We start from the raw sequence: 72,089 nt of genomic DNA, 5'->3' as shown, positions 1-72,089 counted from the left end.
CAAAATTGAGAATTTCAAATGGAGTTGTTCTTTGAGAGTTAAATTATGCAATCAGCGCACACACACAAAAAAAGATGCAATGTGACTCTATAGAAGAGGCAGTTCCTAGTTTCGTTGATCTGTTCTTTTGGTTTCTATTCTATTGATTTCTGCTCTGATCTTTATTAATTCCCTTCTGCTGGGCTTAGGCTTTATTTGCTGTTCTTTCTCCAGCTCCTTTAGGTGTAAGTTTAGGTTGTGTAGTTGAGACTTTTCTAGTTTCTTGAGAAAGACTTCTATTGCTATGTACTTCCCTCTTAGGACCACCTTTGCTGCATCCCAAAGGTTTTGAACAGTTCTGACTTCATTTTCATTTGTTTCCATGTTTTTTAAAAATTCTTCTTTAATTTCCTGATTGACCCATTCCTTCTTTATTAGGATGTTCTTTAACCTCCAAGTATTTGAGTTCCTTCCAAGTCTCTTGGGACTGAATTCCAGTTTCAAAGCATTGTAGTCTGAAAATATGCAGGCAGTAATCCCAATTTCTGGTACCGGTTGAGACCTGATTTGTGACCCATTATGTGATCTGTTCTGGAGAATGTTCCATGTGCATTTGAGAAGAATGTGTATTCTGTTGCTTTAGGATGGAATGCTCTGTATCTATCTGTGAAGTCCATCTGATCCAGTGTGTCATTCAAGCCCTTGTTTCCTTGTTGATCTGCTTAGATGTTTTGTCCATTGCTGTGAGTGGGGTGTTAAAGTCCCCTACTATTATTATATTATCATCAATGTATTCCTTTAATTTTGTTACCAATTGGTTTATATAATTGGCTGTTTCCCAAGTTAGGAGCATAAATATTTATAATTGTTAGATCTTGTTGGGTAGACCCTTTAAGTGTGATATAGTGTCCCTTTGCATCTCTTATTACAGTCTTTGGTTTAAAATCTAATTTGTCTGATATAAGGATTGCTACCCCAGCTTTCTTTTTTCACATGCGACAACCAGATTTTAAAAAATTTTTAAATTTATTTTTTATTATGTTCAGTTAGCCAACATATAGTACGTCATTAATTTTTGATGTAGTGTTCAGGGTCCATTAGCATGATAAATGGTTCTCCACCCGCCCCACTTTCAATCTGGAGGTGTCTTTGGGTCTAAAATGAGTCTCTTGTAGACAGCATATGGATGGGTCTTGCTTTTTTCCAATACAGTATCCTGCGTCTTTTGATTGGAGCACTTAGCCCATTTACATTCAGAGTAACTATTGAAAGATATGAATTTAGTGCCATTGTATTACCTGTAAAGCCACTGTTTCTGTCTATTGTCTCCATTCCTTTCTGGTCTATGTTACTTTTGGAATTTCACTTTGCTTACAGGATCCCCTTTAATATTTCTTGTAGGGCTGTTTGGTGATCACAATTTTTTTTGTTTCTATTTGTCCTGGAAGCTCTTTATCTCTCCTTCTATTCTGAATGACAGACTTGCTGGATAGAGTATTCATGGCTGCATATTTTTCTCATTTAGCACCCTGAATATATCATGCCAGTCCTTTCTGGCCTGCCAGGTATCTGTGGATAGGTTTGCTGCCAGCCTTATGTTTCTCCCTCTGTAGGTTAAGGATCTCTTGTCCCAAGCTGCTTTCAGGATTTTCTTTGACTCTGAAATTTGCAGGCTTCACTATTATATGTCTGGGTGTTGATCTGTTTTTATTGATTTTTGAGGGGGGTTCTGTGTGCCTCCTGGACTTGAATGCCTGTTTCCTTCCCCAGATTATGGAAATTCTCAGCTATAATTTTCTCAAATATATCTCCTGCCTCCCTCTCTCTTTCCTCTTCCTCTGGGACCCCCCAATTATTCTAATACTGTTTTGCTTTGTGGTATCACTGATCTCTCGAATCCTCCCCTCAAGATCCAGTAGTTTTTTTTATCTCTCTTTTCCTCAGTTTCTTTATTCTCCATAATTTTATCTTCTATATTACTGATTCTCTCTTCTGTCTCATTTATCCTTGCAGTAAGAGCCTCCATTTTTTATTGCATTTCATCAATAGCCTTTTTGATTTTGATTTGATTAGATTTTAGTTCTTTTATTTCTCCAGAAAGGGATTCTCTAGTGTCTTCTATGTTTTTTTTAAGCCCAGCTAGTATCTTTATAATCATTATTCTGAATTCTAGCTCTGACATTTTACTAATATACCTATTTATTAAGTGTCTGGTAGTTAGTACTGTGTCTTGTTCTTGGAATTTTTCCATCTTGTCATTCTTGTCATGAATGAGAGAACAAAATACAAAGATATCAACCAAGACACCAGTGAAATATACACTAGATAAATCAGAAGAGATCAGAAACCAAGTAAGAAGGAAAAAAAAAGAATATAATCAAACAGGTGGACAGAACAGGGTGATACACCAGGTCCTGGTTGTATTTTGGTCTGTTTGTTAGAAGACACTATCTCCCAAAATTGTAAAGAAGAAAAACATATATATACAAAAGTAAAATTGAGTACAATGAAAGGAAGCAAAAAATGAATTATATATATATAATGTAAATGTAAAAATGGAAGTTAAATCTTAAAAGAGTTGATAAAATAAACTAGTTGAAAAGGAAAAAAGGAAAAAGGAAATTTTAAACTCAAAGACTAAGGAATCATGAGAAAATACCTCGAATTCTATATACTATTTTCCCTTAGAGCTGGAGTTTTTCATTCTGTGTAATTGGTAAACTTGGTATTAGCTAGATGTTCCTGCTGGTCTTCTGGGGGAGGGGCCTGTTTCATTGATTCTCAGGTGTCTTTGCCAAGGTGGAGTTGCACTGCCCTGGCCAGGGAGCTGGGATCAGTGTAAGGTTGCTCTATGTGGCTTTTGTTCCCTGAAGGCTTTCTGCACTGCTTTAGAGTATGAGAATGAAAATTGTGGCCTCCCAATCTCCAGCTCTGGAGCTGAAAGATCCTGCCCCCCACTCTTCAGTGCACCCTGGGGAAAAGCAGTCAGTCACTTGTGTCTCCTTGGTTTCTGCCTCGCTCTATGTTCACCAAGCCTGTGACCAAGTGTTCTTATCTGGGGCACACAACCCCATCTGGAGTCTCTACATTTTGCACATCCACATCGTTCCTCCCAGGGGAAGGAAGAAGGTCTTGCTCGTTCTGCAGCTTTCTGGGCTGGTCACCCAATCATGCATGCACCCACAATGCTCCTCCCAGGGGAAGGAGAAGGGTCTCCTTGCAGTTCTGTCACTTGCTACAAATGTGGGATCCAAGGGGGCACCTGCACCCCAATGTTTATAGCAGCAGTATCCACAATACAAACTGTGGAAAGAGCCCAGATGTCCATGACAGATGAATGAATAAAGAAGGTGTGGTATAAATACACAATGGAATATTACTCAGCCATCAAAAAGGACGAAATCTTACCATTTACATCAACGTGGGTGGAACTGGAAGGTATTATGCCGAGCAAAATAAGTCAATCAGAGAAGGACAGTTATCATATGGATTCACTCATGTGGAATATAAGAAACAGCACAAAGGATCATAGAGGAAGGGAGGGAAAACTGAAAGGGAAGAAATCAGAGGGACACAAACCATGAGAGACTCTTAACTCTAGGAAACAAACTGAAGGTTGCTGGAGGGGAGGTAGGTGGGTGGATGGGGTAACTGGGTGATGAGCATTAAGGAGGGGATGTGATGTGATGAGCACTGGGTGTCATGCAACTGATGAATAACTGAATTGTACATCTGAAACTAATGATGGAGTATATGTTGGCTAATTGAATTAAAATTAAAAAAGAATAAGAGGAGGCAGAATAGTTCCTAGACCATAGCAAGCTTTGGCTAACAAGCTTTTGGTGACAACAATATGTTTAAATAAAAATATAGGTCAGTTTGTCATTAGCCATGGAGGTGAGGAATGCTAATGTTGGCGGTGGACAATCCATGGCTGCACAGTCTGGAACACTCTGGCCCCTATGACAGGTATATTCTTGTTTTAAAATGATGTCATTAAAGTATTGGGATATTGTCCTTTGCTCAAATCCATACTCACAACACAACTTTCTGAACATAGTTCAGCAGTATAGATCTATAGACTAATCATTCAAGATAAATACCAGTATTTACTATGTTTCAGTTATTTGTTTCAGTCTTAGAGTACAGAGATGAATTAATGAAACAATTCCAGTGCTCATGAAGCTTACATTTATTGAAGTGGACACACACACACTACATAGTACTTTAATTGTGGCTACATGGTATGGAAAAAAATAAAACAGAAGGGACATCAGAAGTGCTGGATATGTTTCAAGTTTTGGTAGGGTGATATCAGGCAAGACCTCTTTGAGGAGGTCACAATTTAGCAAAGACTTGAAGAAAGTGAGGGAGTGAGAGACATATGAGGGGAGACCATTCCAGGCAAAGGAGGTATGCAGTATAATATTCTTGAGGTGTGGAGAACCTGGGTGGCTCAGTTAAGCATCTGCCTTTGGCTCAGGTCATGATCCCAGGGTCCTGGGGTTGAGCCCCAAATTGGGCTCCCTGCTCAGTGGGGAGTCTGCTTCTCCCTCTCACCTCCCCTGTTCATGCTTGTGCTCTCTCCATCCAAAATAAATAAATACTCTTTAAAAAATATATATATTCCCAAGGTGTGATGAGACTAGCTTGTTCCATAACAAGATGGCCAGAGTGACTAGAGTGGAATGAGCAAGGGGAAAGGAAGTAGGAAATGTGATCAGAGAGGTAATGGGGAAAAGTGAATGTGCAGGGGAACTTATAGGCCATTACAATGAGTCGTGTTTACTCTGAGTGAAATGGGAAGCCATTGGAAGGTTTTGAAACAAAGGAGTGATGTGACCTGAGAAAGGTTTCAATATTATCACTCTGACTTCTGTGTTGGGAAGAGTTTGAGGGAGGGAGTGGACCAAGGTGAAAGGGAAACTATTTGAGAAGTTATTGTAGTGATCCAGGGGAAAAGATGATGGTGACTTGGACTTGGATAGTATAGCAATACAGTTGGGGAAAAAGTAGTTGAATTCTGGCTATATTTGAAGACGTAATAGCAAGGTTGTGGGTTAATGATGGCATTCTATAAATTATGATGATGAAGTTGCAGGAGGAGCTCATTTGTAGATGAAGATCAGGAGATCAGCTCTAGACTTGTTCATTTTGAGAGGTCTAATAGATATCCCAGCGGAGATATTAAAGAGGCATCCAAGAGTTAAAGATTAAAGTCAGAGTTGGATATACGAAGTTGAGAGTCATTAGCATGTGGATGCAATTTAAAGCCAGAAGACTGGAAGAAATTACCAGAGGAATGTGCAGAAAGAAAAGTTCAAAGAGCTGAGCATTGGGGCATTTCAATGATAAGGATAGGGAGGTGAAGAGGAATCAACAAAGGAACCTGAGAATGAGCTTCTAGTGAGGTAGGAAAAACCAACAAACAGCCAAGAGAGTGAGCGTGAGATATTCCAGAAGCCAGGTCAAAAATGTTTCAAGGATGAATGAGTGATCAGTTCTGTCAACTGTGAATATGCACTAACTAAGACAACAAAATCATTGTGGATCATATGATAGTCCTAATTCTTATTATAAATTGACATATTAGGTTTCTGGCTTAAGTGCTTTGTGGGTTGGATACTCCAAGTTTGACCCAGAGCAATGAATCTGTCAGGTTTGCTGACCAAATTGAGTAAGCCTGAGGGCCAGACCTTCAACTATGGTAAATTCATGTCACATTGTAAGGCTATTAGGCAATACCTCTGCTTGTACTCTGATTTTTGTGACATTTCAGCTTTGTCACATGCAGAGTCTGCTTGGGAATTCAGTCTTCACATCTGCCTCTAACCAGCCTTCCCTGTCAGAGCTAATCTATTAGCTGCTTTTGAAAGATATCCCATATGGGTTGGGTCTTTCATGGATAGGTTTTTGGAGTCATTCCTACACACATGGTGAATGATGCAATAGAAACTATGGCCCTTACCACCGTCAGATTTGAATTTGTGTAGTGGAAAGACTTGCCTGGGAACAGGAATTTTGGTTACTTAGGGTAAGTTACTAAACTTCTCAGGGCCTCACTGTATTATCAGGATAGGTTAGATTATACAGCTGTAATAAGTTAACACTGAAATCTCAGTGGCTTAACACAACAAAGGTGTATCTCTTGCTCTTGGTACATATATATCCCAGGTCTGTGAGAATGCTCTGTTCCCCATAGTCACTCATAGGACCAGTGTGATGGAGGTTCAAATAGCTAGTAGCTTCTGTGGCACTCCTACCCTCAATCACTTGAGCTCAGGGGAAGAGGGGGAAAGGGGGAGGAGCACATATGGGCTTTTCACTGGCTTAATTCTGACGAACTATGCTTCACTTCTGCTCAGAGTCCATTGGCCAGAACTGGTTACATGGTCTCACCTAACTATGGTTGAGCTGTGAAATGCAGAAGAAATCGTCACTGACCATTACAGTCTAGGCCATACTCAGTTTTCACATCCATTGATGAGGTAATAATAATAGAATCTACCTTATAGAGATGTTGAAAGGAATGAATGAGGTAATGCATGTGGCATGCTTAGTGTAGAGCCTGGTCCATAGTAAGTGTTCTACAAATTCTAGCCATGATAAATATGTTACTATCATTAAGAGGACAATAAATTGTGTTGTTATTATTATTTTGTTATTCTCCTAAGAGCAAAAGTAACTGTGCCTAAGCTCTTAATCATTCGTCACCTTTGGGCTATTATGAAGACATTCTGCCCTGAACTTTGGCTCAAGATCAACAAAAGATTCCAGGAAAACTAATTGTTCATGTGGCTGCTCTTCATTCCCTATTGCCAAGGACCTACCCCTTTTGCTCATACTCTTGACCATGAATTCCTCTTTCAGCAACCCAGAGAAAAGTCTGAAGACATTGGAATCCTCTGGTTCTTTCTTCTAAACGATTTTCCAGGGCCCAGTGTTCTTCCTATATATCCAGGCTCGCAGAGACATGGAAGGCATGATTGATGGGGCAATTCATTTTTTTTCTGGCAGCAAAGCTCATAAATAAATAGCTGGAACCAGAAGTCTTATACAAAATGGTCCTACTCTCTAAGCAAATTTGTTATTGTCTGGACATGTCTTTCAGCATTCTACTGTCTGGTGTGTTGAGATCCCACATTACCTGATTAAAAGCTGAAAGCACAAAAGACTGTTGAGAGCTTGTATTTGTTGGTGAACACAGGGAGATAGAGAAGACTATGCTGAGGAAGGAGAAATTCTCAGTTGCTCTTGAGCCTAGAACCTGTAGAATGTCCAGCAAGATCGCTTATTAACTTGATAGTTAACCTCTGCCTGCTACCCTGCCTTTGCTTCCTTATGTTCAAGCTTCCAAGTCAACCCTGCTAATTTGTATCTTCTTGCGTTTGCTTGTGCTAGTCTTTCCTCCCGAAACACCCTTCCCTCTTATTCTCTGTAGTTCACCTGTCAAAGAAAAATCCCGTTCATTCTTCAAAGTTTACTTCAAATGCCACTCATCACTTCCTTGAAATCTTTGAAGGGATAATTGCAAGGATTATGTCTCTATATGCTATTAGCACCTAGCATAGATTCTGGTGTTCAGTAAATGTTTGTCAAATTGAAAATACCCCTCATCCTTACTTGTATACATTAGGGTATGTTTATGGAAACCATTGACAGTGACAAAGTTTCAAAAATATTGTGGAAACTTATTTCTGCCCCAGAGTCTAACCAAGGAAAGCCTTCAGTGCTTAAATTCCCCCAAACTTTTAAGTTCATACAACTTGCAAATAGTTACCCCAGGAAATCAACCTTAGCTGTGTGGTATCCTTTTATCTTGCTGAAATTGATTTTCAGATTAAAGGCTAACATTGTCTTCATCTAATAAGGTAATTCTACTTCATGGGGAATCTGTATTATTGTTTTACATTTGTGGAGCTTTCCAGACTGCAATGTGTGTGCACACACAATGACCTCATTTAGTGTTCATCATGATAAGGGGGCTTGGTGAGGAAGGGGACAACCTTTCATTTGCAACTTGTATAACAAAGCAAATATGGAATTTTCTATTATTTTAGGAGAGTCCCTCTAAACACATTTGGGATGGCTTGGGAGAGAAATTCACCTACTATTATCTCCCAAACAATATGAAGAAAGTGACACTTTTGTTTCCTGGAAAGCAAAGTTTCACACCAAGAATGTTTATGGGGATTTAGAATCTCAAATCAAGTATTCTCCTGTATTTTACCACTCATTTAAACCTCTGAGGGGCTCTCTTCCAAATGTGTCAATGTATTACCCGAATCTGGGGCTTTTGGCTATTTGTTCCAATCTAATCACCTCTGTTAGGTGGTCTCTGAACAACTTTATAAGAACAAACCCTACGAGAGCCTCTAGCCTGCTGCCTTGGGGCTGCTTTAAAGCAGATGAGGCAGGAGAACCTGCCTGTGGTCCCAGAAGGGATGGGTAGTCAATGTCCCACGGAACAAACCTTTGCCAACTGGGAGATGGAAGCTGGCAGATAAATTATTCTCCCTTCCTTGTTTTTTAAGGCAAGCTAATGAGGTTTTAAAAACCATAAGAATTCATATTCCACTCTTAAGAATTGGCTTGATGAGTTATTTTCATCCTTTACCATTGGTGAATCTAAATCCAATAAAAATTTAACACACCCCAACTCTTAGTCACTCACTGGGCTGAAGAGTTCTAAAATTACAGACAAGTCCTGTAAGAGTTCATAGGTAGTCAAAAGAATGATAAATAAGCAGCCAAATTGCTGTATATTGTGATAAGTTTCCTAAAAGAGGTATAAATAAAATATTGTGGAAACAGAGAAGAGGAACAATTTCTCTGGGGAAATCAAAGGAAGGTTTATTTCTTTGGAGAAACCATCCTGATTCCCTTGCACTCACCAAAAAAGTAGCTCTGTGAGAGCAGGAACCGTGTCTATTTTGTTCATGTCCATACACCTGGCAGCTGGAATCATACCTTGCTCAGGGTCAAGAACCTAAATATTTCTGACCTGAGTAACAGCTAATAGATATACAGCAGCTACCACGGGCCAGTAACTATTCTAAGTGCTTTGCTTGCTTTATGTTATTTAATCCTCACAGAAGACTTAGCAGTTTCCACAGGAGAGTACCAAAACTTGGAGAAGTTTAGATATTCATCATGGTTCCTAGCTAGAAGCAGAGCGGATACTGAACCCACCTTTCCCTTATTTGAATCCCATGCCCTCAACCACTAGGTGAAAACTCACTTTATAAAGAGAATCCGTTGGTGTTTTAATTATTGCCCTTGATATGATTATGATACATCCATTGGCTCTCACTCATTTTCCTAGCACGGAAGAGATTTTCAGCAGCTGCGATAATTAGAATGGGACATGAAAACCCCTTTGGCCAGATGCCCCATGGAAATAACACTGTACCAGTTTGCTCAACTAGGAGAGCTTCATTTCATCCTTGAATTGTATGAGAACTTCCTGCTGAACAGCTGTTGGCCAATTGAGAATTAATTAGTCCTAGAGCATAAATAATAGCTGATCATGGAGGGCTCTTCCTCTCACCAGTTGGGGCTCCAGATGCTGACCAAGTGTTCGAAGTGGCAGCTCCAAGGTTAAGGCTAAATTGTGGTATCTGAAAATGTCATCTGGGAATTGCAGGCCTCAGAACCACAGGAATGCTTGTTTAAAAGGCAGGTCCTTGGGCCAAATTTCAAGCCTACAGATTCACAGTCTCTCACATAACTCTTGCATTCATAACATTTGAGAATCACTGCATTGTTTGGCTTTTGTGGATTTGAAGGGATGCGACTTTTGTCTCTAGATTTAAATTTTTCTAGCCCTGCTTCTAAGAAGAGGTTTCCATTAGGTTATATGCTTCTATGAAGCTTATACAACAGCTATCACATAAGGTATTAGCAGGGCATGACCTGAAGCATCAAGTCAAGTAAAAATTCTCCCTGTGGATCTGGAGAATCAAATAAAAGCTTTAGGAAAAATTAAGACCATGTTCTTTAAAGAGGAAGCAGCCAGCCTATGGTCTCTGAAGCAGTGAGTGAGGAAAGAGCTGAGGGAAACTTGCTTTAGTGGTACAAAATTGCTTCCCTTATAGTCTTCACACTTGGCTCAACAAAATCCACCAACCTGAGGCTAATGGGCTACATCTATCTGCAGAGGTGTGGCCAGTATGATATTGAAAAAAAAATATGAATCATACATTGCATTTAAAAATTCCAAGTATCTACATAAGAATAGGGATTCCCAAACTTTCTTGATAAGCCCCAGAATGTGCCATGCCAGATCTCCTTTTCTGAACCAGCAGTTGATGAGATTTTAGCAGACAATGTCCTCCCATCCCCCCTTCATTTATCCAGGCCACCACTGTCCCTTGCCACCCTATATTGCTATATATCTGGCCATTTCATTCATTTCCATTACCTGCCTAGCTGGCCTAAACATATGCACTCTAGACAGAAGCATACCTGGGAGAAAAGCAGACAGAAACAGATACTCCTGGGAGCATTAGTCTTGAAATACAGACCACCCTGTCCTTCCACCATTTTTAAAAGTTCCTATGTTGACTTGGTTGACTATAGTATAAGAATGTTTAGAGGAAACAGCATGAAAATAAGACTATAGGGCAAGAAAAGTCGTCAAAAGTGGCTCCATATAGTCAAAATGGACCACTGACACACTCCTGGGGCCCCGACTCCACTTTGGGGGCAATCATGTACAGGGCTCGCTTCCCATTTTTATGGAATGTGGATGCTTGTCTATGTTTGCCCCTTGGCTTCCAAATTTTATAAGAGAAATTTTTAAAATTGTTTTTATAGGAGAGACTTAAGAGACTTATAGAAATTAATTGCTTGTTCTGGTAATGTAAAAATAATGAAAAAAGGAGAAGTGTGTAGAAGGATGTAATTCCATACTTACTGATACTTTCTAGGTACCAGCTGTTGGCCTGGCTGGATGCCTGTTGCATTCATAGAGTATTCTCACAAACTCATGAGGTATAGGTATTGCTGCCCAACTTTATAGATAAGGAAATTGAGGTTCAGAGAAGGGAAGAGGTTTTCCCAGGGCACACTAGTGACAGAACTGGGCTTTAAAACCAGGTGTGCCTGATTGTGAAGTCAGTGGTCTTTACAGCAGTGGGTCTGATTTTGTTGTGTGGTTTCATAAGACATAATGTGATAGGAGACTTGTATAATGCTGCTTAGGGAATTGTATTATAGTAACCAGCAGGTCATACCACCTTAGAATTTTAACAGGTGAAATGTTTCTAAATGGTGCAGGTGTTCATCTGCCTTTGGGTTAGGACACTCACAGATGACTATTGAGGACCCCTCTGATTTCTAAGAATTTGTGATTATTTCCAATTATTTAGCACTACACAGTTTAACTGTTTGAAAGAAGATCCTTAAAAGATGTCTTGAAACTTGGATTCCTTTCTAAGATTGTGGAAAAGTGATGCAATTATAATATTCATCCATTTCATTTCCTTTAGCCCCCCTCCCAGCTTTGAGATATAATTGACATAAAACATTGTGTAAGTTTAAGTTGTACATATGTTGATTTGATACACTTATGTGTGCAAAATGATTGCCACAATAGGATAAGCTAACAACTCCATCTCATCACATAATTACCATTTCTTTTTTTATAGTGTGTACATTTAAGATGTACGCTCTTAGCAACTTTCAGGTGTATAATTTGGTATTATTAACTACACTAATCATGCTATACATTAGATCCCCAGAACTTATTCATCTTATAACTGGAAGTTTATACGCTGACCAACATCTCCCCACTCCCACCATCTCCCAGCCACTGGTAACCACCATTTTATTCTATATTTCTATGAGTTTAGCTTTAGGATTCTACATATAAGTGTTACCATATAGTATTTGTCTTTCTCTATTTCAGCATTATTCCTTTAAGTTCCATCCATATTGTCACAAAAGGCAGGATTTCCTTCTTTCTCATGATGGAATAATATTCCAGTGTATGTGTGGGATGAAGGTAGAAAGGGATAAGAAGGGGGAAGAGAGGAAGAGACCACTTTTTTCTTTATTTACTCATTGATGGACACATAGGTGGTTTCCATATCTTGCCTGTTGAGCCTACTGCAATAAGCCTAAGTGTACAGCTATCTTTCTTTGTTGGCATTTCCTTTGTATGTATACCCAGAAGTGGGATTACTAGATCACATGGTAGTTCTATTTTTAATTTCTTGAGGACCCTCTATAGTGTTTTCCATAATGGTTATACCCATTTACAATTCCACCAGCAGTGCACAGGAATTCCCTTGCCTCCACATCCTCAGCATACTTGTTATCTGTTATCTTTTTGATGATCGCTATTGTAACAGGTGTGAGGTGATATCTCATTGTGGTTCTGATTTTCATTTCTCTGGTAAGTAGAGATGTTGAGTACCTATTTATATACCCGTTGGCCTTTGGATGTCTTCTTTGGGAAAATGTCTATTCAGTTTCTCTGTTCATTCTTTTTTAACTGGATTATTTGTTTTGCTATTGAGTTGTAGGACTTATTTGCATATTTTGGATATTAACCCCTTATCGGATATATGATTTGCATATATTTTCTCCCATTCTTTATATTGCCTTTTCATTTTGTTAATGGTTTACTTTGTTGTGCAAAAGCTTTTTAGTTTGTTGTAGTCTCACTTGTTTGTTTTCCCTTTATTACTTTTGCTTTTGGTGTCAAATTAAAAAAGTCATAGCCAAGACAGATGTCAAGGAGCTTATCCCCTGTCTTCTTCTAGAAATTTTATGGTTTCAGGTCTTAAATTCAAGCAAACCAAATCCAATTTGAGTTGATTTTTGCGTATGGTATAAGATAGGGGTTTATTTTCTTTCTTTTGAATGTGGCTACCCACTTATCCCAAAACCACTTATTGAAGAGACCATTCTTTTCCCATTGTATGTTCTTAGCTCCTTGCTTGTAAGTTAATTGACCACATATATGTAGATTTATTTCTGGGCTCTATTTTGTTTCATTGATCTCTGTGTGTGTTTATATGCCAGTATCATACTGTTCTAATTACTATAGCTTTTTAATATAGTTTGAAATCAAGAAGCATGATGCCTCCAGCTTCGTTCTTTTCTTCTCAAGATTGCTTTGGTTATTTGGATCTTCTCCATATACTTTTTAGGATTATTCTATTTCTGTGAAAAATGCCATGGGAATTTTATTTTTTTTAAGATTATTTATTTATTAGAGAGAGTGCAAGCACAAGTGGGGGGAGGAGCAGAGGAAGAGGGAGAAGAAGACTCCCTGCTGAACACAGAGCCCAACTCGGGGCTCCATCGCAGGACGCTGAGATCATGACTTGAGCCGAAGTCAGACACTTAACTGACTGAGCCACCCAGGCGCCCCACCCCTGGGAATTTTAATAAGGATTACATTGAATCTATAGATGATTTTGGGCATTATAGACATTTTAACAATACTAATTCTAAATTATGAGCACCGAATGCTTTCCACTTATTTGTCTTCAATTTCTTTCATCAATGTCTTATAATTTTCAGTGTACAGGTTTTTCACCTCCTTGGTTAGATTTATTTTTTTAAGATCTTATTTTTAAGTAATCTCTACATCCAACATGGGGCTCAAACTCACAACTCCAAGATCAAGAGTTGCATGCTCTACCAAATGAGCCAGCCAGACACCCCTCCTTGGTTAAATTTAGTCCTAAGCATTTTATTCTTTTGGATGCTATTGCAGAATGAATTGTTTTTATTAATTTCTCTTTCTGATAGCTTGATGGTGTATAGAAACTGATTTTTGCATATTGATTTTATATCCTGCAACTTTACTGAATTTATTCTAACAGTTTTTTGGTGGAGTCTAAGCTTTTCTATATATAATGTCATTTGCAAACAGAGACAGTTTTATGTCTTCCTTTCTGATTTGGATGCCTTTTATTTCTTTCCTAATTGCTCTGGCTAGGATTTCCCATACTATTTTCTATAAAAGTCGCAATAGTGAATATCATGTATCATTCCTGATTTTAGAGGTAATGCTTTAACCTTTTCACCATTGAGTTTGTTAGCTATGGGCTTGTCATATATGGCCTATATTATGTTGAGGTATATTCCTTCTATACCCATTTCATTGGGAGTTTTTACCATGAAAGGATATTGAATTTTGTCAAATGATGTTTCTATATCTATTGGAATGATCATATGATTTTTATCCTTTTGTGAATGTAATATATCACATTGATTGATTTGCAGATTTTGAACCATCCTTATGTCCTTGGAATAAACCTCACTTGGTCATGATGTATGATCCTTTTAATGTGCCATTGTATTTTGTTTGCTAGTATTTTGTTGGGGATTTTTGCATCTAAATTCATCAGAGATATTGTCCTGTAATTTCTTTTTCTTGTAGTGTCCTTGCCTGTTTTTGGTATCAAGATTAATACTGGCCTCATAAACTGAATATGGAATTCTACATTTGGAAAGGTTGAGAAGGATTGATATCCGTTCTTTAAATGTTTGGTGGAATTCACCAGTGAATCCATCTGGCCCTGGGCTTTTCTTTGTTTCCTGGGTGGTTTTTGATTACTGATTCAAATTCTTTACTAGTGATCTGTTCATATTTTCTATTGCTTCGTGATTCAATCTTGGTAGGTTGTAGGAATTTATCCACTTCTTGTGGATCATAGTAGTCTCTAATGATCCTTTGTATTACTGCATTATCAATTGTAATCTCTTTTTTCATTTCTAATTTTTTTTAGTTTTATCTTCTTCATTATTTAGTCTAAAGAAAGACTAAAGTCTATCTTTTCTAAAAAACCAGCTCTTAAGTGAGATAAGTTAGAGAAAGACAAATACCATATGATTTCACTCAAATGTGGAATTTAAGAAACAAAACAAATGAGCAAAGGGGAAAAAAAGAGAGAGAGAGGGAGGCAAACCAATAAATGGACTCTTAACTATAGAGAACAAACTGATGGCTATTGGAAGGGAGGTCAGTATAGGGATGCGTTAAATAAGTGATAGGGTTAAGGAGTGTACTTGTTGTGATGAGTGCCAGGTGTTGTATGAAAGTGCTGAATCACTGTATTGTACACCTGAAACTAATATTGCACTGTATGTTAACTTACTGGAATTTAAATAAAAACCTTTAAAAAAACCTAGCTCTTAGTTTCATTTGCCTTCTCTATTTATTGTCTTTTGAATCTCCATTTCATTGATTTCCATTCAAAGTTGGTATTTCCTTTCTTCTTCTAACTGTGGACTTTGTTCCTCTTTTTCTAGTTCCATGAGAGGTAAAGTTAGGTTGAGACCTTTTTTTTTTTTTTGTTCCTAATGTAGGTGTTTATAGCTATAACATTCCTTTTTTTTAAGATTTTATTTATTTATTTGAGAGAGAGAGCATGCAAGCATGAGGAGGCGGAGAGGCAGAGGGAGGGAGAAGGACAAACAGATTCCCTGCTGAGTTTGGAACCTAACATGTGATCTGTCTTGGAGAACATTCCAGGTGCACTTGAAAAGGATGTGTAGTCTGCTATTTTTGGATGAAATATTTTATATATATCTCTTAAGTGTATTTTTCAAGGCCACTGTTTCCTTATTTTCTGTCTGGATGACCTATCCATTGGTTTAAGTAGGGTGTTAAAGTACCATTATTGTATTACTATCAGTGTTTCCCTTTATGACTGTTAATATTTTCTTTATATATTTAGGTGGTCTTATATTTGGTGCATAGATATTTATAATTGTTATATCCTCTTGTTGGGTTGATTCCTTTATCATTATGTAATGCCCTTCTTTGTCTCTTGTTACAGTCTTTGTTTTGATGTCTATTTTGTCTAATATAAATACTGCTACCACAGTTTTCTCCTTCTATTTGCATGGAATATCTTTTTCCATTCCTTCATTTTCAGTCTGTGATTAAGTCTGAAGTGAAACTTTTGTAGGTAGCATATAGATGAGTCTTGTTTTTTTAATCATTCCATCCCCCTATGTTATTGATGGGAGGATTTAGACCATTTACATTTAAAGTAATTATTAGTAGGTATGTACTGTTTGCCATTTTGTTAATTGTTTTCTGATTGTTTATGCAGTTCTTCTCTGTTCCTTTCCTATTCTCTTGCTCTCTTTCCTTGTGATTGATGACTCAGTGTTATAATAACTGTAGTGTTATTCTTAGATTTTTTCTCTCTCTTTTTTTTTGGCATATCATAACTTTTTGGTTTGTGGTTACTATGAGGTTCATATATAACATCCTAAATTATAGCAGTCTATAATAAGTCAATGGCCTCTTACATTAAAACACATTCTAAAAGCAGTACGTTTTTACTCCCCCTTCCGTTTTATTATGTATGTGATGTCATGTTTTTACACCTATTTATTTTGTGAATGTCTTAACTAATATTTTAGATATAATCGAATTTACTACTTTTGTCTTTTGACCTTATACTAGCTTTGTAAGTGATTGATCTACTACCTTTGCTACGTGTTTATTTATTTAGTTTTAAATTTTTATGTATTTATTTTGTAATCTCTACACCCAGTGTAGGGCTCAAACTCATGACTTTGAGATCAAGAGTCATGTGCTCTTCCCACTGAGCCAACTAGGCATCCCTTTTATGTGTTTATTTTTATATGTGAAATTTTTTCCTTTCAAAATTTTCTTCTAAGTTATAGCCTTAAACTTTCCTCTTGAAAAGGTCATCTCTTTAACTTTTCTTGTAAGGCCAATTTAGTGGTAATGAACTTTAACTTTTGTTTGCCTGGGAAACTCTCCTTTAGTTCTGAAAGATAACCTTGCCAGCTAGAATATTCTTGTTTGTAGGGTTTTTTTCCCTTTCAGTTCTTTGAATATATAGTGTCATTCTCTTCTGGCCTGCAAAGTTTCTGCTGAAAAATCAGCTGCTACCTTACAAAGTTTCTTTTGTGTGCTTTTTTTTTTTTTTCTTCTTGCTGTTCAGCTTGTGTGATTTCCATTACTCTGTCTTCCAGATTGTGACCCATTCTTCTGTATCATCTACTTGGCTGTTGATACCCTCTTCAATTCAGTGATTATATTCTTCAGCTCTGATCGGTTCTTTTTTATATTTTCTATGTCTTTGTTGAAGTTCCCACTGTGTTCATCCATTCTTCTCCCAAGTGTGCTGAGCATATATATGACTATTAATTTGAACTCTGTCATGTAGATTGCTTATTTCCATTTCATTTACTTCCTTTGCTGAGGTTTTGTCCTGTTCTTTCATTTTGAACATTCCTCTGTTTCCTCATTTTGCCTGACTTTGTGTTTGTTTTACTGCATTCGGTAGATCAACCATGATTCCTGGTCTTGAAGTTGTGGCCTTAGGTAGACGGCATCTTTTGGGGCCCAGAAGCATAATCCCTCCTAATCATCAGGGCCAGGTGCTCCAGGGGCGTCCCTTTTGTGGGCTGTATGTGCCCTCTTGTTGTGGCTGGGCCACGATTGCTACATGGCTAACTGCAAGACTTGGCTGTGACTGTTATGGAGATACTAGTGATAGGTGGTTTGCGCCCCCTCCCCCCAAGGGTGAGAGCCTCTTTGGGGGAATGTTGGGGTGACTGTCCCAGCCAAGGCTGCCCACCAGGTAGGGCAGCAATGGTGCTGCTTTGTGGGGCACCAGACCCAGCCAGATCTGTACACTGGCTGTGGCACTACCAGGGCCATTTTGGGTAGGTACTGGACCTGACTGACCCATAATACAAGCTCTTTTCAGGAAGATACTGGCTTACAGTGAGCTAGAGGGAGAGGGGAAGAGGAGGTGTCTGTTGATTTCCCTGGCCTCTGGGGAGGATCACAGTAACTCCTATATATGTGCTAAATTAAAAGCCCAAGGCGGGGGAAGCCTGACCCTTAGTAGCAGCTTTTAAAATATGCAAATAGACCCCTTTCAGAGAAAGACTGGGGTGATGGGTGATTTTTCCTGCTCCCTTTGTGCTGAGTCCTGGGGGATAGCTGTGGTGAATACTCATGTACCTGTTAAGAATTTCTTCTTTGTTTGACATAGTCTTGTGTGTCTCATGGATGTGAGCCCCCACTGGCTTTCAGAGTTAGGCAATTTGGGGCCTGATCCTCAAATGGAAGTCCTAAAAATTTTGGCTGCAGATGTGGGGATCCAAGGCCATATCTCTTCAGAAAGAAGATGGGAGTTGAGTTCCCTCATGATTTTATATAGCTCCTGCTAGGAGTGGGGTTTATGGTAAGGTTTGACTCTCTTTCCTACCTGTTTTGATGTGGGATTTAGTTGTTGACCCAATGTGTAGGAGTTGCTTGGCTAGTTTCTGGATTTCTTTTAAAGGAAATTGCTCCATGGATAGCTGTACATTTGGTGTGCCTTTGGGAAGAAGGGAGTTCAGGAGCCTCCTGTGTCACTATCTTTGCAGCTTTTTGAGGATTGCTCATCTCCAAATGCATTGCAGGTAGAGAGAGGCTCACGTGCTGAAAAGGAGGGAATGTTCAGAGAGCAACCATCCTCTAGGTTCCTCCAGCATCTCATGCAGATCCCCTAGTGTTGACAACGACCTTGAGTCTCTTCATTCTCCTATTTTACATTCCACTCTGTCAAATTCATATTCTGAAAACTCCATTTTCTAATATGAATCCCTTGCTTTAAACATTTTTACAGTAGCCACTACTTATTGAGTGTTGACTGTTTTAGGCACTCTTTATTTCATGTAATCTTCACAAGACTTTTCAAGTTCTGCACCAATGGTCCAAATTTGTAGTTGAATAAGTGGAGTCTCATGGCAACCCTGGTCCATTTAACTGCAAATACCAGATTACTTCTCACTTGACCTGTCATTCTCAAATTTGGGTACTGTTGGCAGAATGTCATGGGCTATGCTCATCCATGTAGTAAACAAGGTATACCTTCCAGGAGCGTCAATGTTACTCAAAGATTATGTGGAAGATCCATTACTTAAAAATTCCTTCTATCCATGCATCCATTAGGCTACTTTGTGTTCAGTGGGAAATAGGAATCTGGAGACACATTCTGCAGGGTATGAGACCTAGACATCAGCACTTTTTAAAGTTCCCTGGTTGGTTGCTGAAGGCAGCAAGATTGATAACTGCTGTACATGCTTTGGCCCCTCTTATGTCTCCCAACTTTGTTCCTATTACTTTCCTCCCACTCACTTTGTTCTAGTCAGTCTCTGGTCTTGCTTCATCTTGAACATATACAGCCCCTTATCTTTCTTACCTCATTCAAGTCTTTGCTCAGAACTTCACCTTTTAAATGAGGCCCAATCTGACCACTCTATGTTTGCAACCTATATTTTTCGTAGCATATTAGATTTTAAATTTAAGTTTATTATTGATTATTTGTCTCCATGCCAGAATGTAAGCTCTATGAAGGCAGAGCACTTTGTTTATTTTGTGCATTCTTGTAAGCAACTTGAATAAATTTGGGAGAATTATCTTAAGACTTCGCAAATTTTTTTTTTTTTTTAGATTTGAGAGAGAGAGAGCATGAGTGGGGAGGGGCAGAAGGAGAGGGAGAAGCAGACTCCCCACTGAGTTTGGAGCCCAACACGGCTCCATCCCAGGACCCCAAGATCATGACCTGACCCAAAGTCAGACACTTAACCGACTGAGCTACCCAGGCACCCCTAGATTTTGCAAACTTTTAATGTCATGTTGAGCTGCGCTAATATGATAGCCATTAGTCATATATGGCTATTGAACATTGAATTGTAGCTAGTATGAATTGAGATGAGTTGTAAAACACATGCTAGATTTTTAAGATTTAGTAAAAAAAATAAAGTAAAATATAAATTTTAAAGACTGATTACATTTTGAAGTATTTTGGATATATTGGATTGAATGTGTTATTAACTTCACCTTTTCAATGTGACCACTAGAAAAAATAAAATTACATAAGGGGGCTTATATTTGAAAGCACTGATTCATAATTGATTAGGGCTCTCTATCTTAAAACTGTTATTTGCTTCACCCTGTCAATATTAGCTAGTTTTGTATTCAAATCAACTATCCTATTTCAGCATTCTCCTTTTCATTGACAACATTAAAAAATCTCATTTTAAAAATTCCTATTTTAGTTGTTATTCTTCTGGTTATCTTATCAATGAGCTAACTAGAGCTTTCACATGTACTAGTTATATGAGCATTTTAACATTTTGAGAATTGATAGAATTCATTACATACTTTTGAATGAAGGAGGCTGTTGCAGTAATCTCTTTAAGTCTTAAATAAAGTAGTGATAACAGAGGAATGCATTGAAATAAAAGAATCACCAGGTATTGGAGATGCCAGAGGTGAATTGAGATGCATGTGATCTCTCCAAGTGAAGATGTTCCTCTCACAAGTTGCCCTACGATCAGAAAGATTTAAGAACTTCGCACAAGCACGTGGCCTGAATCAAAGTCAGTATATTCCCTTCACAATAAAGGTTAGGGGCTTTTCAAATTGCTTTTAATTAGCTCATAGGATTTTTACAACTCTTGGAAACAGAGGGACGTGATTTTCATTTTATCTTAATTTTAGAAGCTGGGTTTTGAGACCCCTGAGCCATTGGTCTTTCAGCTGTACCCTTTTGGTAGCTCTAAGCTTGAGGACAGAAGCCAAGACAGGATTCTACTCTCAAGGTCTCCACCTGGGCATTTAGTCCCACATCAAATACACGTGGTTCTGCTATTCCTAAAAGAAACCATTTCACTTTACCTACTATGTTGAGCCACCTTTTAAATGTTTATTTTTATTTTTAAATTTTTATTTCTTATTGAATTATAGTTGACACATGTTACCTTAGTTTCAGGTGTACCACATAATGATTTGACAAGTTTATGTGTTATGCTATGCTCACAAATGTAGCTATCATGTATCACCATGTAATGCTATTATAATACCATTGACCAGATTCCCTATGCTGTATCTTTTATCCCCATGATTCAGTCTATAACTGGAAATTTGTTATCTCCCACTCCCCTTCACCCATTTTTACCCACATCCCTACCCACTCACCTCTGGCAATCACCAGTTCTCTGTATTTAGGGTTGTCTGCTTATTCATATGTTTTTTAGATTCCTTATATAAGTAAAATCATATGGTATTTGTCTTTCTCTGACTTATTTCTCTTAACAGTCTCTAGTTCCATCTATAGTGTCACAAATAGCAAAATCTCATTCTTTTTTATGGCTGAGAAATATTCTATTGTATATTTATAATACATCTTCTTTATCCATTTATCATTGAACACTTGGGTCACTTCTTTATCATGTCTATTGTAAATAATACTGCAATAAACATGGGAGTGCATATATCTTTTTGAATAAATCTTTTCATTTTCTTTGGGTAAATACCTAGTAGTGGAATTACTGGTTCCTTTGGTATTTCAATTTTTAATTTTTTGAGGAAATTCCATATTTTTCACAGCGGCAGTACCAATTTACATCCCCACCAATAGTTCATGAGGGTTCCCTTTCTTCTACATCCTTGCCAATGCTTGTTATTTCTTGTCTTTTTGATTCAAGCCATTCTGACAGGTGTGAGATGGTATCTCATGGTGGTTGTGATTTGCATTTCCCTAATGATTAGTGATGTTGAGCATCTGAGTGATTTGTCTGTTGGCCATCTGTATGTCTTCTTTGGAAAATACATATTCAGGTCCTCTGCCCATTTTTAAATTGGATTATTTGCGCTTTTTGGTATTGAGTTGTGTAAGTTCTTTATATAGTTTGGATACTAACCCTCTCCTGGATATGTCATTTACAAATATTCTTCTCCCATTTAGCAGGTTGCCTTTTTATTGTGTTGATGGTTTCCTTGGCTGTGCAAAAGTTTTTGATTTTGTTGGAGTGCCAATAGTTTAATTTTGTTTCCCTTGCTTGAAGAGGCATATCTAGAAAAATGTTGCTAAAGCTGATGTCAAAGAGATTACCACTATGTTTTCTTCTAGTTTTATAGTTTCAGGTTTCACACTTAGATCTTTATCCATTTTGAGTTTATTTCTGTGTACAGTGTAAGAAAGTGGTCCAGTTTCAGTTTTTTGCATATAGCTGTCCAGTTTTCCTAGCACAATTTATTGAAGAGACTATGTTTTCCCATTGTATATTCTTGACTCTTTTGCCACAGATGAATTGACCATATAATGGTGGGGCTGTTTCTGGGCTCACTACTCTGTACTGTTGATCTATGTGTCTATTTTTGTGCCAGTACCATACTGTTTTGATTACTACAGCTTTGTTGCATATCTTGGAAATCTGGAATAGTGATATCTCTAGTTTTGTTCTTCTTTCTCAAGATTGCTCTGGCTATTCAAGGTCTTTTGTGGTTCCATACAAATTTGAGGATTTGGTTGTGTGAAAAAATGCTGTTGGTATTTTGATCGGGATTGCATTGAATCTGTAGATTGCTTGGGTAGTAGAGACATTGTAATGATATTAATTCTTCTAATCCATTGTAACTATATTCTTCCAGTCCATTAGAACAGAATATTTTTCCATTTGTGTCATTCTCAATTTCTCTTGTCAACGTTCTACAGGTTTTCAGAGCACAGGGCTTTCTCCTCCTTGGTTGAATTTATTCCTGGGTGTTTTATTCTTTATTGTGCAATTGTAAATGGGCTTGTTTTCTTAATTTCTCTTTCTGTGACATCATTATTAGTGTATAGAAATGTAACAGATTTCTATTTATTTTGTTTCCTGCAGCTTTACAGAAAGTCATCTGTCCATCCTAATAATTTCTGGACACTTTAGGATTTTCTTTTTTCTTTTCTTTTTCTTTCTTTTCCTTGCCTTCCTTTCCTTCCTTGCCTTCCTTTCCTTCCTTGCCTTCCTTTCCTTCCTTCCTTCCTTCTTGATTGAGAGAGAGAGAGAGACAGCAAGCGTGAGTAGGGGGAGAAGCAGAGGGAGAAGGAGAAGTAGACTCTCCTCTTGAGCAGGGAGCCCACATGTGGCTCGATCCCAGGACTCCAGGATCATGACCTGAGCCAAAGGCAGATGGTTAACTGACTGAGCCACCCAGGTGCCCCTATGATTTTCTATATATATAGTATGTCATTGGCAAACAGTGCAAGTTTTACTTCTTTCTTACCAATTTGGATGCCTTTTATTTCTTTTTCTTATCTGATTACTGCAGCTAGGACTTCCAGTACTATGTTGAATAGAAGTAGTGAGCGTGGACATCCTTGTCTTATTCCTGATCTTAGAAAGCTCTGTTTTTCACCACTGAGTATGATGTTTAGCTGTACGTTTTTCATATATGATCTTTATTATGTTGAGGTATGTTCTCTCCAAACACTTTGTTGAGAATTTTTATCATGAACAGATTTTTAACTTTGTCAAATGCTTTTTTGCATCTATTGAGATGATCATATGGTTTTTATCCTTCATTTTGTTAATGTGGTATGTCAGGTCGGTTGATTTGTGAATATTGAACCATCCTTGCATCCTTGGAATAAATATCACTTGATTGCAGCAAATGATCCTTTGAATGTATTGTTGAATTTGGTTTGCTAATATTTTGTTGAGGATTTTTGCATCTCTGTTCATCAGGGAGATCGTAGTTTTCTATTTATGTACTGTTTTTGTCTGGTTTTGGTATCAGGGTAATGCTGGCCTCATAGAATGTATTTGGAAGCTTTCCTTCCTCTTCTATTTTCTGGAATAGTTTGAGGGATATAGGTATTAACTCTTCTTTATTTTTAAAAAGATATACTTATTTGACACAGGGAGAGAGAGCACAGCAGGGGGAGCAGCAGGCAGAGGGGGAGGGAGAAGCTCCCCGCTGAGCAGGGAGCCCAATGCAGGGCTTGATCCCAGGACCCTGGGATCATGACCTGAGCCACCCAGTCACCCCTAACTCTTCTTTAAATGTCTGGTGGAATTCACCTGTGACTTCATCTGGCCCTGGACTTTTGTTTGTTGGTAGTTTGGCTACTGATTCAATTTGTTACTAGGAATCATTCTGTTCAGATTTTCTATTTCTTCCTCATTCAGTTGGAAGACTGTATGTTTCTAGGAATTTATCCATTTCTTCTAGGTTGTCCAGTTTGTTGGCATATCATTTTTCATAAAAATCTTTTACAGTTCTTTGTACTTCTGTGGTGTTGGTTGTTACTTCTCCTTCATTTCTGATTTGTTATTAGTGGTTTTTTTCCCTTGATGTACCTATCTCTGTTTATTTTTATCTTTTCAAGTTGGCTCTTGGTTTCACAGATCTTTTCTGATGTTTTAATCTCTATTTCATTTATTTCTGTTTTGATCTATTTAATTTCCTTTCTTGGGCTTTGTTTTCTTTTTCTAGTTTCTTTAGGTTTAAGGTTAAATTGCTTTGAGATTTTTCTTGTTTCTTGAGGTAGACCTGTATTACTGTAAATTTTCCTCTTAGAACTGCTTTTGCTGCATCTTCAAACTTTTGGACTGTTGTGTTTTCATTTTCATTTGTCTCCATGTATTTTTTGGTCTCCCCTTTTATTTCTTGGTTGACCAACTTATTGTTTAGCAGCACCTTGCTTAGCTGGCACGTGTTTGTGTTTTTTCCAGTTTTTTTTTTCTTGTAATTGATTTCTAGTTTCATACTGTTGTCATCGGAAAAGATGAATGATAGGATTTCAGTCTTAAACTGTTCCATGAAAGGGACGTATATGCAAAATGACCTCCAAAGGCTAAAGGAGATGAAGACTGGTGGAGACTGAAGAAGTCTGACAAATCCAGGTTGATGAAATATGGTTTATTAAGGGGACTTATGGACAGAAGCTTGTCTTTGATGGCTTCAAGACAAGTAGATCTCTGTAACCTCACCCCCCTTAACAGCCCTAGAGTCTGGGAGTACATGCTGGGGAAACACTGCACTGGAGAATGTTTAAGAATATATGTGTATCACAGTCATATCTCTAGAGCAGATCAAGGACATTATGCCCTATCTGGGTGTGGTGAGACCAAAAGAATTAGGGTGGAGGGAGCTGTATTTAAGACTTCTGGTCACAGAGAGGTCCTCATGGTAGATTTGTCCAAGATGGCATTAGTGAGGTTCACATATAAATGTACTGAGTTATTTTGTGGCCTAACGTGATCTATCCAGGAGAATGCTCCATGGGCACTTGAAAAGAATGTATTTTGTGTTGTTTTTGGATGGAATGTTCTTTATATATGTTATGTCCATGTGGTCTAATGGGTCACTCAAAGACCTTTTCCTTACGGATTTTCCGCCTAGAAAATCTCTCCATTGTTACATGGAGTGTTAAAATCCTGCACTATTATTGTATTATTGTCAATTTCTCCCTTTATGTCTGTTAACTTGCTTTATGTATTTAGGTTCTCCCATGTTGAGTGAATAGATAGTTGTTATTATGTCTTCTTGTTGGATTGGTCCCTTTATCATTATGTCACGCCTTGCCTTTGGTCCCTTTATCATTATGTAATGTATTTTGTCTGACAGAAGTATTGCTACCCTGGCCTTTTTTTTTTTTTTCACCTATATGGAATATCTGTTTTCATCCCTTCACTTTCAGTCTGTATGTGTCTTTAGGTCTAAAGTGGGTCTTTTGTAGGTAGCATATAGATGGGTCCTCCTTTTTAAAATCCATTCTCCACTCTATGTCTTTTGAATGGAACATTTGGACAATTTACATGTAAAGTAATAATACATATGTACTTACTGGTATTTTGTTAATTGTTTTTTGGTTGTTTTGTAGTTCTCTCTCTTCCTTTTTCTCTTGCCTTTTTTTTTTCCCCTTTTGTAATTGATGGCTTTCTGCAGTGTTAGGCCTGGCTTTTTTTCATCAGAATAGCCAAAGAATTTCAGAAAGTAGGATGCAGAATTTTCTGTTAATTGTCATTAGAAATCGAAGTTCCATATAGTGAAGTATTGGAAAGACTGTTTTGAGTAATAAGGGATCAATTAACATAAAACTGATAACCATATTTCTCTGTCTCTCCATTTTACTTCACTTTCTGTGTTTGTTTCTGTGAATTAAGTGGAACGGTTCTCCTAAACTTCAAAGAATGGTCTTGTGTATGGTCGTCCGTAGACTGTGAGTGCCCGATGCCTTTCCCTGGCTGGCTAGAGCTGTGGCTGGTGTGGGCTGAATCTTGGGGCACTCTGTGCTGGGGCTGTCCTAGGGGGAATGGCTGGAGCTGAAGTGGGCATGGGCTGGACTGGTCCTGAGGCACTCTTAGCATATGCTCTGGCAGGACAGCTGAAGCTTAAATGTGTTCAAGCCGGGGAGTTTCAGAGCTCTCTGCACAGAAAAGCCCCTGGTAAGACAGCTAAAGCTGAAGTGGGTACTAGCTGAGAGGCCCAAGGTTCTATGTGCAAAGGGCATATTGGCAGGCTAGCTGAAGCTGAAGTGGGTGTAAGCCAGAGTTTTCCAGCGTTCTCTGTGCAGAGGGTGCCTTTGCAGTGTGGCTGGAGTTGAGGTGAGGCATGGGCCAGGGGGCTTATGGGTCCTCTGTACGGGGGCAGCCTGGCATGATATAGCTGAAGAGGGTATGAGTCAGGGTGATCATGGGCCTCTCTGTGCAGAGGATGTCCTGGAACGACAGCTGAAGCTGAAGTGGGTGCAAGCTGGTGTGTCCTGGGATCCTCAGTGCAGGGAGTGCCATGGTGGGGCTATTGGAGCTGAGGCTGGTATGAGGCATGGTGGGGCCACTGGAGCTGAGGCTGGGGTGTTCTGCACAGGGGGCACCCTGGCAGGGTGGCTGGAATCAAGGTGGGTATGGGCTGGGGGTTTCTGAGGTGCTGTGCACGGGGGGCAACCTGGTGAGGCAGCTGAAGTGAACTGGGAGGTCCCAGAGTACTCTGTGCTGGGGGTTCCCCAGCAAGTTATCTGAAGCCAAAGTCATGACCAGGAGTGTCCTGATGTGTGCTACCCTTGGGCTGTGTTGGGGGGCGGGTTTGGACTAGGGGGCTCCAGGCTCACTGAGGTGTAAGCTGGCTAGGGCACCCAGACCCTACTTCCTGACCACCCTGTCAGTGTTGGGGGAATGTAAACCATGGTGCTTGCCAATCTGACTTGAGAGGTCCAGCAACCCCCCGGCTGTCCAGTGGAGTTATAGGGCTGCTGCTTTTTCTAGTTTCTCTTAAATTACAGCTTCTTTTTCTCTGCCCCAGGACATCCAGGACTGGCGTGGGCTAGGCTCCCAGGGCTCACCGAGGTAACTGGCCGGCTAAAGTGCTGGGAATGTGCTGCTGTCTATCAAGGTGGACGGGGAATGTAAACCCCTGGGACCTAGAGAGAGTTCCAGAGGCTCTCCCATCATTTGGCAAGGTTCTAGGGCTGGATTTTTACATACTAGTTGCCATTTTAAACCAGGGCTCCTTTTCTGTACCCCAGGGCACATCTGCTCAGTCCTCCAGTACTATTCCTCCCCACCACAGTTCATAGCATCAGGACGTGGGGATTCCGTTATCTTGTGTCCATCTCCTGCTTCTGTGTATGGTAGCTTTTGTTGTGCAGGTGTTCAGTCAGCCCTCAGTTCTTCAGGAGGAATTGTCCTGAAAGTAGGTGTAGATTTGGTGTTCCTGAAGGAGGTGCGTTCAGGATCTCTCTACATTGCCATCTTGGACCCTGAATCGAAGTTATTTTCCATCTTCTGAGAATCTTTTCTGGACTACTCCCTAGATACTCCGGCATGCTATATTCTGGGCTCCTATCACTTTCATATTAGATTATAATTTCTCCTTAAGTCTGTTTTACCATAGGTGGGTGTGCCTCAAAGAATCTTTGGGTTTGAGTATAATTGGTGCTTAGTAAACACTGGTTTTCCTATCACAAACAGCATTAAGCTATTGATGGTTGAAGCCTTGCTCTATCATTTTTTAAAGATTTTATTTATTTACCAGAGAGAGAGAGCACAAGCAGGGGTGAGCGGCAGGCAGAGGGAAAAGCATGCTCCCCACTGAGCAAGAAGCCCGATGCAGGACTTGATTCCAGGACAACTGGGATCATGACCTGAGCCGAAGGCAGATGCTTAACCTACTGAGCACCCCAGGCATCCCGTAAGCCTTGCTGTATCTTAAGTATAAGGTCGTAAGTGTCTTAAAGCTCACGGTTGGGAGCAGGGTAAGTATCGAATGCATAGGAAGGTACATTCCAAGTTACTGCCCTGGCTTGCATCAGGCTTCTCAGATGGACCCAGGAATTCTCCAGTACATGCTCACTAGCATACACTGACAGGCATGTCACAATTCGTAGGTACTTAGCGGTTACAGGGATAGATCTGTGCCCCCCAGATTCCTCAGGACAAACCATTTGTTACTTCCATTTTAATCTTAGATCTGTAACGTCGATAATGTGTATTAGAACATACTATCAAAGTTTCAGATCACATGGCTCTTCTTTCAAAGATACTTTTTTTTTTAAACAATTCACCTACTATTTGTATGGACAATTATTCTAGATAAGGCAAACAACACATGAGGCCGATTTAACATTTTCCTGGAGGAACATCATCAAACAACTAATCAATACTCCAAGATTTACAGCTTATACCACAACTTTTATTAGAAAAGTTATACATAACATAGCATCAACTATTTTCAAGAACAATATTAAACCCGATAAGCAACAAAACCAGACTAACAAAATGTGTTAACAAGAAACTAATGACCTTTCTATAATCAAACATTCAATTATCTACAAATGACTTTTTACAAAGGGAGAAAAATCCATGGTTTACAGGCACATATTGAAAATAAAGCTGCAACAGCAATTTTTATACACTTACCATTCTCAAGAAACTGAATCATCAAAACAGTAATTACGAGTTCACTAATTTAAAACATTTCACATAATTTAAAATTACTGGGTATACACTGAAGTCTGAGTTTCAAAAGTGATTTTTTTTTTCCACAAAAGTGCCAACACTTAAGCTAGAACTTTCAGTGTGAGTAATTTTGCCCTAAAAAGTTAAGACATGTTCTGATAATCATAACAGTCACATAATTTCTGGTGCTATCTGGTCTGTTAATAAAGCCTTTATTTGGATGCTTTTCTTAAATTATAGGAAACCAGATATAGGATTTCTGTTGCAAAGCCATTAAAATAAAGTTCCAAACACAGGAGTGTGCAGCATTGGGAAAAGATCAGTACTAACACTTATAATAAATACCAGAGAAGCCATTAGTTATTAACAGCACTGTCTGCTTAAGGGTTAAGTCAACCAGGTGTGTAATTTCCCATCAGTCTGTCCTTTTAGTTGGCATAGCAATTTCTATTTTCATGATCTGAATACTCAAATATATCCAAACATCTTTTTAAAACTTTGATTTAGAGCTTCTGGAAAGTTATAAACGTTTTTATATTCTACTCTAAAAAGTCTACTTCTGCTCATTTTAGAGCCTCACTAAAACAACAGATTTTAGGATAGTCAGGTTCATTAAAAAGTTTCAAATGGAATGACTTACAAAAGAACACTTTATACCAAGCCCTATCATTTTGTAGCCGAAGGGGTTGAGTTACAGCACAGTTTCACACACCCTCTTGGTCATTACAGAATTACACTTTAAAATAGTATCTCAAGAGGACATCTGTTTTAGGCCCCATCCCCAAACAAGACTGCCAGTGTTACTAGTGGGAAAAGACAACTTCTTTCTCTCAAAGAAAGACTCACAGCATCGTTCCTAACTAAATTGTCAGGCACTTTTTTTCCCGACAGGTTTTCCTTTCCAATGTGGTGATGGAGAGCTGAGATAAAAATCCTGACTTTCAACTGCTACTCAATAGTATTACATGCGCCAATATTGCACACATCTGTTCTGAACTGTTAAAATGATCTTCGGGGTCCTTGGGTGTGCTTGTTTTCTCCATCAGAACACAAACACATCCATCGAAGCAGTTTCCCTTAAAGATGAAATTGATAAAATACCGGGGGAAAAAGAAGAAAAAGGCAGACTTTGTACAGACAAAAATCTAAATTTTCTCAAAGGGTTTTGTGTGCCCTACACATGGGGGCAATTTGTATACACTAGTGAAATGAACACTAGCTATAATGCTTCTAGCTGCTCAAATAATGTGGAACCTTGGTCCAGGTGTTGCAATGATGTCACTGTATGGTTCTTCCTGCGTCAGCTCAATAGCTTGTTGCTTTTTAAGAACCAAGAAGCTGTAGAACTTTGCTGCAGCTTGCTTTCTGTTTGTGTTTCGACATAACTCAAGCAAACTGATGGATTCAGCTCCAGTTTTAGCAAGAGCTCGCTGAAATAAAACCAAAGGAAGAATTAAATCAAAGTAATCTCACAGTAAAGTGGTAATTTAAAAAGGGTGCCAATTTTGGGTACCAGAAAAAGTATATTGTATATTCTGCTGGGAGTGGACTTTTTTGAAGAGTCTAAGTGAAGATGTAATGGGGCAAAGTATATTATGGCATATCTAAAATCAAAGGTCCTTCCAACAAATGTGATCCAATAGTAAAACTGAACATATACAGTCCCTAAAATTTCAACTTATTTTTAAAATCCAGCTATCCCTTGACTCTATTTTGGGAAACCTTGAGCAACTTGCCTGGTATTTCACAGATGCTCAAAATATCTCATCTGTATGACTCAACAAATTTAACTGTTCAACACATTAAATATGTTCAACGAAAACCAAGAAGATGTAGACACAGAAAGGTGTACTATAAACCACCACCCTAGCTTCCCTCTTCAGCTTAACTATAGGAAATTGTTCACCTGGATTCTCTCCAGGCTTACTCTGGGCCTAACAATTTATGTATTAAAATATATAGTGCTAGTGGGGCTCCTGGGTAGCTCAGTCGTTACGTGTCTGCCTTCGGCTCAGGTTATGGTCCCAGGGTCCTGGGATCGAGTCCCACATCGGGCTCCCTGCTCCTTGGGAGCCTGCTTCTCCCTCTGCCTCTCATGAATACATATTAAAAAAGAACGCTCCGAGCCTGTTGCTATTTTTTTAAGGGAGCAATGCCAAGTCTTTGCTCAAGTCTCCGTCAGGACTGGTGTACCTACCTGAAGCCCATGAAGCATCTGCTGAGTCCTTTTGTTCCATCTTCTTTCTTCCTGATCCTGATCACCTCCAGAAGCATCTTCGTCCTGAAAATGGCCCCAACACAGAAAAAAGCTGACAAAAGTGGTCTACTGCAAAATGAACTATTTCCTTATGTCCGGAAATTTTTAAATTGTGTATTCTGAGTAACAGAAAATCATAAATCTCTTAGCACTTAGTATGAATCTTGAAGCTTGCCTTTCTTAAATTACAGAAGAAAGTCTTCCGTATCTGCAAAGTAAACATTTGGCCGAATATATGATTCTATACTGGTCTATTAAGGATGTGGTCTACATCACGTGGCCCCTGGACTACTGGTTGGTGAGCTATTGGTTACTGATGGGCCCCTGTTAAGGCAATTGTGTTGGGATATAAATCAACTATGCCACTAAGCACACTGCTTATTTCAACTGAATCTATTTTTTCAGTAGCATGATTTTCTAGATCATTTATATTCTGGCAGATCCCAATCTCATTGTGGACCAGTACCAAAGAGCACAGATTAGCAGATGAGTAAGTAGTACTGGTCTATACAGTGTTTTAAGAGAAATGGGGTGCGTGGGTGGCACAGTAAATTAAGCATGCCTGCCTCTCGCTCAGGTCATGTGGGATCAAGTCCCACTTGGACTCCCTCCCTCTGCTGCTTCCCCCACCTCTCTGTCAAGTAAATAAAAAAGTTTTTTTTTTTTTTTTTAAAGAAATGGGCTATAATCCATAATACTTGATTTTACTTAAGCTGCCCAGCTCCCAGTTCCCTACAGGACTTGCCTTCTAAATGACTTTCTAAACTCTTGAGGTTGGCATAGAGCAACAGCTGAGATGCTTCCATGCTATGCTGGAACTACATACCGTATTTCAAAGAACCAGGAGTTATAAGGGCTTCATACATAATAGAAAGCACAACAATTTTAAATAATGATTCAACACTAAGTCTGAGATAACGGCATACCTTAAACTAGAGTAGCTCTAGGGCTAAATTTTGACTTTAAAAAAACCATAGTACTCCAGCACTAAATGGCTGTAAAATCTATGGTTGACATTTTCATTAGTATCCATTTGTAATTTATTATATGTACCCAGCCTCTAACCTTTAGTCTTAAAAGAATTTTAAGAAGCTTCAATGCTTCCTAGAAGATATTTTAAGGTTTTTATTTTACATTTAAACAAAGATCCAGAAAAGGGGGGGAGACCTTGAACAGCCAAATAAGGGCCCTGAAAAGGAAATCCATTGCTAAAGTGCCTTTACTTTCCAAAAAATAAAAGCCATTCAAACCTTTACTCAATCTATCTTAGCCAAGTCACATCTCACCCCAGTCTAATGAAAACAAACCACCTACCAATGGAAAACGGTTATATCAGATTTCCAGGCCACAGAGATGTCATACCAGAGGCAGATGCTAAAAGCAGTAAAAATTGGCCACAAGATGATAAAACTAGCTACAATCAATTTAGAAGTCAACCAAGAAATCAGTGAAAAGGCAGCCAGTCTTATTTCCTTCAAAAGCCCACAAGGGAGCCAATGAGTTAAAGCACAGCATAAAATTTGATGTTAATGGTCTAAATTAAGAATTTGGTTAAATTTTGTCTGAACATTTTTCATCACTGTTATGCTCAACATCAATTACCTTGGCTCCACTAAGAGAGCAGATTGAAGATCTGTACTAAATCTGGGATGGGACTTATTCATGAAGTCTCTGCCAGTGTTTCCTTACCTCCTCCTCTTCATCATCTTCTTTCTCCTTCTCTTTCTCCTTCTCTTTCTCTGGTAGAAGTTCTAACTCCGGAATTAACTGACAGATATTTGGAGGCTCCTCAGGGGGTAGCTCTACAGGGGGTATTTCCACCTGCTCTACCTGCTGGGGCTTAAAGCAAGAGGAAGAAATACTGGGGTTATACTGCCATTCCTCATAATCAAAAGTTGATTATATCTTGTTCTTCTTACAAAGTTTTAACAGAAGAAATTAACAAAAGTGTTTTGCCCTTACACTTTTTAGGAACCAAATAGTTATAAAGTCTATGTGAGAAATTTGTAAATCACAAGAAAAACTATGAACAGAAAAAAAAACCCAAAACTTTCTGTAGTAGCATTTTAGGAAAAACCACACAAAACAGAACTGCCCACTAACACCATGCAAAAAGGCTTCAACATTAAATACCCTGTACTGTCAACTGTTACTGCATGAAATTGTCTTACGGATATTACAACTAAGCCTGGGCTCTAAATAAGAGCCTAGGAGCTCTTATGGCAGCAAATAATAGGAATGAGACCATTTTTCTGAGTCTATCTCTTGAATTTTTCCTCTCAGGCTTAATATAAACAGCTGAGAATGTTAAAAAACAAGTTCTTCCAGGACCGTAGTACTAGAGTAACCCACTTGTTACCTGTCCCACCCCCATTCCTGAGCTCATACAGAAAGATACTATTTTGGACACCACCACCACCGGAGGGCACAGAAAAATAGTTAAGATTGCAGAGGAATCTTCTGCCAGTACCTCTTGATGGAGGCTGAACCAAAGTCCAAGATTAATTTATTCTAGAAATTTAAGACTGGGAAGCCTTACACTAGACCTTACTTCCTTTACAGTTTAGTTTTCCTACCCTAAATGAACTTAATGGTAGAAAGTCTGCATGAAGTGGCCAGATTTTTTTTTTTTAAGCAATTTGACAAGTATATTCTGATTATTTAGTAAGGTAGCCTACAACTGTCTCATGTTGCAGGAACCTGCAACAGAATAGAGAGCTGAGAAGTCAACCCACGCAATGGGGAAATCTTATTTCAATAATGGTTCTGGGAAAACTGGACCACTATCTTACACCATACATGAACATCAACCCAAAATGGATTAAAGATTTGAATGTATGACCTGAAACCATAAACTACTAGGAGAAAACACAGGACAGGTAAGCTCCTTAAAATAGATATTGGCAATGATTTTTAGATTTGACAGCAAAGGCAGTAAAAGCAAAAAATAAGCAAGTGGGAACCACATGGATAGACTTGGAAGGCATTATACTAAGTGAAATAAGAGGAAGACAAATATATATGATTATCACTTGTATGTAGAATCTAAAAAACAACTCATAAAAGCAGAGTGCAACGGTACTACTAGGGGTTAGAAAGATACTTCCATTTATAAGTTCTGGGGATCTAATACACAGTATGGTGATTATAGTTAATACTGTATTATATACTTGAAAGTTGCTAAGAGTAGATCGTAAAAGTTCTCAGGACAAGAAAAAAAATGTAATTATGTAGGTGACAGATGTTATACACACACACACGTTGTCAAATGATTCCACAATACCGTAAACTAGTATGATGTTGCATGTTAATTATAGCTCATTAAAACTGGAGAAAAAATGTCCTATCTTGCCGACAAAGAAAACCGAAATTTAAAAAAAAGGAATGAGGTGTTAATTGACAGTCTGTGTGCACTTTGCTCATGACATACTTGAAGAATTTATCAGGTTCCTTATATTGTTTTTCATCTTTAACCTAGAATTGTCAGAGTCACCCTGAACTAAACTGGAACCAAGTTTAGAGTCAAAGATTCGGCCACTCTGAAACAAGACTACCTTAAGAAGAGTCAGGAAGGCTGAAACTCCTGGAATATCTTCTCTCACTTAGGGCACACCTGCATTCACATCCTTAGCTGCCAATTCTTTCTCTTTGGACTTATTCCTTGTCATTTTTTTCCTCAACCAAAATATTTCAAAAGGGCTCCTTGAGGACCGATGTGCTTACTTACAGGGATCACAGGCTCTGGGTCAATTTGTCCTGCTTTTCGCTTGACTCCCTGAGGAGGTGGTGGAGGCATGGCTGACTCATCCAAGTTTGTTCTGCTGGTCTCCATCACTGACTCTTGGAGGCGGCTTGGCTCTTCCAAAATGGGCTCATCTGCAATTGGTCATATGAAGAGGAGATGTGAATTATACAGTCTTTAACAGTATTTCAGAATTTACTTTAATACTAATGCGTTAAGACAAAAGTACTTTAACGAAGAAGGCCAAATAAAAATTTTACTTCTGCAAAGATTACTCAGTTTGTAACAATACACGTAAAGATGGAAAAGGGCAAAATTCCACCACCTGTAATCTAATGCAGGATTATCCTCTCAGCAGAAGATTACTCAGCCAGTCCTAAACTTTAAACCATTCCAAAAACAGAAAATTTCTTATTTAACAAAGCATCAAATATATTTCCCTATCCAAAAATTTGAGTATACTCCTTTGTTCCTGATTTCTCTTACTCACAATATACAGGTAAATCTTAAGCCAAATGTGCATGTAAACTTCAAGGAACTATTACAACAGAACACACCGATAACATCACGCTGCTGGTGCTGCTGCTGCTGATCCTCTCTGGGAACCTCCGGATTTTCAAATTCTTTGAGGAATTCATCCAAATTGTCAGCCTCTCCTCCTTTCCTCCTTTTTCGAAGATCTTCTGGTACTAGCGGTGTAAGACAGCGGGTAAAGAGCTATAAAAAAAAAAAAATCTCAATTATAAATCACATTAAAAATTTACCACTGACATTTCAATTTTCCATTAAGTACGTTTTCATACAGTTGTAATCAGTGTATATATAATTCAGTGTGATTTCTACTTAATGTTAGATCCACACTTCATTACATCTTAATATAATTTTTAAATACAGGATGTTTGATTTTAAGTGCAGCAATTTTAAAAAAGTCAAATGAAATTATCCAGGCTTGTAACTTGGAGATAGCACTAAAATTTAAAATTTTCCCGCAGTTTATTTTCATATTTACACACTTCAAACTCCATCTAATGGAATCATACCAGGTAGTTTTACATGTTTTCACTTAATAAGATGGAAATCTTATTATCACTTTTAATAATTTTAATGACTACGTAATATTCCACTGAGTGGAGATACATGTATATATGTGTGTATACACTTGAACCCTTTTTCAATATTTTTAGTTTAATTGCAAACAATGTAATGAACATCTTCACAGACCTGGCTTTTTCCATATTTTGAATTACTTCCTTAGGAAAATTTCTAATAATGAGACCAGTGAGTCAAATATTTTAAGGACTTTCTTCCAAATGATTACATGATTGTTCTTCCGATAAACAGTAAAATCTATAGTAGATTCTATGCATATTTCAACTTTAGAATAACAGTCTCATAGTACTGCTTTACTCCGAGTTCTTCACTTCAGAACCTTGTTTTGGAATAGTGTGGAACGTAAAATGAGCAGAAAAGGGCTTATGGGTGAAAATAATTCTCATAAAGCCAGAGAATTCTCTACTGTGGAAAAAGGAGAACCACTCCATGGTTTAGCTACAAAGCAAGATCTAAAGACTGCAAACTTGAAGCACAGTGTACACTAGGCAATAGAACAGTAATTATAGAGAGGATGAAAAGGGAGAACTAGTATTAAAAACCTTAATGGCTTTTTAGTATAGAAAAAATTCCTTCTACATCTTTTTTATCAGAGACAGAGCGCACAAGTGGGGGGGGGGAGTGGCAGGCAGAGGGAGAAGCAGACTCCCCACTGAGTAGGGAGCCCAATGTGGGACTCGATCCCAGGACCCTGGAATCATGACCTGAGCCAAAGGCAGATGCTTAACCGACTGAGCCACCCAGGCATCCCTCCTTCTACATCTTTGAGAAATATAGGTTATCAGTAGGATCTTTCAGATCAGGTTATATTCACTATATTGTGACTTAAGTAAAAAGTGCCATATAGTTGAAAATATCTGATCAAAAATGTCAAAGGTTTCAAAAATTTTAAAAAATGGCCAAATATATATAGGATAAAAAATTCTGCAAACTATATTACCTTCAGTAGTCTATTATTCCATAAAGGCTGAGCAGGTAAGGAGAAGAGTTTTTCCACTCCCCCTGTCTCTTTCCACATCATCAATTTCTTGGTGGGTGGTGCCAGATCCAAAGTAGTTACAATATCAGAATAATCACTAAGTTGGGCTCTAATTGTCTTACTATCCAGCTCTTTGACACTGTCAACAATCAGCTTCCTCTTCCTCTTGGCTTTTGTTTCTTTGACTGGAATGATAGAAGAAAATAAGGTCATTTTCCGGTGAGGCCATCACGAAACATAGAGCTACCAAACTTGGTCTCATTGTGTCCCTGCTTTTCTATATACCTGGTAGAAAAGCCTCAAGAGGGCAGAGTCCGTTTTAACTGATGTTTCTGCTGTTCCACGGAGAACAGAGGCTGGCATGCAACAGGTGCTCAATAAAAATCTGAATTAATGAATATATACAGACTTTGGGCAAAAATAAGTAATGCAAAAGCCATTATGTTTTGCCCATGTAGGTTTGTACTGTAAATATGAAACCTCTCACCCTTGATTCAGATTAGGCTCAAGTCCTGGATTTTTTGACTATTACACCTGAGTGACCATTAAGAAAAGTTAACTTTATCTTGCTTATCTCTTTATTTCCTCTTTTCAAATATGGCCAACCACTTTTAGGAGTTGTAAAATACTTAAGTTCTCTGTAAATGGCTGCAATTACTATTTTTAGTGGAAAAGTTACAATTCATATACGGCAGTTATACAGATTGATTAATAAAAAAAGTCCACACCCAGTCAGATGGACCTGGAACTCCATCCTAGTTACTTATTGTATATTCATTTCTAACCCTTACTAAAACTGCAAAGTAGGTGGCATTATCTCAATTTCTTAAGACACAAGTAAGTTCAAGATTTCATCCTGTCAGAAATGTTACATGTCCAAAGATTTTTCTGCATAAAATATTCAGGTAAAGATGTTATTCAGTGACAGCCTCTGTCCAACCCCTATCCTCCAGCTACTAAGTTCCCTTCCTTCTCTTTGAAAGTCAAAAGTTCTTAAAACAGCCAGCAAAGCCCGATTATCCTATTTTAAACAGTGCAATGTATCCACCATCCTGCCTCATTTACAGTTCTCTGTTATCTGGCACTAATACAACAGTACATATTTTACTTACCCATGCTCCACAAATTAGTACTTAAGTTCCAGGAGGATAAAGACAGGTTCATTGTTATTATTTTTAGTTTCTAAACAGAGTAAGTGCCTAGCAAACACTCTTTGTAAGTGAGAAGCCCAAGTCACAATTTTTGGTGATCAAATTCTAGGAGAAAACCTAAATAAGTTAGTCTTGTTCTACTTAAAAGTAATACCTCTATCTTGAATTACACTCTAATTTCAAGTGTAACTGAAATATAAGTATACCCATAAACCATCTAGAAATTTTAGTTTCACATCCAAATTACATATCTTAACTTGCTTTTTTTACTGAGAAGCAGCACCCCCAATGTTTTCCTATGTGTAAAAGAAATACAACACTGATTTTACAATCTATCACATTTCCAGTTAAAAAAAAAATATTCTTAGGCTTTCCCAGATTGTAGCCCAACTATTATACAAAATCTAGAACTTTGGAACAGTCAATCTTGTACTTCACTGTAAAATGCTTTGCGATGTTTTCTAATTGCTATACATATGACTTGTTATCATTTTGGAAACCCTAAAAGACTAAGATACAGGTTAGCAAAAAACTCAGTTCTATACTTTTATATTTCAGAGCAACGTCTACAGGCATTCTCTAAGATACTTAGATTATAACTGAAGATTCTAAAATAGAAGACTGACAAAGGAGAAAGAAGCTTAGCTATCTAAAACAAGAGTAACAGAATAGAGAAGAGCCAGAATTAAGACCTTATGTTCTGAATTTTATAAGTCATAAAGTCTGTTTGCTCACCAGTGATATCAATAGGTTCCAAAGCAAAGGCTTCTTCTTCATTTGGAACAAGTGTTGTCTGATCAGTCATAGTTGGCATTGGTTCAACAGGATCCACTGAATCAGGACTATCAGGCCCACCCACTATAAAAACAGAAATTTGGTCATAAAAGGCATGGGTATTTAATACATCTCCTACAAATGGGGAAAAAAAAAATCCCTTTGAGAATTGAAAGAAACCCACTGGTACCAATACCAAACACTTCCAGTTATGAAGGAGGCCCTCCAGAGGGGCGGCTAAAAAAGGGGAGGGGCCGCAGGGTTAATCATTTAAGAGAACCAGAACAATCATAAGCACTGTTTTTAAGGAGATTTGTAATTCATTAAAAGCTGGAACTTAGTTTGTGGTCTTCGACATCAAATACCTTTTTAGCTGCACAGTCACGCCCACGACACCAAGCAGGAAATGCTTACTTGATACGTTCTCATCCTCGTCCATATCATCATGTGCAGGCTGTTCTGGCAACATCACACCTGCCTCTGACAGGGCCGGGGGGTCGTCAAAGATACCACCATCATTATTACTTATAAGTTTGTCATCTGAAATAGGGCACATAATTTAGTTACAACTTGAAAAAAAATGCTAAAAGAATAGCCAGTCACTGGGAAAATAAAATTATATTAAAATGAACCAAATTTAAAAATCTGTATCTGACTTGCACCTGTTTCTCTTCAAGGTAGCATACAAAAGTATAACAGTATAGGAAAAAAATTCCATTTTCCAGTTCACATCTCCATTTAAAACATTTAAGATTATCAAACACAAATAGAGCAGTTTAAGAACTAGTAAAACTTAAAACTCTGAGACAAGCACCTTTAACAAAATCAGGTATTGTTATAACATTTTTAGGCTATAGTTTGCGACCCTGAATGAAATCAACTAGTCACAATCCACACATGTATACCTAAAGAGTTGCTTACAACCCAGAATTAGTGACTGCTTTAAAACACTGCAAATGAACAAAGAAATGTTAGAATAACCACCTTCTTGTCACCTACCTAATATACCACCATCATTTCCTTCTCCAAAATTGTCATCTTTATATTGGTCTTCATATTCTAAATGATTAATTTTCTCATTCAGATTGCTGGTGCTCTGTTCAGGCTCTAACAGGAGGTTAGAAGCGCTAGTGCTCACTAACATGTCATCATCCTCAAAAGCACTTCCTTCTCTCATGATCTCACGATCATCCATTCCAAAGTCACCTGAACAAATTTTAGTTATTAGTTGAAAAAAGTTACAAACATCACTCTTATAAAAGAAAACAGCTAATGATTATAATTGGAATATCACATTTGCTAACTGAAACCTTATTAACCTTTGAGTATTAAAATATCCAGTTTAAACTTTAAACCTATAGCATCTATATTTCATAAACTGATTCTGGGCATGACTAGCACATTCAAACACAGGACCCAAATTTAGGTTATCCTAAATATGTTAAGTAAATTTAAATATGTCTATAGGTTAGGCTGCATAAACATTCAGACTTAAACTTTTGTTACGTGTTTTCATCAAGAAAAGAATCTGGCTACCTGTTTTAAACACTATTCACAAACAGAAGATAGGGCGCCTGGGTGGCTCAGGTGGTTAAGCATCTGCCTTCGGCTCAGGTCATGATCCCAGCGTCCTGGGATCGACCCTGTGTGATCAACAGGGATTCTGCTTCTCCCTCTCCCTCTGCACCGCCCCCAAACCGGCCCCACCTCATGCTAGCTCACTCCCTCACAAATAAATAAAATCTAAAAAAAATAAAAATAAAAAAAAAAATAGGAGGTACATAATTAAACTGTTCCCAAGTGATTAAAAATGGGCATTACTTCAGTGTTGGGACTTTTCACACAGATTCATATACAGGTTCTATCACTGTACGGGAAGCAGGAATAGGCAAAGAATGAACTCAAGTTTGATGCATAAATGAAAATGATTGATGCTTAATATACTGGTAGGAACGAAAATTCTTTTCTTGATGAAAAAGCATGAGATGAAATTTTGTCGTTCTGTCATCATGAATGTAACATATGTCTGGGTTTTCTTTTTCAACTTGCTAGTTGTGCCGCAACATAATTCTAACATTATTAGCTAGTGTCTAGTCATTTGTTTCTCTATTACCAAAATCATTTTCTTGTAGAATACTGATGTTCCCAACTTCTTCTCTCATGGTTATTTCTTCCACTCTACTCTGGTTCAGGCTGAACTGCTGGGCCACATCGATATCACTAAAAGAATTTCAAATACATTTTAGTTTCAAGTCTCATTGCAATGTATAAGGAAAAAAATATCCTAATTCTCTCTACAAGGAAAAAATATACATACGAAAGTCACCATGCTTTATAAGCCTTAATATTTGACACTAAACACAACTTAAGAATCTGAACGATTTGGAATTTAATTTGTATTTAGATTTAAAAACCATCAATGACCAGCAAGCAAAACAGAATATGCTGGAATCACTACCTAGGTAATATACAGAGGAAAAACTTGAAAATGAACGGTCTAGGTAGGTATGGGTTTTCATAAGGGTCATGGTATGAACTCTGAAGTTACCCAGCTTTTCTGAGACTATTTCTTCCTCTAACAAATTAATCTCTCATATTGTTTAAAAATATTAAATAAAAGACATGTAATATTAAGCAACAATGTAGAATTATCACTGGTCAAATTCAGAATGTGAATACTTCAAAACAAATGACCAGGTTTATTCAGGAAACAAATGGCAAGTAAAAGCATGAAAGGCTTCTGAGACATTATCAACCAAATGCAGTCTGGAGAATTTGTAGAGACCCTAACTTAAACAAACTGAAGAGAAAAAGGCCTATGTGTCAACTGGGGATATTTGAATGCTGACTGAAATTAAATTAATTGCATTAAGAAATTACTGTAACTTATTTTAAAGGTGGGATGTTATTAAGGATAGATTCAGAAAATTCCTTACCTCAAAAGAGATACTGAGCATTTACAGAGGAAGTAAGAGATCTGTTCTGAAAATAATCCAGTGGGGGTTGGAAGGTGAGTTGGGGAAATACATATGAAATAAAACTGGCAAAGTATTCATAACTGAAGAAACCAGTTGATCAGTACATGGGGTTCCTAATACTAATCCTTCTACTTTCTAGTGGTTAAATTTCCATGATGAAAACTTTTTAAAAATACATTAGGAGAGGAAAAAATAAAGGAAAGCAGCTAGATAGCATCTACATTAACACACACATATCAAAATAAATCATACATAGGAGTCATAGATCATTTTAAGAAGCAGAGAAATTTGTCTCAAAAAATGGGGCTTGGTGTAGAGGGTTTCTTGGTTGTCAGTTGTGCTACCAAATCACCCAGGAAGTTACAGGCATTCTCTGTCATGGTAAAGACAGCTGAATTTTGAAGACTTGAGAAAAGGGAAGCATACTATAGTATTCTGCTATAGCCATCTCTATACAACTTCCCCCTCTTATTAAATGTGTATTATGACAATGACCTTTTCTTGCTCTTTAAAGAGTTATCTCATATGTTTATTAAAACACAAAAAAAACAAAAACAGAAATTGTGGCTTAGTCTGGAAAGATGATAACCAGCAGATGACGTTAATACATACCTCCAAAGAAAAATCATGAAGCAATAGTTCATGTTCACTGATACCAGTACGTAAAGCATACACCTGGAAAACCGTTTCGTTTACCTAAGCTTTGGCCTAAGCACATCAGAATTCTCCTATCTTAGCTTTGTTAAAGTTGATATCTATACAACTTTCTTATAGAAGAAACAATTCTCGGTTATATGTTTCATATTTATAAACTATCCTAATTGAAAGCATATGCATTTTAACCTCACATTAACTTGATGACAAAGTATTCCAAGGAGAACTATATGTTTGGTGCCGGTAACGTTATTTGTAGACCAAGTCAACAATTAAAAGAGGGACATACTCTAAGTCAGGCAGTGGCTGATCAAAGTCATGAAATTCTTCAGGTAAGGTAATAGCATTGTAAGCAGCTTCTCGATTTTCCTCAGGCAGGTCAACAACACCTGGAAAAGAAATTGTAAGCTTGAAAGCCTAACGGTTATACCACAGATTATCTAAAGATCAAAGGAAGGTAAAGTCAGTATAATTTCTCAAGGTTATAGTCTAGAAAGATTGATAATGTATGCAAAGTACCACGGAAGTACAAGTACTTTTGTTTTTTTCCTATAATCATAAGCCAAACTACTTGCTTTCCAAAAACAAAGTCAAAGCACTACCTATGCATTAAGATGATATCTTTAAAAGGACATAACAAATAAATATTAGTAAGAGTTTTCTCAATAAACATGAAATTTGTAAGAGAAACAACAGCAAAGGAGCACCCTAAATGTTAAAAGAGGAGTTGGTTATTTTAGAGTAAGTGGGATTACACTGTTTTAATTATTTCTCTATATTCTTCAAGTGGTCTATACTAAAAAAGCATTGCTTTAAAAGACAAAAATAAACAAAAAGCATGGCTATTTAAGCAAAATGAAATTAGTATCCACATGTTAGAAATCATTCAAGTATCACAGCCTCTGCCTAAACATCTTTGGTTTTTAAGTTTTTATTTAAATTCCAGTTAGTTAATAGTAATATTAGTTTTAGGAGTAGAATTTAGTGATTCATCACTTACATATAACACTTAATCTAACAAGTGCCTACTTTAATACCCATCACCCATTTAGCCTACCGCCCCCCACCCCCACCTCCCATCCAGCAAACCTCAGTTTGTTCTCTATAGTTAAGAGTCTCTTATGGTTTGCCTCCCTCTTTTTTTTTTCCCTTTCCCCTCTGTTCATCTGTTTCGTTTCTAAGATTCCATGTATGAGTCACATCATGTGGTATTTGCCTTTCTCTGACTTATTTCACTTAGCACAGGCTAGCTAACACTCTAGCTCCATCCATGTCACTGCAAATGGCAAGATTTCATTTTTTGATGGCTGAATAATACTTCATTGTGTGTATACACACACATACACACACACCCCCCCCATCTTCTTTATCCATTCATCAATGTACATTTGGGCTCTTTCCATAATTTGGCTATTATAGATAATGCTGCTATAAACACTGGGGTGCATGTACCCCGTTGAATTAATGTTTTTGTATCCTTTGGGTAAATTCCTTGTAGTGCAATTGCTGGATCATAACGCAGTTATATTTTTAATTTTTTGAGGAACCTCCATATTGTTCTCCAGAGTTGCTGCAACCAGTTTGCATTCCCACCAACAGTATAAGAGGGTTCCCCTTTCTCCACATCCTCGCCAACATCTGCTGTTTCCTGTGTTGTTAATTTTAGCCATTCTGACAGGTGTGAAGTGATATCTCATTGTAGTTTTGATTTGTTTCCCTGTTGAGTGATACTGACCACCTTTTCATGTGTCTGTTAGCCATCTGTATAAACAAGCTTTAAATAAAATCTTAGATCTCAAAAATTTCACTGTTCATATATTAAAGTACTAAAATATAACTTCAGCAGAAACTACTGTATAAGGCATCTATACACTGATTATTTTAATTACAATAAAGTACCATCAGTGCTCTAAAAAATTATGAAGTGATACATGAACTCAGATAAATACTGTAGTTATTATCTACGGAAATTTGGTTCCTAGAGCCCAGCTTTAGAATCAATCATTACCTAAAACAACAAAAAACTATAGAGAACATTTAATAGGAGTCTCAAGTTAAAAGTGAATTTTAAGAATATGCTAAATTATTCAGAAAAATTAAATTCCTAAGATTTCCTTTTCTAAGCTACACATTTTAAAAAAATCATGTAACAGTTTTCAACATTTCAACTCTCAGTTCTACAAAAGCTGATGAAAAGGGGTTAAAAAAAAAAGGAGTGACTGTCATAATTCCAAATGTGTAACAGACGTGGGTTTCTCCCCTTGAACCATGCCTCTCCAAACCTTGCCCTATTTTTGAAGGGTTCCTTGTACTACAATTAAAATGAACGGATCTAGAATATATGTTTTGCAGTTTTTCACACTACATAAAACTCCAAGGTTTAAAAGAAAAAAAGAAAGTCAACAATACCTGGCCGAAAAGCCATCTTTATCTTAATGAATGCTTCATTACAGTCTGCAAGCAGGTATTTGGCTTTTCTATGATAGATTCGAACTACTCCCAGTAAGAGATGTCCTGATGTTCGGAGTGCCATCTTCACCTAAGAGTAAAACATTAATATTAACTTTAATTTATAAAGTTAATTTTTTGGTTTTAGAGGTAATCATACTTCAAAAGCTTGTATTCTGTGCAATTATAGGCAGCTTTTTATCTCTATATACTCGATCATTTATCTGAAGTTTCCTTATAATCACTTATATTTATGCCTTTACTTGTAAATCCTGAGTATCCACAAAGAATAGACTGATAGTAATTCATCAGTTAACACAGATATGAAGGTAGCTATGAAGCAGGTAGTAAGGCACTCCATAGGTTGCTGTCATAAGGACATTAAGGAATATGGAGCACTTTTGGTTGCTAATCCAGAGCTGCTGGTCCTTGCTGGCTAACTGAACTCTGATTTGTTTGGGAAGTGAATGTCCCCATCCTTGAAGAACTGACTCATTCTTCTTTACTAATGCTTCGTGAGTGGGCACAAAACCCAATTCAACCAACAAGAAAGAAGAGTGAAGTAGGTTAGTTTCTGAGAAAGATTTTCCCAATAAAAGGAGAACGCCTGCCTCTTTCTTCTCCCCTCCTGTGTTGTGAGCAGGTGGGGTTTGGATCTGCTTATAGTCACAAGGCCATAAGTGTAAGGACAAGAAACCAACATAAGACTGGTGAGTCCTGGAGCCCCTGGGTGGCTCAGTCAGTTGGGCATCTAACTCTTGGTTTTGGCTCAGGTCATGATCTCAGGGTCGTGGGACTGAGCCCTGCATAGGGCTCCATGCCCAGTGCGGAGTCCGCTTGAGACTCTCTCTCCCTCTTCCTCTGCCCCACCCCCCTCTAAAAATAAACAAATCAATCTTTAAAAAGAAAAAAAATTGGTGAGTCCTTAGATGAATGACATCATTGAACTGCTCAACTAATCCTCAATCTTCCTGTTTCTAAACTCCTAGTTAAGTAAGACTGTTAACTTCCTTATTGTTTAGGCCATTTTTCACTCAGTTTTATCAGTAGACTGGAAGGCAAACTAATGATAAATGGTAGTGGTAACCCATCTTTTTTAACAAGAAAATATACTTCTCCTGTTTTTTTCAAGGGAGATCTCAATCAACATTTATGTGGGATCCACTGTGTGGGACAAGATGCAGTAGTTGGGAAAAGAAAGAAAAACCCAATCTAAATAGAATGATTCAAAATTCCTCTGGCTATAATATGGAAAATTTTTTGAGAACAAGACAACAGAATTCAAACTTTCCCAGACTATTTTCCAAATCAGATCATAAAAGTCCTCATATTCTAAAGTAGAGAATAAAGTTGTTAATCATTTACTTAAGTTATGATTGATACATTACGTTACTTACAAGATGAAACACTATATTTTTAAGTTGTATGTGTACTGTCTACAGCAGCCTAGGATTCTATTTGTAATGACTCTTAGGCTCTACATTTACGGCAAATTCACATGACTTACAGCATAAATTATGAAATTTACTGCTATATAAATTCTGAGGTATCTAAAATTATAAATTTGTGGGCGCCTGGGTGGCTCAGTTAGTTGAGCGACTGCATTCGGCTCAGGTCATGATCCTGGAGTCCCAGGATCGAGTCCTGCGTTGGGCTCCCTGCTCGGCAGGGAGTCTGCTTCTCCCTCTGACCCTCCCCCCTCTCATGTGCTCTCTCTCTCTCTCTCGCATTCTCTCAAATAAAATCTTTTAAAAAAATAAAATTATAAATTTGTGATCAAATCTAGCATTTATCATATGAAAAATCCTTGATTTGAAAATACCCAATTAAAACATTGCAACTAACGGAAAAAAAGAGAATCTACTTTTATGATGTGGTCTTAGAAAATTTAAAATACTGACTGCACCTTAAGAAAGGAGGAAGGGTTTAAAACCCTTTGCGTGCCATTATCTTGTAAAGGATTAGCAACTTTGAAAACAGGTGGTGTTTGGGCAAAACCTTTCTTTGTATATTAGTGTGGTTCAGAGTTTAACATAGGAGTAGGTAAAATGAAGCATGCCATTTTTGTTGAGCTAGCTCATGTAGATGTAATAAGGAAAACAGGCTATATATCCAGAGAAAGCTCTGTAGAGGTTACCACTGGCTGTTCCAATGGAGGGGTGGGGGTAAGAGGGGCAGAAGGCAACACAGCTGCAACTGAGCTATACGTTTGACACTTGTTCGAAACAACTAAACCAACATTCACCCATAACAAGAACTGCACACCAAGAGCAAACATTAGAAATTTTCAGGTCAGTTCACTCTGGAAATATCTTTATATTCTACCAAAATAAAACAAGATCAAATAACCCACTTAGAAATGGTTTTTAAAATAAGTTATTCTTTCTCTTGCACACAGTCCAGTTTTTTACATTATTCTTGAACCATGTGCCTTGCTTTGTGGCTATTCGTACATACCTTCTTATTATCAGACTGTCTTGTACTCTTCCGTAGCCTCCCTAACAGGGTACAAAGTACTCTGCACATACTATGAAAAAATTTGTTATCCTTTTAAGCCAAATCACCCTCAATATTTGTTTATAGGTCTTAAAGATTAGTCACACATATTAATTTCAAGAAAGCAGCTCAACTTCTTTCTCCATTCACTCACCTCAGAAGCATACCTATAAAAAGTAGAAAACATCATATTTTCATACAATCTGACCAGCAGTGCAAACTGGTACTATCTCCCCATGGAGCAAACTATGAATCCATATTCAGAAATCTTTAAGTGTATCACCTGGCCCATCAATTATATTCCTAAACATCAACATTAAGGAAAAACTTACAGATGTGAACAAAAGATCACTGAACATGAAAGCTTCTCTATGCAATACTGGTTTTGATATATATATATTTTAAAGATTTTATTTATTTGAGAGAGAGAGAGAATGAGAGATGGAAAGCACGAGAAGGAAAGAGGGTTAGAGGGAGAAGCAGACTCCCTGCTGAGCAGGAAGCCCGATGTGGGACTCGATCCCGGGACTCCAGGATCATGACCTGAGCCAAAGGCAGTCGCTTAACCAACTGAGCCATCCAGGCGCCCCTGGTTTTGATATATTCTAACTTCACATAAAAATTAAGTCAAAAAAGAGATGTGAACAAAATATTTTGCAAGCAATTTTTATTCATTGGTTATTTTTTAAAAAGAGGAAAATAAACCTGTAGTCCTACTACCTAGAGAAATCTTTGTTTATTTTAATACACTGTACAGGGCCAGAGGAATTAAAATTCAAGAAATTAGGAAAAATATAGATTATTCAAAAAAAGAGACTGGTAAAATAAATCATGTACAATCAAAACAATGAATTACAGGTTCATAATCCTTTAGCTTAAATCCTAGGGGCCAAATGTGTTTTGGAATTCAGAGCTTAAGAGATAACTGCATTATCTTTAAGATAGATCTTTATGATATATATTAAAATATCTTTATGATATATATTAAGACATTCCCAGCAGCAACTATTTAGAGCAGTTTCTAATAATCATTCACCTTAGTGTTTCTATAGTGAATATATGACTACACAAGTGACCTCACTTCAATTTCTGTCAAGTCTGTTCCTGTTTTTTTGTATTTAAATTCTGTGGATAAGAGACTATGACACTGTATAATGCAACATTAAAAATGATGATAAAGCTATGAACAGAGCTTTTCCTGAATGCAGACTGCTTATAAAACATATAATGCAGTTGTATACACATATGATAAGGAGAAAAATTACGTGTAAAAAACATACACACGTTTTAGAAGGCATACCAAAACACTAAAGGTTCTCTAGGTGGTAGGACTAGAGATCACCTATTTCCCTGTTTGTAAAGTTTTTATTTTAATACTGTCTTAGAAAGAACATGATAGAAATATCCTTAATAGCAATAAATTCCACCAACTGTAACTCTAAAACCAGCCAAATTTGGCATAGACAAGATGGAAATTTTATAACTTAGCTCTAATCACAAATACAAACTTTCACTTTTTCACCTAAAACATATCCTGTCCCACACGACTTTTCTGAACAAGTCTCTTCTAGATCCCAGCTTTATTCCTTTGAGATCCCCTTACTCTTTCAGCAATAAAGGATTACTCTTTTTAACACCCTATGGCAGCCAGCAGCATCCAAACTGCCAATTCTAAAGAGTAGTTCCCAATGCTGGTCCAGAAAGCTGTAATCTAGGACAATGGGTGCATGTATGTGTTAATACAAAGTCCAGGAAAGGACCTTTAAAACACATCAAATATATATATAAATATATATACATGTATTACTTCCAGTTACACTATTTATGAAATTCAAGGCTGAAAACCACTTGCTTCAGAAAAGTTTCAGAGGATGTCAATAAAAGCTCTTTTAGGCATAGAGCAGTAAACAAGGCAGAGAAGGTAAGAACTTTCATGAGGCTTCCATTCTAGTGGGAGACAGATAGTAATTAAATATTCAGGAGAAGAGCACAGCAACTATCAGAGTTTTGAGACAGGGAGAAAGCTGGATATCTTCAAGAAACAGCAAAAAGCTGGGTATTTTCAAGAAATAGCAAATAGGCCTGTGGAGGTAAGGAGGAACAAGCGTTATGGATGCTATTTTCTAGGTGGATAAGATAATTAGATCTGATCCCTACAACCTTTTCCAATTAATGGATCCTTCTTTTGAATATTTTGTAAATTCCCAAATTAGAAACACTGACATACAATTTTAAGTACAAAAACATTTAGGAAGACAAAATATAAAATATTTGGGTACTGCTTGACCTCATACTTATCTACCATGAAAACTGGCAAATGAAAGTATCTGTGCACTTATAGAATTTTTAAAGGGAACAGCATATCAAACTGGAACTATGGATAATCTGCAAATTTTTCTTTGCCTCCAGTATACACAGATATCAACCTAAAAAGCTGTTTCACAGAATTCTATTTTACATATCAATAAACAATCAATAAAGTGAATAAAAATATCAACATCAAACATACCTTTGGTGAGATGATACTCTCTACACTGCTCTCTAAATTACACTCAAACACATGGGCTTTGGTTAGCTTCTTATCCCAATGGGCCGCTAGCCAAATTTTGGCCAGAGGCCCTCTCTTACTGAGGACAAAGTGTGCGTAGAACATTGTTCCGGCTGATTATGAAACAGGAGGAAACCTGAAAGGGAAAAAAAAGTTAATATAAATACCATATGAAAACAAGGATTTATCAAGACATATAAAAAAATCTGAAAATAAAAGTTTCCAATTCTTTTAAATATGAGAACTATGAAAGGTTTAAGTACAATACACCTTAAAAAAACAACCACCTATCGCTTAGTTTTGAGAGGACAAGAAAAAGACCTCAAAATATTAAGAGCTGAAGGGAAAAGGGACAAAAGAGCCAAATCACTTTCATACTCCAAATAAAAGTGCCAGGGTTTTGTTTTGTTTTTTAGTAAAAATTGTCACCAGAAAACTCTTGTTCATTTTGAAATTCCGACTAGTGTTCATTCCATTCCTATCCTGATTACTGACTGTGGAGTCTGACTCTGGCCAAATGCTAGATAATATGTTCTTCATGGCAAGAAAACTATGTCAAAGAAGGAAAACACTCAGGCACAGATATTAATTAATGTGTAAATTGCCATTTTTCACAACCCCATTAACAATTGATACTCAGCTAGATGCTTTATACCATAACTGCTATCTCATGACAAGCACTGTAATAATAAGCATTTCATATTGTACCAAATAAAGATAAGCAGGTGGGTTGGGCCCATTTTCCAGGTGAGTAGTTTAGAAAAGCTGAGGCTTAAAAAGTATTACATATATAGCTTTCCAAACTCAGGAACTTGAAAAGCACTTGTCCATAATTTAAATACTATATTCAGGACAATGACACAGTGTAACGTTTATCTTATGACTGAAACAGCCTTAGTAGAAATACAAGCGTTATTCACATTTTATTTTTCTTTCAGCAAGCTATGAATAAATACATAAGAAAAAAAAAGGCAGCTTAAAAACTCCAGCTTGCAGAGTACATTAACTGTGCATGTTTCCTATATTTCCTGTGTTGTTAGTTCCCTTATATTATTTATTTTCTTTCACAGAAGATTAAAAAAAATCTATTTTGCCAGATGAATTTTTTTCTAAAATGCCCAGGACTAGAAGATATGTCATGTTTTTACAGAAATAAACTCAAGCACACCCGCAGCACATGAAAAGTACTTAAACATTTTTAAAACATTTTTGATCCTGAAATAATTATAGATTCACAGGAGTCCCAGAAATAGTACAGAGAGGTCCCACTTACCCTTTAACCAGTCTCCCCCAATGGTGACACCTTACATACAGTATCAAAACCAGGACAGTGACACTGGTACAATGTGTATGTATATTTCTGTATGTATAATTCTATGCCATTTTATCGCATGTGCAGATCTGCATAACCACCACTGTGAGGGAATAAAATGCAAAACTAATTCATCAACACAAAGCTCTCCCTCTCCTATCCTTTTAAATTGTCACACCCATTCTTTTCTCTCTACCATTCTTAAGCCCCAGCAACCACCACTCTGTTCTTCATCTCTAATTTTGTCATTTTGAGAATGTTATATAAATGGAATGATACAATATGTGACCTTTTAGATTCAGTCATCTAACACTCTTTGAGATCCACCAAGGTTATTGCATGTATCAATAGTATGCTCCTTTTTATCACAGAGTAGCATTCCAGGAGATGGATATACCACTATTTGCTTTGTCAATCACCTACTGAAGGATATTTGGTTGTTTCCAGCTCGAGGCTGTTTCAAATAAAGCTGCTATAAATATCTGTGTATATAGACTTTTAGTGAACAGAGTTTTCATTTCTCTGGGACAAATGTCCTGACGTATGACTGCTGGGCAGCATGATAAGTGTTATGTTTAGTTTTAAAAGAAACTTCAACATAACGCCTATCAAAATCCTAGTGACTTTTCTTTATAGCCATTCATAAGAAAATTTACATGGAAAGGCAAAGGAATGAGAATAGCTAAAACTATATTTTTTAAAAAAGAATACAGTGAGATGAATTTGTCTATCCAATTTCAAGATTTACACAGCTACAAAGTCAACATTGTTTGGCAGACAGAAAAACACACAGATCAATGAAACAGGGCAGGGAACCCAGAAATCCACATAAGTAAGTTCACCTGATTTTTCACAAAGATGAAGAAACTTGACAAAGGTGAAAGGATAGTCTTTTCAACAAATAATGCTTGGGTGATTGGACATCATCCACGGCGGGGGGGAACCCTGATCCAAACCTCACACATTATATGAAAAGTAATTCAAAATAAATCATAGACTTAAATGTAAAAGTTTAAAATTTTTAGAAAAAAAAACAGAGGGGAAAAACCTTTGGTATACATAAACCTTGGTAAGTGTATTTATTTTTTTGAGAGAGAGAATGAGAGAGAGAGAGAGCGCGCGCGCGCGCTCACACAAGCAGGGGGAGCAGCAGAGGGAGAAGGAGAAGCACACTCCCCACTGAGTAGGCCCCTGGGATCATGACGTGAGCCGAAGGCAGATGCTCAACTGACTGAGCCACCCAGGCGCCCAGTAAGAGCTTTTAGAAAGGACACCAAAAACATGTCCCATAAAGGCAAAAAACCCAATGAATTGACCTTTATCAAATTAAGAAATTTTGTTCTATGAAAGAGCTGAGAATGTAAAGGTACAATAGGGGAAAAAGTTTGAAAATGACACATCTGACAGGGACCTGGATCCAGAATAAAGAATTCTAAAAACTCAAGTAAAAAAATCTAATTAGAAAATGAACAAAAGAAATTTCACAGAAAAGGACATGCCAACGGCAAATAAGACAAAAAAAGATGCTCACCATCACCAGTCATTAAGAAAATGCAAATTTAGACCCACTAGAGATCACTGCACATCTATTATAAGACCTAAAACAAAAAATAATGGCAACACCAAAGTCCAGTGAGGATATACAGAAGCTTCATCTCTTATACACTGCTAGTGGGAATAAAAATTCCTTTTTGAATTAGCTTAAAAAAAGAAATCCAGAGTAAATAAACTCTAATTTTCATGTTTTTACAGACTGTAAATTTTAAAACGAGAATTTTGCTTACTGTACTTTGAATTAAAAATTGTGCCCATTCTTTCCAGTGATGTACAGAAAATATATATTAAACATATCACAGGCAAGAGACTTCATGCCTGTCAAAAATGTTTGAAAGGGTGGAGGTGCAAAAGTAATTCAGTTAGGTTTGCCTCCTCTCCATTTTCCATCACTTAATGGGAGAGGGTTCTGAAATTCTCATTTGCTGAACCAGATGCTCCCAGGGGATCATTAATTTACCCTAGGAAAACTGTCTCCAAAGGAAAAAAAAAAAAAAAAAAAAGGCTTCATCAATTGCCCAATGTTGGGAACTCTTTTTCTCAAACGCGAAGTTAAGAAAAGAACTAAGGAATACGAAACTAGGAAGAATTCAGATCAAACACTCTAAGGTAGAAGAATTAAATAATAACACCTCAAGTGTATCTTGTCTTGCCCAGCAGTATTTTATAGTTCAAAATATGCTTCCCAGAATCAAAGAACCTATGTTGCAAAGCAGTGCTTTTAAGCCTAAATGTTTGTTAGCATGAAAATTAAGCTGCATCTACAGCACTATAAAGTCTACAGGATTTTGTAGAAATTCAGTATGGCAGTGTGTTCTTAGAAATACCATCACTGTCATACACAAGAAGTCCCAAGTTTCACTGCAGAAGATAGCTGTGTTCCAATAAAAATCTCCTTAATATTTAGCTCTTAGAATATTGCCTGCTGCATGTCAACTACTAAATACGTGCTTAATGAATAAGGAAATGAGATACACCAAGTGATCTCATAATTGACACACGTAAAAAATTCTGGAGATTTTAGAAATTAAAACTACTGGCGCTTTTCAACAGGTGTCAGTAGCTCATGGCCAGGACTTAAGCTCCTAGTCAAGAGTACCATGCCTAAAATATCCCAGCTATGTGGAGGCAGAGATTCCTAAATAGATGTTTTCTTGGCATGGTATGGGGGTAACTAGAGCAGAGTGGTGCTAAAATTATTCTGGGAAACAATTAGCAAGAGGAAATCACCCTAATAACTAAAGAAAGCCTGAAGCACAGTGGTGGATCAACTACTGGCTTATATCTAAATAAGAAGAAAGTGTAATCATTGCTTTTAAACAATCTTTCTCCTTAGTATTACTGTACTTAACCAATCTTAAAAAATTGATTAATCTCTGTAGATTTTGAATTTCTGTAGATCTATGTTAATCCTTTGCAAAAGATCTTAGCATAAAGCCTGCATTTGGTCCCAGAGCATAGCTTAGCAATTTCATGATTTCTCATTTTTTTTTCTAAAGCAGCAAACTTTTTTCAATATATCCTAAAAAGTAATTTCATGTTTTCACAATATGAATTATGATATTTCATTCATCTGTTAGAAAACAGGGCAGGACAATGGTTGTACAAATTGGTATGACCTTCTCAAGGGCAATTTGCCAACATCTTATGAAAATCTCAAACATTCGTACTTTTAAACCAGAAACTGCACTTACAGTAATAATGCCAAAGATATACATGGAGATGCAAAATATTAGTAACAACAAAAAAATCTTTAAAAAATCTCACTAAGATCTAAGAATTTTGTGTGTCCCTCTTCATGACAGTACTGGCCCATTCTACAGACTGGAAAACAGAGAAAAGAAGAGGACAATGTGCCAAAGGTCACTAGCATTTAAGGCAAGTGGAAACTTGAATTTCAGAACCCACACCTCTAACTGCAACACTGTGTTGCCCTACCAGCATGACTTTTAACGGCAAAATATTAGAAATGACTTAGCATCTTTTAACAAATACACCCATATAAGAGAATTCCATGAGGCCTTAAACAATGATATACATACATGTATTTAAAAAAAAGGAGGGCTCTCTCTATATAACATATATTTAATGCACTTGCATAAAATATCTGTGGTGTACAAATGAAACTGATGACACTGGTTACCCTTTGGAAAGTGGGTCTGCTGGGAAAGTGAGACCAACCTTTTTGTACTGTTTAACTTGGAACATACACAAATATCACGTACTCAAAGTAAATAACTCTTATATTGGAAGTCAAGACACAATCCTCCTTTGCCATTAACAGGCAAGTTAAGCTGCTTAGTCTGTGTGGTTCATTTTCATAAACTATGAACACCTGGAAGATTGAAATTCAGGTATTTACTAACCTTGGAAAACATCTATACCTAACTCATGGAAGAATGTATCTCTTGGGGGTTGGGGAGTTTCTCAGGAACAGAAGCTATTTCCAACCCTGCACACTAGAGTTCCCCACCCTTTTGGTACTAACATTCTTTGAACAAGAGATTTACAATCAGAAGGTCCTAGATTCAAATTCTTCTTCCTCCTTAGCTGTTTAGTAAGGGTTAAAAGTTACTTAACATTTGAGTCTTAGCTTTCACATCCATAAAACGAGGATATTTACCAAACAGGATTATGAGAATGAAATAGAACAGCAAACCAACACAATCCCACTGCAGATGTAAGTAAACAGTAATTCTGAAGAAAATCTCACAGCAGAGCATATACAGGTCAGCATGATTATGCTTAACAATCTGACATCACATTTAAACAAATAACACAAAACCTGTATTTCTCAAAAATCAGAAATTCCCCTTCTGCACAAAACTGTAAAAGATAAAATTTCTCAGAATGTGTTCCAATAAATAGAAATTCATCAGGAAAGAAATAATCAACTTTAAGAATACTTTAAACATATGCCACTCTAAGTGGAAAACTTAATTCTAGAGCGTACTGTGTTCTTTATAAACAACAAAAAAAGTAAATTAGGTTACACTCTACCGATGTTAAGTCTAACTTTGTATAAAAAGCATTATGTCCATCAATTATGCACTGCTGTCACCTCAACCATTTACGAACTGTTAAATAATTTAATCACTGGATATGGTATACATCCTCATCAGTGTCTTTTGAAAAATAATTATGAGATGCCTCCAACATTAAAAAAAGGACATTTAATGACTCTACAACTTAGGAAAGCTTCTCCAGCCCGTCTCCAAAATTCTGCCGACTCACACAGGTCACTGGCATTTGCATTCATTTTATGAAAATAAGAGTTTTTTTCTGGATTTCAGTGATGATTCTAAACAGCATTATAAGAGCAAATACTAACTTTCGCTTGCAAAGAGAGCCGATAAACACAAGCCTTTACCAGAAAGCCTTAAAAACACAAGCGCGTTTGTGAACGCTTAAGACGGCCTAACAAATCATAGGGTGGGCAGACAAACCCTCCAGCGTTTCCTTCTTTCAAATTTGAAGAAGGCCGCTAGGTCTGGCAGCACAAGTAGACAGTGTCACCCCACTCTATCACAGCAGATCAATCGCAAAGCCTTTCCCGGCGAGCAAATAGACGTCAAGCATTTGTCAGAAACACACACCTTCCCAAAGCGTCTCTACATCAGTATCAAAACACTCAATATCCCTAATCATTAGAAAAGTCGAGGCGGGGCGGGGGGGGAACCAATTATGCTAATTTCCTAAGAATCAGAAGCAACTTCCCTTGGTCGGGTTTTCTGTTGGTCTGTCCAGTATGTAATATTCCCAACGTAAAATTTTTCCTTTAAAAAAGGGGAGGGGGAGCAACAGCAGTCCCTGGAGAGGGGCCCGCCGCAGTGATGCCGTCGCACAGCGCCCGCAAGGGCAAGGCCCGCACGTCTCCGACCCCCGCACCCAAGCTCTGCGAACGGTTGCTGTCCCTTCGAGCTGCCATCGCGGGCGCCGACCCGCCGCCGCCGCCTCCCGCCCCGCGTCTTCCTAGACAGCCATTTTTACCGGAGTAGGCGGCCCAGTCCCCAGAGCGGGCTCGTTCAAACCTCCGCCTCTCCCTCCGCGGCCCAAGGTTTCCTCTACCTCCTCCGGGAGATGCGGCTCCCGAGGGACTGGCGGAGTAACGGCTTTTTCGGCCTTGGAACGGACCAGAACCATTTGTTACCGAACAAGCGATAACGCGGGCCCAGACTGCGCGGGTCCTGGCCGAGGGCGGGCCCGGGGGAAGAGGCCTGGGCGGGCGGCGCTGCCGTTCCGGAGCTTGGAGGGTGGCAGCACGGCCACCATCCCGGGGCGCGGCGAGCGCTCTTCTCCCTCGCTTCCCCCGCCCCCCCAGAGTCCGGTTCCTAGACTGCAAGACGGCAGGGAAGGGGTAGGCGGAGGGAGCCCGAGGATAAGAGGGGCTGGCCGAGTATCTTACCTTGCTCTCCGCCGGGAGCTGGGCGGGCTGGGTGGCCTGGGGAGGGGAAAAGGGTCGGGGGAGGGGGCGGGGAAAGGGGGGGAGCCCCTGTGAGGTGTAGCTTCGGAGCAGCTCCCGCCGCAGCCACAGCCACCGCCTCCTTTCCGATTCACTCAAACAAACAAGATGGCTGCCGTTACGCCGCGGCTCTTCCTGCCGCCCAAATCCTCGGTTCAAATCGGCAGGATGTTTACGGTCAAAATGGTACCTATGCGCCTGCGCAACCAGCCTAAGCCCTAGAAGGAGCGACGCAGGCGCATTGACCATTTCCTTTTAGTTGGACCCCGCCCTCTGGTTGTGCAGCCCCGAACTGAGCAAGCGCGAAGGTGATTCTCTTGGCAGAGGGTCTTCAAGCGCTGCGGACCAGGCCGACAGTGCACGCGCAGCGCTTGCCAGTGGCGTGAATATCTGAGTTTACCTTTAGTCTTACGCTTGTTTTAGAGGGAATATCTGTTGTTGTGCAGTTTTATTTGCCACGACAAAAAAAATTCATTTAAAACCCTTAAACAAGCTCCATAAAATCTAGGGGTTCATTGAGTCAACCTATATTTATACATGGTCTTCTCCGAACCACTTACTGTGATAGCTAGGGTCTGGGGCATAATGATGAATACGAAAGAGATAGTACCTGCCTTCATGAAGCTTTCGGTATAGCTAGGGAGGAATTTTTAGAAATACTTGTGCCACAAAAAACGCCAAATGTACAAGGAGACCCAAAAGTGGGCAAGTTTGGAGTGGAAGAGAAGGACTTCCTTGAATTGATGTGGAGCTGGAATGTGGGCTTGAATTCCCAAGAAGAGAGAACAGGATGTGCAAAAGTCCCATGGCAGTAGAGAACAAGATAGGGGTAGAGGGGGAAAAAAGTCATGTGTCTGGACACTAATGGAGGCTTCTTCATTTTAGAAAGACTATCCTTCAATATCCATATTGAAGAGGACTAGAGTAAATGCCCCGGTGTAATTTGTGTTCTTTTGTGGGTTTTTTTTTTTAAAGGAAATAAAACCAGTAGGGATTGGTAACCAATTCCTTATGAGGTTGTGGTAGAGGGAGTTGCGAAGGTGCGATAGCTAGCCATCTTTGCAATTCTGGCTTGGGACTTACTTGCAAGGATTAGATGGACTGGACTGGGGAGCCATACAATGAGACAGAGCAGATGGAGGAGGGTTATATGAAGTTAGTTTTGTTTTCTTTTGTTCGTTGTGTATCCCACCATCAAGTCTTCATTCTCTCAGTGGCTTCCTTAACTGGTCTCTCTACTCCCACTCTAGTCTTCCTTCAATTAATCACTTTCCTGCAATGCAGTCTAAAGAACCTTTGCAAAACACATGTCTAATCACTCCCCTCCCTTTCTAAAAACTTTTCCATAGCTTTCTGAAGGCTATTATCCAGAATACTTGTAGCCCCTGCCTCCTGCTCTAGCTTCCTCTGCTGCCTGCTCCCCGGCTTTCTCACAGTGCTCCAGTCACTCCACTTTTTAAAATCATCAGGTACACTATGAGCACTTCTGCTCAAGATTTTTGCACTGGCTGTTCCCTGTGCTTAAAACAGTCTTGCATTTTCATACCCTCCCCTTGGTCTAATTCTTAATCTTTAACATCTTAGTTCCACAGTCACTTCCTCAAGAGAGTCTTCCCTGATCCTCTGTATTATTTAGGGTAATGCTATTACTATAAAATAGATCCCCTCCCTGCCCCAAATTTCAGGGCTTTACAAGATGGCCCTACCAATTACTGCCTGTATGGGGATAATAATTTTCATGATTTTTGAAAGAATTAAATGAGATCATATATACAAAGCACACAACATAATGCTTGGAACTGAGTAATTACTCAGTAAATTGTGGCTATTATTCTTGTTCCTTCTACTTTCTGAGCAATGAAATAGCAAGCAAGGTAGGGCAAATATTTATCAGATATCCAACTTTTAAGAACATTAAAAATACCTGGATATTCTAAATGTCCCTCTTAACTATACTTGCTCTATGACCAATCTGAAAATTTATCTCCCTCTCCCCCCTCCCCTCCTTTTCTTTCTCACTCTCTCCCTCTTTCTCTCTCCCCCCCTTCCTCTTCCCCCTCCCTCTCTCCCTCCAGTACTGAATTCCCAAGGTACTATCACTTCTTTTCTCTGGAACTATTTTTATTCTTATCCATTAGATCTCTACCCAAGCCCACCTTCCCTTTCATGGATTTTATATAGTTTCTTCACATACAGCCCTAGTCCCCTAAATCTGCTGGATTTGATTTCTTTTGAACAAGGTGTATGTTCTGTTCTGGCTCAAAGTCCCATCCTATCAACATATTCATTCATCTCCTTGTACTAAAATGTCAAGTTAACTTTTCTTGTTACGGAAGTTAGCTGCAGTCAACATCTCCTTTACCTGGAAATACTTATTTGATGAATCTGCATATGTTAATTTTAATAATTGTGAATTTGTTTGGCTGAAACCATGACAGGACTGATTTAAATTATAACTTTAATCTTCCTTTAGTTGAAAATGGTTGGCTTTTCTTTTCTGATTACTTAGTTGATGACTTGTCTGATTTGGGACAATCACTATCTGAAGAACTGGCTGCTGCCACCATCCTGAGTATGTTTATGAAAGCAGCTGTGTTCTTTCTGTCTTATTTCACAATGACATGCACACGCCCATGCATACACACACAACTGAGACTTAATGTGGAATAAAAAACTTGTTACAGAAAAAGACGACCAACTGATAGTAGCAGAGTTATTTAAGACTTACACACAATTTTGTAGACTTGTTCCTCGAATTGCCAAATTTTAAAAAACATAATTAATTATATGTTATTTATATATATACATGTATGTATATATATATTAAGTAGGACGCATATATACATATATATGTATATATATATATATATTAAGTAGGACACATTGCATTAGGAGAGAAATAAGGCAGATGGACAGATTTTCAGGAGTATTTCAATGTTAAGTAATGGGTGAGTATTGAACATTCTGCACCAGAATTTTAAAAAATCTTCTTTAAATAAAGAAAAATCAAAGTATAAAATATTTGTTGAATGAGGCCTCTAAACCTGATTAAAGAAAATCCAGAAAGAGTGAATAGCCTCTTTAAGATTTGGAGGTAGGGCAGAGAAATGGACAGAAAGTAACTGAAAAAACAATTGTAGATTCTGGCTTTTCTTGTCAACCATATCCTTTTTATCTCTAAAAGAGACTGTAATATTTTAATCAAAAAGAAAATGCATTTTAAGGACAACAGTCCTAGTCAAAAATGTTATAGTCGGACAAGTTATATAAGAAGCAGATAAAGGACAAAACATTGAAATATCAATTCTTAATATGCTTAGATATTAAGTAAATGACTGGTTATGGGGTGTGAGAGAGGGTATTGTAAGTCACAGAAATGGTATATCCTATTCAGAGCCACATCTCAGCTTTGGGCATGTGGGTTTGAGTCAGTATTGTGCTCTGGAGAGGGGCTGCAAATATCTCTGTCCAGGTGTACTAAAGGTCTGCTCAGGCAGGTAGGCAAAGAAGAATCACAAGGGGCCAGAGCAGGCCCAGGGATCTGCAGGTCTGTGGGCCAGGTGGGACTGTGAGTTTGTCAAGGATTAAGGTTGAAGCCAGGGAATGCTGCAGACGCAGAAGCTGGGTCAGGGTCTATGCTAATTACTTAGACTTTTCTCAGAAAATTTCATCATGCTAACTGCATTTCAGTGCTGAGAGCAGTTTTAACTCTTAATCTGGGAGTTTTTGTCAGTGACTATTTTGATGCATTTCTTCTGTTTTCAAACCCATCATCTCTTCTGTGCATCCTGCTGCACCTTTGAGACTAGGTGTTTATTCAAAAGCAGATGGATAGTGTTTCCTCTGAACTCCTCTAGCCATTGCAGGATGCAGGCATTTTTGTTGTAACACCATACACTTTGTTCCTTTCATTCTGTGTAACTGCTTACCAGTAGGGCAATTTGGAAGAAAATATGGTTGGGTCGATCTCTGAAATCCTATACAACTGACAAAAATGGTAACATCTTAATGAAAAATCCTTGCAAACTTAAAAAAGACATGTTAAATTACCATTAATAAAGAAGTCATACAGTAAATATAGTACTTTTCCTAAAAAGAAGATGAAGGTGGCTTGTTGGAAGAGGTATAAGGGAAGGTAGAAGCTGCTGAGTTATGAGACAGGGGCAAAATGCACAGAGATAAAGGAAACTAGCAGTAAGCACTTCAGAGATACAGCTTATGGCTAAACTGAGTCAAGAGCTGACTCGAAGTGAATGGGCATCATGTATAGTCCTGTGTCCTCCATGGCCTCAAATGTGTTAATATGCTTTGCTTTAACATGATGGGGGCAAAAAGTTAATGTGCCAGGGAAAGGAATCATACCTAGACTAATGTAATTTCCATGTAATTTGGAAATTATTTCCCTATCTGCTAATCCTATGCAAGGAATTAACATTATTATATAAACTCACACTGAAAAATAACAGACGGAAGTTCTTTTCCTAAGACTAAAGGAAAACTTTATTATCAGTGAGGTCTGATATATTCATGGTAGAATGGCAGAGAGTGATGCTTGTCCAACTTTAATAGGCTTATAACTTGGGAACTTGTGAAATTGCTGATTTGCATTTGGCAGTTTGGGTTGGGGTCCAAAATTCTTTGTTTTGTTTGCTTGTTTTTTTGTTTGTTTGTTTTTTTGGCAAGCTTCCAGGTAATTCTGAGGCTGCTGGTACATGGACCACATCAAGGAACAAGGATTTTTTACAGAACAGACTTTGGAACTAGGTAGACTTGGGTTTATATCATGGCTCCTCCATTTAGTAGCTGTGTGACCTTCAACAAGTTGCTCAACTTCCCTGAGACTCAGTTTTCTCATCTGTAAAATCAGGCTAATTATATCTATACCCTCATGGCTGTGATGTTTATTACCCAAGATGATCTAAAGCATCTATCATAGTGCTTGGCACATTATTTAAACCCAGCAAATGATAGTTACTATTCTAGTATTATTATAGTTGGATCTGATAATTTTCTCCTTCACTATTGATTTAGAATAAAGATCTCTATTGAGTTCCATGACAAAAACTGAGAGTTGCTTCCCAACATTTTCCCCTTTTCCTTTAGTATGGCACATGGCCCCAGGTAAAACATTACATTTCCCAGCCTCTCTTGCATATAGGTGTGGCCAAGTGAATATGTTCTACTCAGTGATATGTGGGTGTTCCTAAAAGATTCTTAAGAAGGAGTAGCCCAGACTTCTTTTTCCTTCATCTTGCTGCTTGGAATGTGGATGTGATGCCTGGTGCTCCAGCAGCCAGTCTGGACCATGAGCACAAGGCTTATCCTAAGGATAACAGAACAGTGAGATGGACAAGTTTGGATCCATGATAACTTTGTAGAGCTTTCATGTGACCTCTCAAGTGCCCACCTCCAGACTTCTTTCTTATAACTGAGAAATAAAGTCATGTATTGATATTTTTATTTCTTTTGTTATTTGCAGCTGTATCCAGTCCTCACTGATACAAACACTTACCTGGTTTAAGTGCTTTATAAGATACAAGGGATATAAAAATGAATGTCTGGTCTCTAACTTCAAGTAGCTCAGTCTTCTATGTTATATCATTTAGTTGTCTTGTAGAGTACTGTTTTATAATTTTATTGAGAGAATTTTGTCATCTATAAACTTCACTTTCAAGCACCCTGTTTCCTCATTTTTTTATTATGCAGATGAGTCTCCCACCAAATGTGTTCTTCCAAGTCTTTATCATACATTCCATTTTTCTTTTAAAATCCATTTTTCTTTTAAATCATAGGGGGAAAAAACCAGGACTTGTAAATAGTCATGATCAGTCTCTCCAGCATTTTTCTTTAGCTTTCACAGTCACCAGCTTCATGGTGAAGAAATAAATTTACATGTTTAATCCCAAGACTTGGCAGTTCCCTATTCTAGATTTTAGGTTCACTGGCAATACTTTACAGGTTTCCTTTGAAGGCAGCATTTCATGCTATCTGAAATTGTTAGGAGATGATGAGTTTGTTGAGCCCTGGAAAGCTTTCTATTACATTTCTCTCCAAGATGCTGTCTCCTAAACCAAGCAGCATTTCTCTTTGGCCACGTTAAGTCCACATAGGAGAGTCTCTGCACATGTTGTAGAATTATCAAGGTGCAATGGTCATGAATTATTCCCGGCTTAGACTTTTCTCACTAGGATCTTTTCCTCCTTAGCATTATGTTGAATATGGGTAACTATAGCTGCTTCTCTGGATGGTCCAGAATCAACCACCATATTAGCAAAGGTGCATCTGATATAAAACTCTTTTCTTATGTACTATATTTTTTGTCTGGAATACGTTGGATTTAATTTATGTTAATGTTTTGCTCCAACCATTGATAGGATTTTAAGTTGCAGAATAAAAGTCTTAAGACTGGACAAATTCTCTTTCTACTAGCTCATGGAAGGTCAGGTTCAAAAAGATGATAATAGGGGCGCCTGGGTGGCTCAGTTGGTTATGCATCCAGCTCTTGATTTCGGTTCAAGTCATGATCTCAGGGTCGTGAGATTGAGCCCCACCTCAGGTTCCAAGCTCAGCACGGAGTCTTCTTGTCTCTCTCCTTCCCCCTTGCCCCTCTCCCTGCTCATGCAGGCATGCTTACTCGCTCTCTAAAATAAAGAAAATCTTTTTTAAAAAGGATGATAGTAAAGAATTATTTATTTTAGGTGTGAAATGGTATTGTGGCTTTATTTTTATTTTTTATTTTATTTTTTTAATGTTCTGATACTTTGTCTTTATTGATCTTTTTCGTCTAGTTCTATTACTTTCTAAGAAAGACATTAAAACCTCACACTATAATTATGGAATTGACTATCTCTTTACTTATATCAATTTTTTTAAAGATTTTATTTATCTAACAGAAAGAGACACAGCGAGAGAGGGAACACAAGCAGGGGGAGTGGGAGAGGGAGAAGCAGGCTTCCCACCGAGCAGGGAGCCCAATGCGGGGCTCGATCCCAGGACCCTGGGATCATGACCTGAGCCGAAGGCAGACACTTAACGACTGAGCCACCCAGGCGCCCCTACTTATATCAATTTTTAATTAATATATTTTAAAACTCTGTTATTAGGCTTACACACAATTATGACTTACCACTTTCTAATAAACAGATTCCTTTATCATTATAAAATGTCTTTATCATTGATAATGATCTTTGTCTTGAATTCTGTTTTATCTGCTATTAATTCCACTGAACTCTTGCTATGGTTACTATTTGCATGGTATATATTTTTCTGTCCACTTACTTTTTAAAAAACAAAAAGTTTTTAAGTTTTTTATTTTAATTCCAGTATAGTTAACATACAGTGTTATATTAGCTTCAGGCATACAATACAATGATTCAACAATTCTATACATCATTATTCAGTGCTCATCATGATGAGTGTACTCTTAATCCCCTTCACTTATTTCACCCATCCCTCCACCTACTTTCGCTCTGATATGCTTTATTTTAAGTGAGTAACCTTTATTTTTATTCAACAAGAACATTTTTTATTTGAAGCATACTTCAGAATGCACGGTTCTCTAAGATACATATAAAACTTTCTATCCAAGAAAAATAGAATGCACATTTTCTTCAAGTACACACAAAGAATCCCCTGCTTAAATCACATAAAAAGAGACATAACAAATATTACAAATTTAAGAAAACTGAAATCATAACAAGTCTATTTTACAACCACAATGGTACAAAACTAAAGATCAACAATAAAACAAGGCTGGAAAATCTACAATGTAAATATTAAATATTTAATTTATAAATATTAACACACTGCACAAGCAATAGGCCAAATAAGAAGTCAAATGGCGAATCAAAATATGTCTCAAAAAAAACAAAAGAAAGCACAATATTCCAAAACCTACGGGATGCAGCAAAAGCGGATGTTACAGTGAAATTTATACTATAAATGCTTGTGTTAAGAAAAAAAAGTTCCAATAAACAACATTACAAGGAACTAGAAAAAGAAGAAACTTAGCTGAAATTTAGTAGAGGAAGGAAATAACAAAGGAAAATCAGAAATAAATAAAATAGAGACCACAATAAACAATAACATAACATTGAAAATAATGACAATTTTTTCTATAAACATAAACAAAATTGGCAATGCTTTAACTACATTAACTAAGGAAAAGAGAGAAGACTCAAAAACCAAAATGAGAAATGGAAGAGAAAACAATACAACAGATAACCATAGGAATACAAAGTGTGATAACACATTACTATAAACAATTATATACTAACGCATCAGATAACTCAGAGGAAAAACCCAGATAATTCCTAAAAATGCACAAGTTACCAAGATTGAATCATGATTCTTGAATCCAAGAAGTAGGAAATCTTCTTAGACCAATAATAAGAATGAAAGTTCTCAAAAATCTCCCAGCACTGGGCACTGGGTGTTATACGAAACTGATAAAGTACTGAACACTACATCTGAAACTAATCATGTACTGTAAGTTGGTGAATTGAATTTAAATTAAAAAAAAAAATCTCCCAGCACAGAAAAGCCTAAGACCACATGGTTTCACTGGTGAATTCTACCAAACATTTAAAAAAATAATGACAAGCTTTATCAAAATCTTACAAATAATGGGATAGAGGGAACACATTCAAAATCATTCCATGAGGCCAGTTATTACACTGATACCAAAGCAGGATAAAAACAATAGAAGAACAAAAAAGTCTAGTGTGTCTGATCTAAGTATTGCTACTTTGAGTTTCTTTTGACATCCATTTATGTGATAAATATTTCTCCATCCCCTCACTTTCAATCTGCAGATGTGTCTTTAGGCCTAAAATGAGTCTCTTGTAGGCAGCATATAGATGTGTCTTGTTTTATTTTTTTTAATCCGTTTTGACATTCTATGTCTTTTGATTGGAGCATTTAGTCTATTTATATTCAAAGTAATTATTGATAGAAATGTATTTATTGCCATTTTATTACTTGTTTTGGTGTTTCTGGAGATTTTATCTTATCCTTTCTTGTCTTTGTCACTTTGGTCTCTCCTTTGCACTCAAAGGGTCCCCTTTAATATTTCATGCAGGGCTGGTTTAGTGGTCACAAGCTCCTTTAGTTTTTGTTTGCCTGGGAAACTCTTTATATTTCCTGTTCTGAATGAGAGCCTTGCTGGATAGAGTATTCTTGGCTGTAGATTTTCACTACTCACCACTCTCAATATATAATGCCACTCCCTTCTGGCTTGCTAAGTATCTGTTGAGAAATCTCCAACTAGCCTTATGGGTTTTCTTTTGTAAGTTAAGGATTTCTTTTGTTTTGCTAAGATGTTTTATCACTATATTTTACAAATTTAATTACAATATGTCTTGGTGTTGGCCTGCTTTTGCTGATTTTGATGTGAGTTCTCTGTACCTCCTGGATCTGGATGTCTGTGTCCTTCCCCAGATTAGGGAAGTTTTCTGCTATTATTTCTTGAAATTTTCTGCCCCCTTTTCTCTTCTTCTTCTGCAACTCCAATAATATATTATTACATTTGATGGAGTCACTGAGCTCCCTAAGTCTATTCTTGTGTTGCATAATTCTTCTTTCTCTCTTTTGTTCAGCTTCATTATTTTCCATTATTTTATCTTCTAGGTCACTAATTCATTCCTCTGCTTTTTCCAGCCTGCTGTTTATTGCATCAGGCCTGTTTCCAATCTCATTTATTGCATTCTTCATCTCTGATTCTTTTTTAACTTTTTTTTTTATCTCTTGTAAGGGTCTCACTGATATCTTCTATTCTTTTCTCAAGTCTAGTGAGTAGCCTTATGATTGTTGGTTTAAATTCTCCATTAGTCATGTTACTTTTATCTGTTTTGCTTAGATCTCTGGCTGTGGCCTTATATTGTTCTTTCATTTGGGATAAATTCCTCCATCTTGGAATTTTGTCTAAGTCTCTGCCTTCTTCTCTGTGTTAGAAAAGCTAGTTATGTCTCTTGCTTCTGAAAGTAATGGCCTTATGAAGACAAGGTCATGTAGTGCCCAGGGTCTGGCACTTCAGGGAGTCTCCAGCGTGTGCTGCATGTGCCCTGCTGTTGTGTTTTGGCTGCTCTATCCTTTAGGACAGTCGTCTGCAGAGGTTCTCCTTGCCTGCTGTGGGCAGTGTTTGGTCCCTGGCCTGAATGTGGCGACTTTTAACTAGGTGTGCTCTGGTCTGCTTGTGAAATGAGACCTGAAAGCAACTCCACCAGAACTGACACCCTCCAGAACTCTGGTCAGGAGACATGGTGTGGGCAGGGGTTTGTACTGGTCTTCTGGGGTATGGGACCACCACACTGGGACTGAGGCAAACTTGACTGAGAAGGGCAGTCCCTCCAGAGTGCAGAGACATGGGGCTTGGTGTAAGCAAGTTAGGCAGCCAGTGTCAGAGCTGCACTGCTTCCTGCAGGTGGCTCTGTTTATGCTGAGAGGTGGGGGAAGGAAATGGCACCAGCCAGGTTCTTTGTTTCCAGAGAGGCATCTCCATGAATGATGCCTCTGGGGAAGCACTCCTAGACTAGGGCACAGTGTGCCCTAGACATTCTTCATAGGAACAAGACAGTGCCCTCAGAGCTCTATCCCAGCCAAGCTCACTGACCTTTAAAACCCCTGCTTGTGCTTGCTCTCCCTCTCTCTGTCAAATAAATACATGATGTCTTGTCTTAAAAAACAATAACAAAAAACAAAACAAAACAAAACAAAAAACCAACTCTTAGCTTTAAGCCCCGTTGGCTTTAAGAACTCATGAAATTCAGCCCCCTCACTTTCCAAGCCAGTGGATTTGGGGAAATGTCCTCCTTATCCATTCTCCTGTGTGCTCCTCTCTTTCGTCCTTGTCCACAACCATGGCTCCCTCTCCTCCACAGCACCTGCCATCTGTTTCTCCCATGAACCATATCTCTGTACTTCCTACCTTCTTTGATGTGGCCTCTTCTCTCCCTTTATTTGTGGAGTTTGTTCTGTCAGTCTTCGGGCCAATATCTGGGGTATTTAGGATGATCTGATGGTTATTTAGTTGTGTTTATGGGACAAGACGAGCCTAGGGTCCTTCTACTCTGCTGCCATCTTGTTATTCCACTTGTGGCTATATTTTTAAAGAGCATAATTATCCTTTGAGATCCATACTAAAATATTTACATGTTAAATGATAGGATATTTGGCAGGTATTACAGAATAATCCCCAAGAAGTGGGAAGAGGAATGGGTAGGGCTATAAATAAAACAGAGTTGGCTGTGAGTTGATAGTTGTTGAATTTGGGTGAAGTGTATATAAAGGATCACTTTATCTCTTTACCTTTACATATGTTTAAAATACTGAAAATTTTTAAAAAAATAAAAAAATGAGATTGAGATACGAATAATTTTAACCTTAAATAAGCAAATTTCCAAAGATTTACAGAATGTTTTTTAACCAGCATTTACTGTCAACCATTTGGAATTTATCAAAGTACATTTATATATAACTACCCAATTTGACCAGTTAGTCATCTCTTTCACTTACCAACAATCAATTGGAAATAGGAATTCTCATTCACACACCTTGCTGTTAGCACAGACTCTTTATCTACTGTCTTACTATGTGAGGGAGAACTGAGATGAAATCTACCATGGTCTTCCATGCCTTATGTTGCTTCCCTACTGCCATCATTCATTTCTTTAGCACAGTGAGGCCATGAATATCAGAGGCAAAGGTGGGTAATGATTTCATCTGTCAAGGATCTAGCAGATCAATGGCAATCTTCATCTTTTCATCCTGAGGTGAGCTCTGCCACCCTCTATGTCTGTCTGGTAACCATACATCTAATCATCCATTCAATAAGTATCTATTTGATAATTGTTATGTGACAGCATGATTTCCAATATTTTAAAAACTTACTCTTCCCTTTGTATCCCCTTCTAGCTACTGTATCATTTCTCAGTTTCCCTTTAGAACAAAACTTCTTGAAAGAATTGTTTATGTTTTCCACCTCCAATTCTTCCCCTTCCATAATTTATCTTTTTATTGTGGTAAAATACATATAAAATTCACCATTTTAACTATTTGTGGTATAAAATTCTGCGACATTTAGTGTACTCTCAATGTTGTACAACCATCACTACTATCTAGAGTATTCTCATCACCCCAAAAGAGAACCCCATACCCATTCAGCAGTCATTTCCTATTTTCTCTTCCCTCCAGCCCCTGGAAACCACTAATCCAAGGATTTTCCTATTCTGGATATTTCATATAAAAGGAATTATACAGTATGTGACATTTTTCTTGCCTGATTCTGTAACTTAGCATAATGTTTTCTAGATTCATCCACATTGTCGTGTGTACTTATTTCACTTTCTACGGCTGAACAATGTTCCAGATATACTAGATTTTGTTTATCCATTCGTAAGTTGATGAACATTTGGATTGATGCCACCTTTTGTCTACTGTGAGTGATGTTGCTATGAACATTTGTGTACAAACATTTGTTTGAACACTTGTTTTCAATTCTTTTGGGTATATGCTGAAGAGTGGAATTGCTAAGTCACATGGTAATTATTGAGGCACAGCAAAACTCTTTCCCAGTGTCTGCACTATTTTAGATTCCTACTAGCAATGTATCAGAGTTCCAGTTTCTCTATATCCTTACCAACACTAGTTATTTTATGTTGCATTTTTTAAAATTTATCTGAGTGGATATGAAGTGGAATCTCATTATGATTTTAATTTATATTCTTCTGACTAATGACAGTAAGCATTTTTTCATGTGCTTGTTGGCCACTTATATATCTTCTTTGAAGGAGGTCTATTCCAATACTTTGTCCATTTTTAATTGGGTTGTCTTTTTGTTTAGTTGTATGAATTCTTAACATATTCTGGATAATAGATCCTTATCAGATACATGATTTGCAAATAGTTTTTCTACAATTGGTCATTCTAGACAAAGGATAGTGCAGAGCCGAAGGATCTAAAATGTTCTGATATTCGATAGTGTGGGTTGAAAGTATAGATTAAAAAATGTGTTTGCCTATAGGCTCATTGTTAGCAGAAATAAAAAATATTTCAAATTCTTGAGTTGTAGGCAATAGTAGAGTCCATTTCTAATACCCAAACACTTCCCCAAATATTGAAGTATTTAGATGTGCAATTTAGTTACCATACTGATATTTGAAATATTGTCTTGGACTACAATTTTGTAGTCCATTAAAATGAATGTTAATGGATTTAAGGAAGAACACCACAACTGAAATTCAATGTTTTTGAGTCTTTCCTGTTGCTGGACCTTTGCAAAATAATATATATTGATTAAATTTAATGTACTGGATTACCAGGCTTGGAAATTTGGCCTGACATTACAACTGATATTTGGAAGTCAGTAGACGCTTGACGTTTGTGTAAAATAAAGATACCACATGCAGAATTCCTATGAATGACCTAGAGATGATGTGTTGGTCAGGGTCTACCCAGGAGATAGAAATCACTTAGTAATTTGAGTGGTAGATTTTAATACAAAAATTACTATTTAATAATGAATTAATAATGAATTTATAGCATGGAATTAACTCCTAAGGATTCAATAGTTAATAGTTAACTAATAAGAGGATTAACGACTAAGCAATAAAGAGAACTCAGAATACAAGAGCAGTAGATACAAGAGTTACCATGTGCTACCTCTACAGCTGAGGATCAGTACCCATGGAAGGAAAAGAAAGGAGGCCAACACTGATACCCAGACCATGTTGGAGAGGGTGTGGCTGTGGCCTACTTAATGGCAGAGAAATCTACTGCAGTGTCACTAGTCATGGCTGACTAGAAACCACCCTTTGGGGCCCCAGTGAAACTAGTTGGTAATCAGGATTCTGGGAATTTGGGGAAACTCACTGGGAAGCCACACTCTGAGGGGCTAGTGAGACTTGGCAGTGGTCCTGGCAAAACTTGCTGGAGCATGAACGCTTCTAGGTGTCCCATAGGTTGCTTGCTTTTAAGAGTTGTGGGAGCAGGGCGCCTGGGTGGCTCAGGAGGTTGAGCGTCTGCCTTCAGCTCAGGTCGTGATCCCAGTGTCCCGGGATCCAGTCCCACACCTGGCTCCCGGCTGAGCAGAGACTGCTTCTCCCTCTCCCTCTGCCTTCCCCCTGCTCGCGCTCTCAATCTCTCTCAAATAAATGAATAAAATAAAAAAAAAAAAAGTGAGAGAGAGTTGTGGGAGCAAAAACCCCCAGGGAAGAGCAAACCCTTCCTCCAGCAATGTCCTTTCTACGCCCCCTGCTGCTAAAGCCTAACATTGCACCAGCTGCCAAAGGGGAGATGTTCATATAGTCCAGCTCCTGTATCACAAAACAAGACAGAGACAGGTGGATTTGGATTGATAACTGGCACAAATGGTGTTTTGAGACTGTTTGAGAGAAAAATCCGGGAAAAAATATGGTTGATGCGGAAGACATTCAGAGATGGTTATTTCTGCAGTGCATGGTAGCAGTGTGATTAATTTGAGTATAAAAGTTTAGCAATAGCTGAACCAGGAAAACTGTAATAATTAAAAACAGATATGTTGAGGATTATCTGAATTTGTGAGCCAAAAGTTCCCAAAACAGGAAATTCTCTTTTGGAGCAGACCCAAAGGCAATGCCAAAAGCAGGTGCTATACAGTTAAGTATGAGTCAGTATCACATGTTTGAGATAAAGTGTTCTATTAAATGAAGAATTGCAGATATCAGCAAGCAGATGACTTTTTTGTTTGTTTGTTTTGTCTGGAAGTGTTGTGGCAAAGGGGACTTGAAATCAGACCAGGCCTATTTTTGAGAATAAAAGATAAATTTTTCCTTTTAGGTGCGCATCAATTAAGAATGCATTTTTTTTTCTTGAAAGTAATAAATGACCTTTATTTTTTCCTGTAATAAATAACAGTGGTTTCAGGAATAAAGAATAAGAC

At 37.9% G+C, this 72,089-nt stretch overlaps 1 protein-coding gene across 2 annotated transcripts; it reads right to left on the bottom strand.

Moving 5' to 3' along the window:
- Positions 1-28,437: 28,437 nt before the first annotated feature.
- Positions 28,438-57,295, bottom strand: RAD21 (RAD21 cohesin complex component). 2 transcript variants are annotated; one of them, XM_028122518.2, is made up of 14 exons: positions 57,119-57,295; positions 49,809-49,983; positions 44,765-44,894; positions 42,645-42,744; positions 40,837-40,943; positions 39,723-39,929; positions 39,138-39,263; positions 38,685-38,807; positions 36,760-36,983; positions 35,267-35,426; positions 34,695-34,843; positions 32,657-32,806; positions 30,908-30,991; positions 28,438-30,140 (listed from the first exon to the last, which is right to left on the bottom strand). In XM_028122518.2, exons 2-14 carry the CDS (start codon positions 49,950-49,952, stop codon positions 29,949-29,951), a joined length of 1,896 nt encoding a protein of 631 aa, XP_027978319.1. In that variant the 5' UTR covers positions 49,953-49,983; positions 57,119-57,295; the 3' UTR covers positions 28,438-29,948. The 2 variants fall into 2 exon arrangements, with proteins under 2 accessions (XP_027978319.1, XP_027978320.1); XM_028122519.2 differs by lacking the exon at positions 57,119-57,295 and adding an exon at positions 56,704-56,762.
- Between the last annotated feature and the right edge of the window lie 14,794 nt (positions 57,296-72,089).

This window comes from Eumetopias jubatus, unplaced genomic scaffold (genome assembly GCF_037043125.1).
Source record: "Eumetopias jubatus isolate StellerSeaLion01/CBP00866 unplaced genomic scaffold, mEumJub1_p1.0 scaffold_4, whole genome shotgun sequence".
In the NCBI taxonomy this organism is placed as follows: domain Eukaryota; kingdom Metazoa; phylum Chordata; class Mammalia; order Carnivora; family Otariidae; genus Eumetopias; species Eumetopias jubatus.
Note: the sequence above shows the minus strand (reverse complement) of the source record. Positions and strands in the feature narration are given on the sequence as shown.

Bases quoted from the DNA above. Each gene is read 5' to 3' on its own strand.
- RAD21 (XM_028122518.2), bottom strand. From the start codon at position 49,952: ATGTTCTACGCACACTTTGTCCTCAGTAAGAGAGGGCCTCTGGCCAAA. The intron at 42,745-44,764 runs GTATTGTTGACT...TTTCTTTTCCAG, and splicing joins AAAGATGGCTTTTCGGCCAG to GTGTTGTTGACCTGCCTGAG. The intron at 30,992-32,656 runs GTAAGGAAACAC...GGCCATTTTCAG, and splicing joins AAGATGATGAAGAGGAGGAG to GACGAAGATGCTTCTGGAGG.